General features: G+C 43.1%; 1 protein-coding gene across 1 annotated transcript; it reads left to right on the forward strand.

The window, feature by feature from the left end:
- The first annotated feature begins 6771 nt into the window (after window positions 1–6771).
- On the forward strand, window positions 6772–54266 carry GATD1 (glutamine amidotransferase class 1 domain containing 1). Its single transcript, XM_089653579.1, has 8 exons — window positions 6772–6927; window positions 19614–19690; window positions 28030–28135; window positions 29084–29191; window positions 40513–40607; window positions 50349–50442; window positions 51619–51730; window positions 53661–54266. Exons 1-8 carry the CDS (start codon window positions 6837–6839, stop codon window positions 53665–53667), a joined length of 690 nt encoding a protein of 229 aa, XP_089509705.1. The 5' UTR covers window positions 6772–6836; the 3' UTR covers window positions 53668–54266.
- Window positions 54267–72089: the final 17823 nt, after the last annotated feature.

Consider the following 72089-nt stretch of genomic DNA (forward strand, 5'->3'; position numbering starts at 1 on the left):
GGGGAATTAGCCCTTTAAAGTAGTTCATGAAGTAGATTACCCATTTGTGACTAGGATAAGGTCAAAATCCAAAAGGAAGGCTGAAGATAATCCTGGGTGAGTCCAGAGGACAGACCTGACGTAACTGCTGACCCTGCCCACTTACAGAAGAGGATATACAAGTTAAAGGTTACACGCATTTTCCAGCTGATTGCCGTCAAAATATTTGTCACCAATCCGTCGCTCAGCTGACTGAAGATCTATACATAAATCTTCCTAGGAACAGCATCCAGCTTGTAACCTAAAAAATACAAAACAGAAAAAAACAGCAAAGCTGCTTCAAAAACACCACAATCATCATAGCCCTCTATTAGGAATAGAATTCAGTTAAAAACAAATATATTTAGGTAATAAAAGCTCCCATCATCCTTCATTCTAAAGGAATCAGGTGCATCTTGGGAACTCAGACTGCATTTTAAAAACTGAGGGAAAGAAAACCACCATCATTCTTGAAGAACATGTTGTGGACTGAACTTACATCCCCTACAGGCAGCATCACTTGTGAGCATGGACTTATTGCCATCTGCAACCTAATTATTTCACTGTATTTCACACATTGATTGTACTGTATTTCTCATCTGTTTTTTCAATAGTTTCATCCACCCTGTTTTGATAATAAAGCTTCAAGATTACATTCAGTCTGTCTTATCGAAGAATAGGAGGGTTTAGCTGCATGTCGAGTTACACTCAGGGAAACGTGTAGTGAGGACAGAAAACCTCATGATCCAGCCTTTTCCTTTTATAGGGTGACAAATGTCTTTTAATTGTGGAATGTCCCCCTGTTAAACATGATAGCGACTGTACATTGTTTTAAGCACACAATACACATGTATGGTCCACCCCTATCACCATCGGGAAGTCGGTCCACAGTAACAATGTGCAGTACAGATGAGCTCAGGTGACCCACACACACCTGGCCATCCACATCATGTAACAGGAAACATGATTCATCATACCAGACCACTTTCTTCCATTGCTCCGTGGTCCACTTTTGTCTCTGGACATGGGTCAGAATGCGTACCCTGACCACTCTGCAGCTACACAGACCTATACACAACAAACTGCAATGCCCATTTTTTCTGCTTTTAACACATCAACTTCAGGAACAACATGTTTACCTGCTGCCTAATATATCCCACCGACTTTCAGATGTCATTGTAACAAGATAATCAATGTTATCCACTGCATTAACCACTTGAGCTCCGGAAGGTTTCACTCCCTTCATGAGCAAGACAGGTTTTTGCTATTCAGCACTGCACTACCTTAACTGGCAATTGCGTGCTCATGCAACACAGTATGCAAATGAAATTTATATATTTTTTTACACAAATAGAGCTTTATTTTAGTGGTATTTGATCACCACTGTTTTTATTGTTTATTATATAAATGAAAAAAAGAAAATTTTTAAAAAAGGATACTACTTTGTTATAAAAACAAATCCAATAAAAAAAATCATAAAATCTAATTTCTTCATAAATTTAGACCAAATTGTATTTTGTTACATGTCTTCAGTAAAAAAAAAAAGTATGAAAGTTATAGAGGCTACATACTATGGTAAATACACTATAGTGCCAAAAGTATTGGTCGGCCTGCCTTTACAATCACATGAACTTTAATGGCTTCCCAGTCTTAGACCGTAGGGTTCAATATTGAGTTGGCCCACCCTTTGCTGCTATAACAGCTTCAACTCTTCTGGGAAGGCTGTCCACAAGGTTTAGGAGTGTGTCTATGGGGATGTTTGACCATTCTTCCAGAAGTGCATTGTGAGGTCAGGCACTGATGTCAGACGAGAAGGCCTGGCTCGCAGTCTCCACTCTGATTCATTCTAAAGGTGTTCTATAGGGTTGAGGTCAGGACTCTGTGCAGGCCAGTCAAGTTCCTCCACCCCAAACTCACTCATCCATGTCTTTATGGACTTTGCTTTGTGCATTGGTGTGCAGTCATGTTGGAATAGGAAGGGGCCATCCCCAAATTGTTCCCACAAAGTTGGGAGCATGAAATTGTCCAAAATGTCTTGGTATGCTGACGCCTTATGAGTTTCCTTAACTGAAACTAAAGGGCCAAGCCCAACCCCTGAAAACAACCCCACACCATAATCGCCCCACCACCAAACTTTATTCTTGGCACAATGCAGTCAGGCAAGTACCATTCTCCTGGCAACCGCCAAACCCAGACACCTCCATCGGATTGCCAGAGAAGCATGATTCGTCATGCTAGAGAACACACCTCCACTACTCTAGAGTCCAGTGGCGGCGTGCTTTATACCACTGCATCCGATGCTTTGCATTGCACTTGGTGATGTAAGGCTTGGATGTAGCTGCTCAGCCATAGAAACCCATTCCATGAAGCTCTCTACACACTGTTGTTGTGCTAATCTGAAGGCCACATGAAGTTTGGAGGTCTTTAGCTATTGACTCTGCAGACAGTTGGCGACTTTTGTGCACTGCCCGATTCAACATGCGCTGACCCCGCATTTTACGTGGTCTACCATTTCTTGGCTGAGTTGCTGTTGTTCCCAGTTGCTTCCACTTTGTTAAAATACTACTAACAGCTGAGCGGGGAATATTTAGTAGGAAGGAAATGTCACGGATAGACTTATTGCACAGGTGGCAACCTATCATGGTACCACGCTTGAATTTACTGACCTTCTAAGAGTGACCCATTCTTGTATAAATGTTTGTAGAAGCAGTCTGCATGCCTAGGTGCATGTCTGTGGCCATGGAGGTGATTGGAACACCTGAATCCAATGATTTCGAGGGGTGTCCCAATACTTTTGGCAATATAGTGTATATTAAAAATTGATTAGTTCTGATGTATCGACGGTCAGTCTCATTTCTTAAAGCCCTAAAATGCCAGGACAGTACAAATACCATTCAACTGACCCCTTTTTTGAATAGTAGACAGTCTGAGGTATTTAGTAAAAGGCATGGCAAGTTTTTCAAAGTTGTAATTTTTTTCTCACAATTTTCTGGAAAATGAAGAAATTAAATAAAATTTGTTTTCACGGTTTTTTTTTTTAACATACTGTCACCAGCATAGTAGAGTGTCATTATATGATTGGTGTGGTGGTGATCAGGGACACTGACTGGTGACAGTTTGCACAGGTGGGTAGCACAGCTGGGTGGCATTGCTGGGCACTGATCATCAGAGCACTGATCATCCCTCAGGGGACAACGCTTCCTGTTGGGGATTGGCTGAGAGCCCTCAAAGATGCAGCCAACCACTTCTCAGTTCCATCCGCTGCCTCCAAGGCCCTTCTCCGAAAGCCTCAGAGCAGGGAGAAATTAGCTATTGCACTTGAGCTGCAATTCAGCTCCTGTCTAACCATTAGGGATCTAGCTCTACCTAGTGTAACTAGGAGGGTGCTACACTTTATTCAATTTTTTTTGTTTTTTTATTTTACATTTTTACTATTTTTTTGTACATACTTTCTGTAACAGCAACGTTTTGCCCTGTCATAAATGAATTCCAACTACGACAGCTGTGATTACTAGTGATGTGTGATTGGCTACAGCTAATCACATGGTAAAGGGTGCTGCGACTGACCCAGGTACCATGTGATAGCTGTGGGCCAATCACAGCTGTTATAATTGAATTTATTCATAGCAGCTTTGTTGATACTGTGAGCATGTGATTTCATAGCGATCATATGATCCCCTGGTCAATCAAAGTGGGCAGGTACTGGGAGCTGCATGTCCCAGAGGGCATGCCAGTGTGCATGTGCTAAATGATGTACTGGTATGTCACTTGCCTGCCAGCAGTATATGAAGGGTCGTCAGCAACTGGTTAAGGTAAAAACCATTTTGCCACTTGCTGTACCCTTCCCTTCCCTCCAATACTTACATCTCTCGATTCAATGCTGTGCCCGGCTTCAGTTCTTCAGTTCAATTTCTTTAACCACTTGCCACCCGGCCTATAGTCAAATGACGGCCGGGTGAACACCTCGTCCCTCCGGGAGGGCGCCATATGACGTCCTTCCCGGATCGCGCTTTGCGCGTGCCCGCAGAGCTGCACTGTGGCAGGACCTGTCACCGGCTGTGTACCTCGGACACGGCCGATGACAGATCTGTGTACCGGCCTTGTTGCCAGTACCATGTGACCTGCTGTGACCAATCACAGCAGATCACATGACAGTTGTATACAATGGATGGCTTCCTTCCATGCCATCCATTGTATACAAATGTGTCTAGCTGTGAATGGTCACAGCGATCATATGCACAGGCTGGGCCAATCACAGCCCATCTGTGTCATGTGATCAACTGTGGCATATCACAGCTAATCACAACAAAAAAAACCTGAATGAATTGATTTATTTCAGTTAAATGCTTGCTCATAGCAAATAAATGATTTGCTATCAGCAATATAATTGTGTGTAAAAAAAAAAAAAAATACTGATAATATGTGTATGTATGAATGTGAAGTTAGGGACCTTAGATTGTACACCCCTTGAGGGTTAGGAACTGATGTGAATGTACAATATAGATGTGTAAAGCGCTGTGTAAATTGATGGCGCTATATAAGTACCTGAAATAAATAAATAAATCACTTCCCTAAAGTAGTACAATGTTACTATGGTAACATTATACTACTTTGGTCATAGTGTAATATGAAAATAAATCTATAAAAAAAGAGAAAATATTTAACAAAAAATTATAAAATATTAAAAATTTTTTAAAATATTATCAATTTTTTTTCCGTACTGTCACCAGTCAGTGTCCCTGATCACCGCCACACCAGTTATATGATGATGCTGTACTGCACTGGTGACACTATGCTAAACTAAAATTGTGAAAATAATTTTTTTAATTTCTTCATTTTCCAAAAAATTATGACAAAAAAATTACAACTTCAAAAAACTCGCCATGCCTCTTATGAAATACGTTGGGCTGTCTACTTTGCAAAAAGGGGTCATTTGGGGATATCTGTACTGTTCTGACATTCTTGGACCTCAAGGAATTAGATTGGCTGTCAGTACTTCAGGATTGATCAATTTTCAGATCTATACCATAGTTTGTGAACTCTATAACTTTCCTACAAACTAAATAATAAACACTAATTTGGGTTATTTTCACCAAAGAAATGTAGTAGAATACACCTCGGCCTAAATTTATGAAGAATAATTATTTATTTGCAAACTTTTATAACAGAAACAAAGAATTTTTTTCAAAATTTTCACATTTTTTTTGTTAATTTAGCAAAAAATAAAAACCCCAGCGGTGATTAAATACCACCAAAAGAAAGCTCTAGTTGTGTAAACAAAATTATAACATTTTAGTTTGTGTACAGTGTTGCATGACCGCGCAATTGTCATTCAAAGTATGAGAGCGCTGAAAGCTGAAAATTGGCCTGGGCAGGAAGGGGGTAAAAATGCCCGGTATGGAAGAGGTTAAATAGAGAGCAGGGGGCAAGGCTGAACCACACTGTGCGTGTCAATGGATGCACAAAGACCGGCTTGGCAGCAATAGCCCCCATAGCAAGTGCTTCCTATAGAGACAGACAGAAAGAGAGGAGCCAAGATTGCTGCACTGATGGCGGCCCCTGAAGAGGAGGTTTGGGTAGAAAACCATTGCACAGAGCAGGGAAGTATGTTTGTTTTTTCAATTTAATAAAAATGCCTTTAACCACTTCCCGACCGGCCGTTGCATATAAACGGCCGGACGGTGGCACTGCAGGGTCGGGTGGCCGTCTATAAACGGCCTCCCCGCACCCTGCTTGTGCGCGCTCCCTGGGAGCGCGCATCACCGCGATCCGGTGCCTGCTGTGTCCTCCGGACACAGTGAAACACCGATCGTCGGACGGGACCTCTGTACGAGGTCCCGATCATGTGATCACTGATTGGCCAATCAGTGATCACATGCAAAGTAGTAAGCAAGATGTCACTTGTGACATCATTGCTTACTACGTGTGAAATCTGTGAATGATCACAGAGGTCACATGGTACAAGCCTATTCACAACAGGCTTGTACCATGTGACAAGCTGTGACCAATCACAGCTCAGTCAGTACTTCTCAATGAGTGCAAGAATGCACACAGAAAGAGAAATGATTGCTTTTACATCCTATATGGGTGTAAAAGCAATGTGTAAAAAATAAAAAAATCTTCATCACCCCTCACAAGTAGTACAGTGTCACCATGGTGACACTGTACTGCTAGGGTGACAGTATGTAAAAAAAAAAAAAAAATAATAATATAAAAAAATAAAATAAAAATGTAAAAAAAATGTTTAAAAATTATAATTTTTGTTATAAACTAATTTGGATTTTTCTTTTTACTAAAAAGATAATGGAATAAATTTTGGCAAAGATTTATTATGAAATATTATTTATTTGCAAAATGTTATAAAAAAAACACTTTTTTCAAAATTTTTGGACTTTTTCATTTACATAGCAAAAAAAATAAAAATCCCAGCGGTGAATAAATACCACTAAAATAAAGCTTTATCTGTTTCAAAAAAATGGTAAAAAATTCATTTGGGTACAGCGTTGCATGACCGTGTAATTGTCATTCAAAGCGTGATAGCGCTGAAAGCTGAAAATTGCCCTGGTCAGGAAGGGGGTAAAAGTGTCCGGTCTTGAAGTGGTTAATAAGCCACTCTATCCCCTCAGTGGTCATAAATTGATGTCTGCTCGTTCTATATGACAATGTCTATGTACTGTCCGGAAATCACAATTAAATCTCCCTCCTCACCACAGCACTGTCCCGCCTCTTCAATGAAACAATCTTTATTGAGCATACATTGTCCCTGTCTGCTCCAATACGCATGCGTGCAGTGAGGAGCGGTGTTCAGGCTTCCACACATGAAGAAGCAGGGAATGCCGGGCTCCGGGGCGTCCACTGACCGGCTCACCAAACCCAGCTGTCTGATCGTGTGCAGCGCTGTGAGCGGAGGTGAGTCATGTGACTGTGTGTGTGTCCATACAGGAGGTCGTGTCATGTGACTGTGTGTCCATACAGGGGGTCGTGTCATGTGACTGCCGTTGTGTACGGTCTCAGGCTTGTGTATAGGAGGAGGAGGTGAGGTGTGCATAGTAATGTCAGCATCACACCTATAAATGTCCATACAAATGATCCATTGTAAATGACTCAAATGCAGTGACACGTGCATCCAGCTGTCTGTGTCAATGTATGCAGAAGGAGGACTCGAGAGTAAGCCCACATGAATGCCCCCTTGGGAATCTGCTTCCTATTGTGGCACCAGCAAGAGGGGAGGAGCCAGGAGCGCCGGCGGAGGACCCGAGAAGAGGAGGATCAGGGCCACTCTGTGCAAAACCACTGCACACAGCAGGTAAGTATAGACATGTCTGTAATAATCCTTTACAGCCACTTTAATTTGATAGTAAAGCTCATTTTTTTGCCTTACATTAACCACATCTCGCCCGCCATATCGTACATCCTCCCATTCTAACCGATAATCGGAGAGCCGATAATCGGCATTCCTCGGAGGGGACATGTACACAGATCATCAGGGCACTGATGATCAGTGTGCCCTGATCCGTGTAGCCCCAGCAGCGCCACCTGTCAGTGTCCATCAGTGCCAGCTCTCAGTGCTCATCCATGCCACCTGCCAGTGCCCATCTGGGCTGCCTTTCAGTGCCACCTATCAGTTCCAGTCAGTGCCACCTATCAGTTCCAGTCAGTGCCGCCTATCAGTGCTGCCAATTAGTGCCACCTATCCGTGCCAGTCAGTGCCGCCTATCAGTGCCACCTAACAGTGCAAGTCAGTGCTACCTATCAGTGCCCATCAGTGATGCCTGTCAATGCTCATCAGTGCCACCTATCATTGCCCATCACTGCAGCCCCATAACGCACATCAGTGAAGGAGAAAAATCACTTATTTACAAAATTTTATAACAAAAACTAAGAAAAAACGTTTTTTTTTTTAATTTTCAGTGGTTTTTGGTTTGTTTAAGATAAAATAAGAAACCCGAGGTGATTAAATACCACCAAAATAAAGCTCTATCTGTCACAAATAAATGATAAAAATGTCATATGGGTACAGTGTTGCATGACCGCGCAATTGTCATTCAAAGTGCAGCAGTGCTGAAAGCTGGAAATTGGCCTGGGCAGGAAGGGGGTATAAGTGCCCTGTAGGCTAGTGGTTAAAAAAAACAAAAAAAAACAAAACATATTATACGCACTTGCTCTGTGTACCCTTATTGCACAGATCCTTCTCACAGGAGCCCCCTGAGCAAGCTGTGTGCCATTGGGTATAGAGGCACATGTGGAGACGTGCTCCTGAGCCAGGCTGTGTGCATCCATAGACTCACAGCACTGGTAAGCCACACCCCCCTACATGTTCGAGAAGTGAGGAGAGCGTCACTACAGCCAAGGACAGTGCTGGATCTATGAGAGGAGTCAGGTAAGTGTTTAGGGATGGGGGGGAACAGTTAGTGTGTGCTCCGTGTCCCACCAGTGATCCTGGCTCCTCCCTGTGACGATTGCGGTGTCAGACCCCAGCCCTTCTCACCAAACTCGTGACCGAAGGACTAGCCAATCTAAAACCGCGCGGTCACGTGCGGAACAATGCCACGCCCAGCTGCACCCTGCACAACGATTTTCCAGCTAATGGACCACAATCGATGTACCTGCAGCCTGGGAACGATTGTTACTGGGTCTGGTTAATTACGCAATTAACCCTTCACACTGCCACCACCTCCTTTTTGTACAGAGAAAGAGGAAACTCAGCAATATTAGCAATAACACTATGATGGTTGGATAATCGTCTGTATACCACTGTCACCGCAGGCAGCGATATACTGAAGTTTAAAACACACACACAGTAGCGCTGTTCAGAGGCAGGGTTTTTTTTAGTTTGCATTAAAGAGCTTTAGAAACAGTTCAACACTTTCAGAAAATAAGATTTATTACTAAAAGGTCAAAAGGGTGCAATAAAAATATTTACAGAAAAAGATGTAGCCAATATATATAAATATAAAGAAAACAATAGCACAGCAAAGAGATAACAGAAAGGAGTTTAGAGGGTTAAAGTACTTGTCAAATGTCCTGGGTTAAGCAAATCAGCTTTCATGAGCCAAAAGGATGCCTTATCTCCCAAAGTTGGTTCCGATGTTAAAGGGAGAATCTTCAACTCTCACACACCTCAACTCAGCCTAGCTTAGCTTTTTCTAGCAACTCCACAGGGTGTCTCCCTGGAACAGTAAACCAATCGCCTCATTTGGGGAAGGAGTTGTAGGTGGAGACCTCAGACTATGACCAAATCCTGTGCAAATTATATTATGGTTTATAACTTACCCTGGATACATACAACATCCTATCCACGAATAGATTATTATGCAGAATCTTCGGCTGAACGGTTAGATATGAAATATCCACTTGAATGGTTAATGTATATGCCAGCTAGGGGGTGTAATATACCAGGAGAATGGTCTTAACTTGAGCCATCCAAATATGGGCTCCATGTTTAGGTAATTATGTCCTATTTGAAGATATGAACTTATATGAAAAAGTGAGTTTTTAAATGTAAGTCTGTTTTTACGACACCTTGGAATGTCTTTTGAACTCCGTGAAGGACTTGGTTATGGCTTTGCGAGCTGCAGATTGCGGAAGTTAACAGACATCTAGGCCCCAGCTCAGTTGTGGGATTTATAGCCATGACGCCCTCCCATGGAGTTTGCTGCCTGTGATCTGCATCAAACAGACCACATGTCACTCAACAGAGAGGGAGGGGGAATGAGGAAAGCTGATTTGGGAGTAGAGATGATACAGTATGGAAGATTCTTAACAAGATGGACCGTGTCCATCTCTGTGTGCATGATTGCTACACTCCCCCTTGACCATTGTCCCCAACAGCAAGCTGCTTGCTGTGGGGGCTCTCATGTCTGGCTCTATGCGTCCATAGGCACATACAGTAAAGGAAATAAGTATTTGATCCCCTGCTGTTTTTGAATGTTCGCCCACTCACAAAGAAATGATCAGTCTAAAAATCGAATGGTAGGTGTATTGTAACACAGAGACAGAATAGCAACACAAAATTCAAAAGAAATGCATGTCTAACAAATTATGCACTGATTTGCATGTTCATGAGGGAAATAAGTATTTGATCCCCTTCACAAAACATGACTTAGTACTTGGTGGCCAATCCCTTGTTGGCAATCACAGAGGTCAGATGTTTCCTGTAGTTGGCCACCAGGTTTGCACACATCTCAGGAGGGATTTTGGCCTACTCCTCTTGGCAGATCTTCTCCAAGTCCTTAAGGTTTGGTGGCTGACGTTTGGCAATTCGAACTTTCAGCTCCCTCCACAGATTTTCAATCGGATTAAGGTCTGGAGACTGGCTAGGCTACTCCAGTACCTTAATGTGCTTCTTCTTGAGCCACTCCTTTGTTGCCTTGGCCGTGTGTTTTGGGTCATCGTCATGTTGGAACACCCACCCATGACCCATTTTCAATGCCTTGGCTGAAGGAAGAAGGTTCTCACAAGATTTGACGGTACATTGCCCCGTCCATCGTCCCTTTGGTGCGGTGCAGTTGTCCTTAGCAGAAAAACCCCCCCAAAGCAGAATGTTTCCACCACCATGTTTGACAGTTGGGATGGTGTTCTTGGGGTCATAGGCAGTCTTCCTCCAACTCCAAACACGGTGAGTTGAGTTGATGCCAAAGAGTTCGATTTTAGTCTCATCTGACCACAGTACTTTCAACCAGTCCTCCTCTGCATCATTCAGATGTTCAGTGGCAAACATCAGACGGGCCTGGACATGTGCTTTCTTGAGTAGAGGGACCTTGCGGGCACTGCAGGATTTCAAACCTTGTCGGCGTAGTGTGTTACCAATTGTTTTCTTGGTGACTGTAGTCCCAGCTGCCTGGAGATCATTGACAAGATCCTCACGTGTAGTTCTGGGATGATTCCTCACTGTTCTACTAATCCTTGATACTCCACGAGGTGAGATCTTGCATGGTGCACCAGACCTAGGGAGACTGACAGTTGTTTTGTGTTTCTTCCATTTGCGAATGATTTCACCAACTGTTGTCACCTTCTCACGAAGCTGCTTGGCAATAGTGTGGTAGCCCAGTCCAGCCTTGTGTAGGTCTACAATCTTGTCTCTGACATCCTTGGACAGCTCTTTGGTCTTTGCCATGGTAGAGAGTTTGGCATCTGATTGTTTGATTGCTCCTGTAGACAGGAGTCTTTTATAAATGTAACAAAATGAGATTAGCAGCACTCCCTTTAAGAGACTGCTTCTAATCTCAGCTTGTTACCTGTATGAAAGACACCTGGTAGCCAGAAATCCTGATGAATGATAGGGGATCAAATACGTATTTCCCTCATGAACATGCAAATCGGTGCATCATTTGTTAGACATGCATTTCTTTTGAATTTTTTGTTGCTATTCTGTCTCTCAGTGTTACAATACACCTACCATTCGATTTTTAGACTGATCATTTCTTTGTAAGTGGGCAAACATTCAAAATCAGCAGGGGATCAAATACTTATTTCCTTCATTGTAGAGCCATGGCTTGCCCCCCCTCACTCCTCATTGGCTCACTGGCTGTGATTGACCGCAGTGGGAGCCAGTGGTGCTCTAAGCTGAGCTGTGCATGCAAAGCTCACTTTACAGTGCCAGGGAAGACAGCCAGCAGGCAGTTAGAGCCGTTTAATTGCAGAAAAGCCAATGCTATTTGTTACAGGGGAATTTTAAGTTGTTGTAAAAGCAGAATGCTTTTTTACTTTACTTCTTTTTATGCAGTAAGGTAAAAAATGTGCACGAGAGCGGAGTCTCTCTCGGCACTCTTGCTCCTCCTTGCTCAGATACAGCAGCAGGAGCCATTAGCTCCAGCTACTGTCAATCAGAGCCAGTGATGAGGAATGGGGGCAGAGCCGAGCCCCAATCTGGGTGTCTTTTGGACACACAGGGCCGGCTCGGAAGTGAACATTGATGAGTGCCCACAGAGCAAGCGGTTTGCACTGGGGGCACTTGGGGGAAGGGGGGGGGGGGGTTTGAAGCTCAGAGCGCCGGCAGGAGTTACAAGAAGAACAGTATAGGGGCTGCTCTGTGCAAAACAATTGACAGATCAGGTAAGTATAACTTGTTTGACTTTTTTTCTGTTTCACTTTTTAGTTCCATTTTAAGGTAAAAAAATAAATACAAAATTAGACTTTCAAATCACTTTAATAGGCTGAATGAAGTGGGAAAGCAGCAGGTTGGAGTCTCTAATATACTAGAATGGAAGTGCCAACAAGCCAGGTGTAAAGCAGAACTAAAGTCTAATATTACAAAAATGGGAGCAGGCAACTCTGTATTGCAGGAGAAAGGAAGAAAAATGATTAGAATAAAATGTTTTGAAGTTGCTTTAACGGGTCAGCTCAACTTAACAAAACATGAAAAGATGAACTAATTCACGGGGCCCCTGTGTCCTTGCCCAAACTCAAAAAAGCCTATGAAAAAGGTACCAGGGGCATCTCATGGGGCCCCCTACTGACCCTGGGCCCTCGGGCACTGCCCGAGTTTCCAAATGGTCAGTCTGCCCCTGCACAACACCCCCCACCGCCACCCCCCTGGTCAGCGATGCACTTACCTCCTGGATGATTATCTTGCACTGCCCACACCAGGGATTGGAAATTCATGCTTTTTCTGCACCCTTCTTTCTTCCAGGACTTCATCCTGGAGCAAAGAGGGCTCAGAAATCATCTCATTGATCAGAGTGGTCACGTGGCGCTGATGACACACTGGATGTGTGCTGCATATTTCAGATGCCCAGACCACTACATCGGCTGGTATCGGTGGCAGGAGATAATCATTGAAGGAAATAAGTGCAGCAGGGACTGGGGGTATGGCGATGGTCTGTTATGTGAAAAGGTAGACTAACCCTTTACTTGTCATTCTGTGCAGATCAGGAGACACCCTTTGATCTGCACATACATTGTAACAAAAATATTGATACAACATATTAAAGAAACCAGCAAACACTGCAGGCTGCATTTACACAGGAGCCACTGCCTACACACCTACAGGACTTGACTGATAGGGCCTGTATACAATGGCTTGCTTCAAGTGGGTTTTACATTCCCATAAAAGTCTATGGCAACTCAAAACCTGTGCAGCAGCACCTGTCACTGAATTCTGAATGAGTCTTAAACTGATGTCATCAACAAAAGACCAAAGCCCATTGACACAGACCCTTAAAGTGACAGCCAGTAGCTATGATTTTGGCAGTGGAGGGGGTGGAAGATAGGAGTGTACAAAGTACAACCAAGGTACTTAGATGAAGATTTTTAGATGTGCCTCACACGCAAGCTACAACAACAGTGACATGGACTGGTAGGCTCTTTGGGCTGTAGGCAGCTGTCTTGAGTCACCCCAATGTGAATCTGCCATTGATATCCCCCTTTCTTTCCATCCTGCCATTACCACGTGAAGCAGGGAGCAGTATTCTAACCACTGCTGCAGTTAGCATACACAATGCTTCTCTGATTTTCCAATGGCAGGAAAGTGAACTTCCAGATTTTGTGAAAATGTCTGCAACTGTATTTTCCACATCTGAACGTAGATATAATTCTAGGGTGGATTTGATTCAAGTTGATTAACCACTTGCCTACTGGGCACTTATACCCCCTTTCTTCCCAGGCCAATATTCAGTTTTCAGCACTGTCAAACGTTGACTGATAATTACTCAGTCATGCAACACTGTACCCATATGAAATGTTTGTCCTTTTTTTCACACAAATAGAGCTTTCTGTTGGTGGTATTTAATCAGCACTGGGTTTTTTATTTTTTGTGCTATAAATGAAAAAACGTCAAAACATGAAAAAAACACATTTTTCTTTGTTTTTGTTGTAAAATTTTGCAAATAAGTAATTTTTCTTTATAAAATATGGCCAAAATTTATACTACTACATTTCTTTGGTAAAAATAACTTAAATCTATGTATATTATTTGGTCTTTGTGAAAGTTAGAGTCTACAAGCTATGGTACCAATCACTGAAAATTGATCACATGTGATGTATGTACCGATGTCCTCTCTCATTTCTTGAGACACTAACAAGCCAGGACAGTACAAATACCCCCCAAATGACCCCTTTTTGGAAAGTAGACATTCCAAGGTATTTAGTCAGAGACATATTGAATGTTTTGAAGTTGTAATTTTTTCCCACAATTCTATTGAATATGAAGATTTTTTTTTTTTTTTTTTTGTTCATCAAAATTGTTATATTAAAAGGTTATTTCTCCTACACGGCATATGCATACTTGCAAATACAACCCAAAAATTACACATTTAATTTCTTGACAACCTATCCTGTTTTTGAAGGCCTTGGAGCACCAGGGAAGTGGAAACACCCACAAAATGACCCCATTTTGGAAAGAAAACACTACAATGTATATTCTAAGAGGCATAATGAGTCTTTTGAACAGTTCATTTTTTTTCCACAGGTTTTCAGAAAATGTGGAAAGAAAATGAAAATGTATTTTTTTAACACAAAGTTGTCAATCTATAAGATATATTTTAAAAAAACAGCATGGACATACCAAGAATTACACCCCAAAATACATTCTACTACTTCTCCTGATTATGGGGATACCACATGTGCAAGATCTTTTCAATGTCTGTACAGATTATGTGCCCAGCATTGCAACAAGTGTAACACAAAAATCAACCAACACTGTATAGAAAACAATGTAAACAAAAGATTACCTGTGGTATGAGGAGAGCATTGGTCTAGGTCAGTACAGGCAGCAGGCTGACATCCAGGCAGCAGGCAGGAACAAGGTCCATAAAAAGTCCAGGGTCAGGACAGGCAGCAGGCAGATATATGGTCAGCAACCAAAGTATGGTTAAGGCAGCAGGCCAAAACATGGTCCATAAAATGTCCTGGGTCATTACAGGGAGCAGGCAGAGATATGGTCAGCACAGCCAAAGTATTTGTCCAAGCAGCAGGCAGGAACTTGGTCCATAAAATGTCCTGGGTCATTACAGGGAGCAGGCAGAGATATGGTCAGCACAGCCAAAGTATTTGTCCAAGCAGCAGGCAGGAACTTGGTCCATTAAATGTCCTGGGTCATTATAGGCAGCAGGCAGAGATGTATCTTAGTAACGTGTGAAAACGTTCGAAGCAGTCTCCAATGCACAGGCCTGGTTGGGAGGGACATCGGGGACAGTGAAAACTTGTCTTTTCTAACTCCTCTTCTGACATCTTTTTTGGTGTCTTCGACCTGCTTCTGTACGTGGAATTCTCTTAGGGAAGTGGCGCTCATGAAGTCTGCTCACAGAATCGGAACGAATGCTTTCTGGGGGGATCCTTGCTGATAGATAAAGGACGTGACAACTTCTTCTATAAATATAAGGAGGGCAGTGGGTCTTTCTGTGGATTTGGTGTAGGTGACATACGCATTATATATAGCTAAACGTATAAAATAGATTGCAACTTTTTTATACCAGAAACAGGACCTTCTTGTTGCTAAATAGGGCTGCAACATTTGATCGTTGAAATCCCCCCCCATGTAGAGATTATAATCTTGGATGGCCGCAGGTTTTTGAATGTGACTGTGTCTTCCAGTAATTTCGACCGAGGTGTCGTTGTGGATGGTGGGCAGGATGTAAATGTCTCTCTTATCCTTCTACTTCAGGGCCAGCACTTTGTCATTTCTTAGGCTTGCTGATTCCCCCTTTTGTAGCCTGGTATTCACAAAAAATTGTGGGAAGCTCTTTGTTTTTTTGGGAGGTACCGCAGGCCAGGGTTTTCTCACGGTACAGGTGTCGGAAAAGGGGCAGACTGGTGTAGAAATTATCCACATAAACGTGATAGCCTTTTTGGAAAAGTGGATAAGCCAGGTTCCAGACAATTTTCCCTCTTGTTCCAATGTAGGTTGGGCACTCAGGGGGCTGGAGCTGGGAATCTTTGCCTTCATATATGCGGAATGCATATAAATATCCTGTGGCTCTTTCACAAAGCTTGTAGAGCTTTACTTCATATCTTGCCCTCTTACTTGGAATATACTGCTTAATTCCAAGCCGGCCAGTGAAGTGGACAAGGGATTCGTCTACACATATATTTTTATTGGGGACAAGAAGTTCAGAAATTCTTTGGGAAAAAAAATTAAGAAGTGGTCGAATTTTGTATAATTTGTCATAATTTGGGTGATCTCTGGGAGGGCATTGGGTATTGTCACTGAAATGAAGGAAATGCATGATCATCTCATAGCGTGACCTGGGCATTATAGAAGAATAAAGTGGCATGTGGTGTATTGGGTGTGTGGACCAGTATGAATGTCCTTAATTTTTTTTTTTTTTTTTGTAATCCCCATGTTAAGGGTGAGGCCCAAAAATAACTTCAATTCCTCCAATGTAAGAGGTCTCCATTCAAACGGATGGGCAAAGGATGAACTGGGGTTGTTAGAAATGAATTTGGTGGCATAAAGGTTTGTCTGGTCCACAATAAACTGTAATAAAGTGTTGGGCAAAAATAAATTTAAAAAATCAATCACTGAAAAATTCTCTGTGTTGGCCTGCACACCTGGCTGTGCGGTGAAAGGGGGAATGCTTGCTAATCCGGAGTTGGAGGGCAGCCATAATGGGTTGGCAAGAGCATCTGGGAGGTATGTTTGGGCCCTACTTCTTGGGAGTTGATGGAATATTCCAGTGCTGGTACTGGGTCTTTCATCTATGGGTCTAGTGCCATTGGCATTTGCAGATTGACCATTTGGGTGTATGGCACTGCTGGTGGCTGCCTCGTTTTCAGAGCGCTGTATCCTTTTAGGAGGGACCCTTTCCTCCTCTGATTCAGTCGCTGACCCACTACTCTCTATGGGCTCATACACTGAATCAGTATCGGAAGGTGAGAGCTCCCTGCTGCTCTCATCTGTCATACTGAGGATTTTGAATGCCTCCTCACTAGTGTAAACTTGTTTTCACATGGCTGGCTCTGGTGGCACTGGGACAGGTAAATTGCTGTGCTGATGTTGACTGTAGGACGGGTACTCTGAGGATGGTGGCTGTGTGACGGTACTCTGCTGATGGTGGCACTGATGGACGACACATGCACTGCTGATGGGCACTGCTGGGCGACAGGTACACTGCTGGGCGACAGGTACACTGCTGGGTGACAGGTGCACTGCTGGGTGACAGATGCGCTGCTGATGAGCACTGATGTGTGACAGGTACACTGCTGGGCGACAGGTGCACTGATGGGCGACGGGTACACTGATGGGTGACAGGTGCACTGCTGGTTGGGCGACAGGTACACCGATGGGCGACGGGTACATTGATGGGCACTGATAGGCGACAGGTGCACTACTGATGGGCGATGGGTGCACTGATGGGCACTGATGGATGAGAGGTACACTGATGGTGACAGGTACACTGATGGCCAACAGCTACACTGATGGGCACTGTGACGCGCTGTGATCTCTGTATTCACTGTAAAAAACGGTAACTCACTATTAGAAGATTCCTCTCCTCACACAAAATCTGTGTATGAGGAGAGGAAGTTGGTAACAGTGAGTTACTGCTCTGTGTTTATACTTATGACAGGCTGTGATTGATCACAGCCTGTCACATGGAAAAACCCGCAGCCAACCGCTGCTTGCCAGGATTGATGATCTGTGTCCCAGGAACACAGTCCAACAGCGGTCGCCGCACGGAAGCTGGTAACAGTGAGTTACCGCTCTGTATTTACATTTGTGAAAGGCTGTGATTGATCACAGCCTGTCACATGGAAAAACCCACAGCCAACTGCTCCTTGCCACGATCGATGATGATCTGTGTCCCAGGAACACAGATCAACAGCGATTGGCGCGCTCCCGCGGCTGCGCATGCACGGTCAGAGTGGGACGACGTCATAATTCCAGAGAACCACCTTGTGCCTGTCATTGTACTATATGACGGCCGGAAGGTGGTTAAAATCATGATTTAAATCACTAGTGAAAAGGCTCGATTTAAATCATAATTTTTAAAGAGCAACTATGATATCTGTCCTCAGCGGCTCCTCTGACCCGCTGTTGACTCACCGACAGTCACTTTCACATTAATGGGACTGATGGTGATGCGGCAGTGACACAACAAGGTGAGGGACGTGACGGCAGTAGGTGAGTGGATGCCCACTAAAAGGCGTTGCCATGATGGATCTAAAATGACAGGTGCTCTTTAAATGTAAGGAATCCAACTCATTCTTCCTGATATTTAGAGTCTTTTAATATTTGCAATCCAAATGAAGGTTTCCCTTTTAGAATAAGCTGTCAGGTTAGTAAAACAGCGATATCAGAACCGATTTTAGGTTAATACGTTAATCACACATAGTTGAAATACTCAAATTCTTTTATTTCATGTTTTTTTTCCTGGTTACTGTGAAATTGTGTGAAAGCATCATGTTATCTCCGCTTGCAGAGTTTGGATTCATTGAATGAGTTTACAAAAATGTAAATATTGAAGAATATACAGCCTCCTGCTCTATAACTAAGCTCCATTTCATGCTGAATAAACTAAATTATTAATGTATATTAAATAGAAAACTATCTTTAGATCGATATTTACTCCAAAAGCATTTTATTAAAATACATTTGATAAAAATAAAAAACAGATTTTTTTTTTTCTTTTAATTAAAAAAAAAAAAAATCGATTTTTATCCACCCTGTATAATTTCTGTGGTGCCTGTATCCATGAATTCTATGGATCAGGGTCCTTCTGTAATATAGAGATCCCAAATATATATTGAAATGCTTTAGGACTGGCATTAGTATATAACTTTTGTGTTCTATTATTTTTACACAATTATTTTAAAACCTGATTGCTGAATGCATCTTAACATTTTACTGGAAAACATTAGTATTTGTTTTGTAGAAGGATTCCAAATGTGTGAATATGGTCAAATAGTTCATGCACGTGATAAGAAAATCGCACAAACATTTCTGTACGAGGAACAATTGGCCGATTATCTGAATGTTAGCATAGTGCTTTTAACAGCCAATTCCACCTTTTCAGATGACAAAAACTGAGGGTGCAAGCTAGAACATGTTTAGTGTATGTGAACACAACTTCCTATTTTCATTTAATGTGTACAGTAATGCTACAGAAATAACTGAGCAGAAAAAAAAATGCATGATCAGAAGCAAAGAATGACCCAACACTTCCTTTTCTACTATGCTAGTACTTAGCTATGTTTGCCTTTGTCAACCAAGAATTTTCTTACAAGTCCTTACCAATCCGACTACATCATGATCTGCACTTTTGTGGAAAATCAGACCTCCGGTTTTCTCATAGTGTGTACTAGGCTTAAGGCATGCAAATAGCATATTGGTTTTATAGATGCTTGGTTTGGATGTTCTATTCTTTCGTATAACATATAGGTAGTACTGGAGTATAATTCTTTATATCTCTAGAATTGTATAATTAGAATCAGCAAAATGTTTAGTTCATGGGTTTTAGGAGATGTGCCCCAAAGTCTTTCTGATACTTATATTTCCATAGCATCTATAGAGCAGCAGGTTAAATGATTTGGGCTTTAATGTCAGTGAATAATTTATTTTTGAAGGCATGATTTGAATAATAAACATATTAGCAGAAGTTGTGACGTTTCTCATTAGCATCTCATTTTGAACAATAATACTTTTCCTTTTTTTTCTGAAGGTGTTTCAGCACAGTCCTTCCTTCAGACATTCACGCTAGCAAGCTCAGCATTCAATCTTCAAGTGGCCTCTCCTGGGGTTAGTGAACAGCTGTATGATATAACTGATATCTAAACATATCTTTTACAAGTGTCATTTCAGACAAGATTTAGAGTATTTTCTTTTTCGACCAAGCGTTATCCCAGTCTCTATAAAATGGTTTGTACATGCGAACAGCTACTTGATAGATTGTTGTTGGATTTTTTTTTTTTTTTTGCTACAATATTGAGCTGTTTTTCTCATTCTTTGTATTTGCACATGGAAATTTTTCTGATTTGCCCATTAAAGTGACCTGTTTGTGTCCAAATTGTGTAGCCAGACAGACCTTTAATCTGAACTCCAAGAATGATACAAAGGGAGGGATTTTCTAAAACTGGAGCTCCGAGAATCTGGTGCAGCTGTGCATGGTAACCAATCAGCTTCTAACTTCAGCTAGTTCAATTAAGCTTTGACAATAAAACCTGGAAGCTGATTGGTTTCTTTGCAGAGCTACACCAAATTTTGCACTCTCCAGTTTTAGTAAATCTACCCTTGGAGTGGGCCTTATTTTTCTCTCGGGCAGGCTCTCTCCATGCTGTGAAGCTGATCTCCACAGCCTCTTCTCCAAGGTGTGCCAGCTGGCTATTGCAGACTGATCACATGCAATACAGGACCTTCAGCCTTGCATTGTATGTGAGAATGGTGAGGGACTACCCACAACACAGAGGGGTTTATTTACTAAAGCTGGAGAGTCCAAAATCAGACTCCCTTCTGCATAGAAACCAATCAGCTTCTAACCTCAGCTTGTTCAATGAAGCTTTGGCAATGAAACCTGGAAGCTGATTGGTTTCTATGCAGAAGGGAGTCTGATTTTGGACTCTCCAGCTTTAGTAAATAAACCCCAGAGTGTCAGGGAGCAGAGATGAGTACCAAACCCTGCCAGTCTGAGGAATATTATAAGTACTATAAGAATTACAGCTTATTCATCTAACCCTAGACTTAATGAGCATTTAACCCTTATTTATGGTTCTAGTCACAGAATTGCTATATGTTTTCTAATTGCAGACACCAAAAGGTAAAAACATATGCAACACAATCTTTTATTTCCTCTTTAAAGACTAAGGGGTTGATTTACTAAAACTAGAGAGGGCAAAATCTGGTTCAGCATGGTGCATGGTAGTCAATCAGCTTTTAACTTCAGCTTGTTCAATTAATCTTTGACAAAAAAAACTGGAAGCTGATTGGTTTCTGTGCAGAGCCGCTCCAGATTTTGCATTTTCCAGTTTTAGTAAATAAACCAGTATGTGTATGATTAGACATAAAATATGTTCACTCCTTGCCTTCTTCAATCATTGTAGAGTAAAAAAAATACTTGGTTCATTCTGATCAACCTGTAAGTTGGCAGCAGTGTCCATAATCAATTACAGCCCTTGGTGCCAAGATCTGTTTCTATGAAAACCCAATCACTGACTTACCAGACAGTGTATATCAGCTTCTTCACCAGAAAAAGGGTGGAAGCTTTTTTTTCTCTCCTGGCCTTTCAGGACAGCACCTACAGAGAGCGCAGCTCCACCCATAATCACAGGAAACACCGCAATTAAAAGTCAGCCTCTTCCAACATGCCTTCAGTTATGGTGTTTCCTCTGCCATGGTTGAAGTGCTGCAGAAACCTGGATTATGGGGGGGCAGGGGCTGTGCTCTCTCCAGTGAAGGGGGGTGGAAGTCCTTACCTTTCAAGAGATGTGTATGTGGACCAGCCCAGCTCCTTCCACTGGTGGTTGAGGGGGGGTTCTGGCACCTTCTGTCCCCTTCCGGCTCAGTGGAATGATGGTCAGCCAGGGAGTCCCTGCCGTGTCTATGGGCTTGGAAGGGAGCGGGTCTCCTGGGGTCCGGACCATGGGAAGCCATCAGGTGGCTTCCTGCTGTATCTTGCAGGTCCGGCTGGCAGGGGACACTAAGCTGGTAGGCGGGACTTCTGGTGTGGCGGCATTGGTTCCGGCCACTGGAACGAAGGGGAAAAGGTAGGTAGGCGGGTGCTTCTGGCTCACCGGCATTCGGGAGACTGGCGGGAACATCAAAAGGACCACAGGTCTCAGCAAAGCTGTGCACTCTGCAGGATGGAGGAGGCAGTGGGTCCAGCAGCAGAAGCAGGCTCATCGTGCACGAGCCTAGTGGGGCACAGTGCCTTTATCCTTACGGTGCGTCCATCTCTCTCACTCTCTCTCTCTCAGCAGTAGGGAAGGAGGGGAGGTCAGGGTCCGGTTGCATGGGAGCCTGATGTGTTTTTATTCTTTGTCCTGTTCCCTTCCTATATTTCAGGCCAAGGCCACTATCAAGGTGAAGGGGGTCACGCTGATTAAAAGGAAGTGTCCATCTTATAGGAATCCCCTGAGAGATTCGTGGCCAAAGCCACTATGTACAGCCTGCGTGGCAAGTTAAGTGAAAGAAGAATATTCGCAGCCATACAGGAACATGTTTGATTCCGTCAAAAAGGAATTGTCAGAGATGCTGGGGTCAGTTCGATCTTTGTTAGATAAACTGTCGATGCTCCAGCTGGGCTTGCAAGAGAGCACCTTGTCCTGTCCTCTGCTGTCCACCTCAGTCCAGGTTGTAATCAGCAAATCAGAAGAAGAGAGAGGGCGTCCTTCTATCCCTCAGAGATTTGAAAGAAGAGGAGGGTGAAGAGCAGGTTGCAAGTTCGTCCAAATATAAACTATCATTGGAGGAGGTGGACAACTTGCTGAAAGCAATATATACGACGCTGGAAATTCAGGTGGAGAAAGTCTAGCTGTCAGTACACAACAAAATGTACCAAGGCCTAGGACAAGCTAAACATAGTCTTCCCGGTCCATCGAGTATTGTCAGACTTGATAACGAAGTAATGGAAGGATCCGAAAAGGGGTCTTTTCTTTTCCAAATCCTTAAGAAGAGGGTTCCTCTTCGAGGAAGACGAGTCGTTTGTATGGAACAAAAAAACGAGGTTGGATGTTGCCTTTTCACAAGTTTCAAGGCTCACTGATTTGGCTTTTGAGGATATGGGCATCCTGAAGGAGGCAATGGATAAGAGGGTAGACTCTCTCCTTTAAAAAAAGCGTGGAGTTCTTCCCTGACCAACCTCAAGCCGGCAATGGCTTCCACTCTGGTGGCGAGAAATTTAGAATGCTGGTTAGATCAGCTGGGGGATCACGTTGAGGCAGAGACCTACTGGAGAGAGCTTTTGGAGTCATTCCCAGTCCTTCCAAAGGCCGTAAAATATATGGCTGACGCATCTGCGGAGTATATTAGAATGACGGCCAGGTCCTTGGCACAAGAAGAGCTATCTGGCTCAAGACCTGGTTGGGGGACTCAGCATCAAAAGTTTAGTTCTGTAGGATTCCCTTTTCGGGAGACCTGCTCTTTGGCCCAGATCTGAAAACCGTGCTGAATAGAACAGCGGATAAGAAGAAAGCTTTCCTGTCGAAAAATAAGAAACAGCTGGTCAGGAAGAATTTTCATCCTTTTTCGCAAACCCAGAGAAATAAGGAGCAGACCCAGAAAAGAAATTGGAGGTTTCAAAAGAAGAGGGGTAAAGGGGGAGTGCTCTTCAGACCCTCAGAGTGACCGGCCAAGAGCCAATGACATTTCTCTTCCAGTGGGAGGGAGGCTTCGAGTCTTCTTTTCAAAATGGGAAGAAACAACATCAAATGTCTTTGTCAGAAACATTGTTGCCCAAGGATACGGCCGGCCTGGAGTTCTTCCGGGTCCCCCCCCCCCCCCACTGACCAGATTTTGTGCAACCAGTCTCCCTAGGAGTCAGGAGATGGCCTCAGCAATGACGTCCCTTTTGAAGAAACTGATGCAGCAGAAAGGCATCATTCAGGTGCAAAGGGAAAAAGAAGGTCAGAGGTTCTACTCTCACATCTTTTTAGTCCAAAAGCCCTCGGGGAGGTTCCGTGACCATCGATCTGCGGGATGCTTACCTGCATATTCCGATAGCGCAGTCTTCTCAGAAGTTCCTCCAACTGGTGGTCAATCTGGAAACGTCTATCTGGCACCTACAGTTCATGGCACCACCCTTTGGCCAGTCATCTTCTCCTAGGGTGTTCACAAAAGTCATGGCAGAAGCACTAGAGCCTCTGAGGTTTAGGGAGAATTTGGTGGTGCCATATTTGGATGACCTACTCCTGTTTGCGGAAACCAAGGCTTGGGTACTGTTAAATCTTCCGGCGACTCAGGCTCATCTGAGAAGCTTGGGAAGGCTGTTAAATCTGGAGAAGTCCAACTTGATCCCAGCCCAGAGGGTAAGGTTCTTGGGATCTACCATAGGTTCCGTACAACAGAGGATATTTCTTCCGGAGGAGAAAATAGAAAAGATTGTCAGCCCTGATTCAGTGCAACCTGTTGGTATCGGTCCGAGTGGCCATGTCAGCTCTGGGACTGCTTACCACCTCAATACCGGCGATTTAGTGGGAAAGGTTTCATTCCCGCCCTCTCCAGGGGAATATCCTGCGAAAGTGGACATACCAAGATCTGCTGGACATGCCTATAAAGATCGCTCCAAAGGTGAAGAGGGCTCTTTGGTGGTGGCGAGATCCAACCAACTTAGAGAGGAGTCTGCCATGGTCATTTTTGAAAGTTGAACAGCTAAAGACAGATGCAAGTGCATGGGGCTGGGGAGCCCACTTTGGAGACCGAAGGCACAGGGCTCATGGTCCAAAGCAGAGGCCAGGAAGTGTTCAAACTGGAGAGAGTTGAAAGCTATCCAACTGGGTCTTTCCTTTCAGCAGTCAGCAAAGGAGCCTCACATTCAGGTCCTCTCAGACAATACAAATGCTGTGGCTTACATTTCAAAACTGGGAAACAAGGAGCAGGAGACTGCTGGAGTTGGCACTAGAGATCCTGTCTTGGGCAGAAAAGAATTTGGCCTCCCTCTCAGCCATTCACTTAAAGGGCTCGCAGAATTGGCTGGCAGATTTTTTAAGCAGGAGAAAGCAGCGTGGTTCTTGAGGAAGAACTCCTAAGGAGAAAGGAGTTATCAGATAAGCTTATTGCCACCTTTATCGCAAGCAGGAAAGAAGTCACTAGAGCTATATATCTGAAAGTATGGAAGAGGTATAACTCCTGGTGTTCAGAGAGAGGTTTCCAGGTGAACAGAGTCATGTCTGTGTTGGAATTTCTCCATGAAGGAATGGAGAAGGGGCTAGCAGCAAGTACCCTTAAATCTCAAGTAGCAGCTTTACCAGTACTCCTGGAGAGAAGGTTATCCCAGGAGGCACTAATTCTTTGATTTTTTTTTTTTTTTTTAAAGCTTTGGCCAGGTCCAGGCCAGTTTCAGGTAATGTTTTTCCCAAATGGGATTCATCTCTAGTTTTACAGGGCCTCACAAAGAAACTGTTGAGCCCTAAAGAGGAAGCTTCAGTTCAAAATTTAATTCTAAAAACCATTTTCCTAATTGCCATTACGTCAGCTTGAAGGATAAGTGAGATCCAGATGTCTATTTCTAAACCTTTTTTTAGTTATTTTTCCAGACCGATTGGTCCTTAGACCAGATCCCAGTTTTCTTCCAAAGATCTCCTCATCCTTTCATCGTATGCAGGAAATAGTATTACCTACTTTCTGTACAGCTCCAGCTAATCTGGGGGAAGAGATGTTTCACACACTGCACGTGAGAAGATGTCTTTTGAGATTTTTGGAGGTGTAGGGAAGGAATTTAGGAAGCCAAACTCCTTGTTCATACTCTTTATGGGTAATCGCAAAGGGAAAGAGTCTCCAAGAGTACTCTAAGTAGATGGCTCGGGCAGGCCATCAAAGAAGCCTACCGGGCATTAGGAAAAGTCCCTCCGGAAGGGTTGTCGGTACACTCTGCAAGATTGGTGGTGGCCTCTTGGGCTGAAAGAGCTGGTGCATCTCCAGCTACGTGGTCCAGCTTTTCCACATTTATACGCCATTATAGAGTGGACTTGTTGGCTGTGGCGGACCAGTCTTTCGTAAGGAAAGTCCTGCGAGCGGTGGTCCCACCCTAGGTGTAAGTTACTCGTTTATCTTCTCCAGGTGCTGTCCTGAAAGGCGAGGAGAGAAAACCTTAGACTTACCAGTGATGGTATTTCTAGGAGCCTTTCAGGACAACAGCATGTAACCCCCCCTCTTTATCTTTGTGACTTTTATATCTGTAATTCTGTGGTTGGCATGGTGTTTGTTTCTGTTTTCCAGCATGTCAGAGGTTACTCTGCTATAACTAAAGGCACGGAGGAAGAGGCGGACTTTTAATTGCAGTGTTTCCTGTGATTATGGGTGGAGCTGCGCCCTCTCCAGGTGCTGTCCTGAAAGGCTCCTAGAAATACTGTCACCAGCAAGTCTAAGTTTTTTTTTTTTTTTTAATTCTTTATTTTCAGAAATGTACAATAAATATACAATAGCCACCACAGGATACAAGCTAGTTTATAAACCGTCATCCACAAGAGGCATTGGCCAACATAGAAGAAATTATAAACAGTACGAATATGATTCCCAACCTATGCAGTCAAGGGGAATGTAAGAGTAGACTCTTAAGAAGACTAAGCTAGTCTAAGAAATGTTACTGATGGGATCCAGAGTCATATGTTGTTATGGCTCTCATGAATGTCTGGGATTCGTAATAAACTTCTAAGGGAAAATAGTCTGCATCAGTGGTGCCCAAAAGAAATTCAAAAGAGCAAAGAGGAGAAAAGCGGAAGAGACATAAACTGAAAAGGGATGAGGGAGGCGGAAAAAGTAGTAAGAAGGGACAATAGGGAAGGGAGGCAGAGAGAGGAGTATAGGTGTGTGCGACCAATGGCACGACCAACTGAATCAGTTCAGATAAGTTGGGCAACTTACAGGGATGGTATTCAGCCGTGAGCCATTTGAAAATGTTTTTATGCTTGATGTCCCATTATTGCCCCATAGTCTGGGGAACAGGTAACCTTGGTTCAGGAGAACCAAGCTGAGTAGAAGTCTTCCTCCTTCCCGTTTACTGATGCCATCAGACCCTCCATATGTTTAGTATCATTAATTTTAGAAAACCATAGGCTGATGAGGAGGGGGGCATCCTCTGCCTCCAGAATAGTGGAATTCATGCTTCTGCAGCATTCAACAGATGAATAATCATAGGACGCTTGTAACATTTCAAAGACAGGAGTCAAGTGAAGTAAATATGCCACTGTGTTTTCAGGCATTTGAACATCCATCAATTTAAATATCCAGTATTTGATCTGTACCTAGAAAGCTTGGATCCCCTTACAGGAGCAGGTATTGTGTAGTAAGGATCCTTCTTCCTCCTTACAATGCCAGCAGAATGGAGAGCTTTGAGGAAATAATTTGTATAAGGCCTTGGGAACTCTATACCACTGCTAGAGTATCTTGTAGCCTGTCTCTTGTACAGCATAAGCAATAGAGGCCCTGTGGGTCATCTGAATAATTCACTCCCTTTGTTGATCAGTGAATGTGGTATACAAGCCCTGCTCCCATCTTTCCAAGTATTTTGGAGCCAGGGTAGTGTTCAAGGTGAACAGGAGCTGGTAGGACACTGATACGCCATGTACAGTCAAATCCTCTGCTAGGCAAAATTTTTCAAACTCAGTTGGGGTTGGTAATGACACTGACCTCCCCCAAGTAGGAGTCAGGAAATGATGAATTTGAATTTGCATGGCTTTCCAAAGAGGTAGTGGAGGGTCAAACATATTTTGTATGAGTAAACATGTAGATATGCTTTAAATTTCACACAAATGTATATCGCCAGGTTTTGTCTGTTTTGACTGTCCTTATTCTCTGTGCACTTTTGTGTAACTACAGTGGGTTCAAATTTTGCTGGAATGTTGTACCTGGTATGATGGCTCGGGGCAGGTCACGCAGCAAAAAGTGCTTTTATTACAGAACTGGGAGCGCTGTGCGTCTTTTTTTATTTATGTAGATTTTTTTTTTTGGCTATAACGTTTGTTAATATAAAACTTCACTCTCTCAGTCAACAGTGACTATTTTTAATCCTTGTGCTACTAATTATGTCATACATCCCAGTAGTCTTCAGGTGGGGAGGGAGGGTTCTCAGCTCAGCCAGTGCCTGAGCTAATGGCAGATGGATTCCATGCTACACAAATCTTCCCTAACTCAAGATGGCCACTGCCAGAAATGCTAGGGGGTATCTTTCAAAATTTATTTCTCAGCAAAACAAAGCATGGAGACATGAATGGATGGGTGAGTTTGCTTTGAATATTAACAATGAATTAAATAGCATTTTTGGTTTGTGTTGGTCAGATGCAGTGCAGTTCCACTTTAAGGTACAACAAAAGAAATCCATAAGATACTTGGGTTTGTTCTTGTTAGCACTGATATTTTACCATAATGAAAACTTTTTCTAAAATGAGAATGCTATTACAATCATCCCTAATTGTTATTTTTCTTTACAGGGAAAGGCATTGGATTTTTTGGGAATCAGTGAATCGGACACAAGATGGTTCCAGGAATTTCAGTTGAAGCCGTATGCCAACCCAGCAAAACTGGAATCTATAGATGGTTAGAATTTTAATGTTCTGATATCGCTCTAAATAATGAATGTGAACAGGACAGTTTGTGAAAACTGAACCAAGTAAAAGTAGGACTTGGCAGTCTCCTCATTCTATTACATTGGAATCTTTGAAATAAAAAAAAGAGAGAAGTTCCACTGTAAAGTTACCAACACTGTTTTTATAAGTCCCACAATCTTTTAGTAGGTGTTGTACAATCCATACCCTGACAGTAACCTAGCAAAGGTAAAATGCTTATGCAATGAAAATGGCTCTCGGATGTAAGTAATCACTTGTAATTATTTTAAGAGCTTTGGCTTATAATGGATGAAAGCAAATGATCATATGAACTTGTCTAGTTTGGCCATTTTTTTTCTAATTTTTATATTGCACTGTTAATTTTTCATTGCCTTTAGCGGAGACCATAAAGTAACACCTGAATGTTGGTATGAAATATTGAAATGAGCCACTAAAAATGTATTTGTTTGTTTGTGGCCAGCATTATACCCCAGTCACAAGCTTTCCTACTGTGTAAACTGTATAAATGTACTTTACCCACTCCGAGCATCTAATTTACCAGTCAGTAGTCTAAAAATAAGGAATGTTTCTGGTAAGGAATGACTTCTGATGCAGTTACCATAAGACTGCTAAAATGTCCTCCCTCAAACATACATGCATGCATACATACACTATTTAAAGGGACTTTTACCTACACACACTGGAGTACAGTTTGCCACATCCACACACCATTTGTAACACGTGATACTTTGTAACTGAGCACACCTTGGCTCCTGCATTCGGCAGTTTACTTGGAGTGTACTAATAAACGTCCTCCTAGGACACCTCATCATGGCATGTTAACAATCATACTACTTTCTGTCCTATGTGGGTGAAGCCTAATGCTCATCTTTGAAAAATAAAGCATTTTAAATTTAAATGTATTTTGTTACCTTATTAGGTTCTCGTTATCATGCACTTTTAATCCCACATTGTCCCGGGGCTATGACTGACTTGGCAAACAGTGGCTATCTGGCTAGAATTTTGCAGCACTTCAAAGCAGAGAAGAGTAAGTTGAGAGTGAAAGTAGAACATTGCATACTAAAATTGTTGATTATCCTATCTATCTATCTATCTATCTATCTGTCTTTGTACTGGCACACTGTTGAGAGGAAAGGGGGGTGGGGGGTGTTAGTACCTGGTTGTGCAGTAATTTGTGTGTAAAGCTGGTCGTACATGGATTGAAATGTTGCCGGTTCAGCATGGAGCAGCTGAATTTGGATCCAGTTATGGGCAGGGAGGTTGTACAGAAGTCAATCTACCGATCGACTTCTGTACAACTGCTCTGCCTGATTTTTCCGACTCAATCAGTGCCGATGTGTAAATCAATAAATATGCAGCGCTATAAGATGATAAAAATGAAGAAAAAACCATCCAACATCACAAATGGAATGCTAAAATAATAATAAAATGGTAAATGCATAAAAAGAGGCGCTAGGAGGCACCATAAATGACAATAGCGTGGTTAACGTCCAGGTATGACGATAAAGTGCTCAAAGTGATGTGATATATAAGTCCAAATAATATTAGCCTTAAGGTGAAGATCCGTGATTCCAGTGATAGTATATGGAAAATACTGAAAGGGTGAACCTCCTGCGCTAGAAATGGGGCCCTATCTCTCAAGCCGCTGACACAAACCTCCTACCAAAATGAGTGAATAACAATAAATAATATAAAGTGCAGCGCTAAACCTCCAATCCCATATATAATAACGGACATATGAAAGTGCTAAAAATATGTGCAAATTATATAACTGTGCAATATACAATCCATAATAATCAATATATTATAAATATATACTGAAAAAGTGTAAATAAATATTAAAGTGCAACACGTGTATTCCCTTCCGGGAATATTAAAGTGTTCTAAATGATAACAATAAATAATAAAATCACTGCAAATAATCAAATTGAATTCATATAAAACTAAGTGTCCAAACAAGTAAAACAACTCTCAATCTTCATGCATGTGATCCCAGGTGTCCACACTGTGTAAATCCAAACAGTGGCTACAGTGGCCCCTCACCTCCTTGCATAGACCCCACAGGGTCAGCTTGCCTTAAGAAAAAACACACCACTCTGATGAATTCACTCTGATGAAAATGAGGGTTCCTGAGGAAGTCACGTGTTTATCGTGACGCAACGCGTCGGTACGCGAGGAGGATTCTGGGAGCGCGGTGACGTCATTTCCGGCGTGGCGGCCATATTGTGAAACCCCTATATACAATACCCATGCAGGACATGCATAGCATGTGGTATAGAAGCCTGTAAACTGGAGAAATAAATGTGAGTGGGCATTTTTAATATTTATGGAGTATATAGAATAAAAAGCAGTTTTACACTATGTGAGTTTCCATTTATATATGAACCGAGGAGGAGGCTGCTGAGAGAATATATGAGTCTGGGAAGGATCCGGTGATTCATCAGAGTGGTGTGTTTTTTCTTAAGGCAAGCTGACCCTGTGGGGTCTATGCAAGGAGGTGAGGGGCCACTGTAGCCACTGTTTGGATTTACACAGTGTGGACACCTGGGATCACATGCATGAAGATTGAGAGTTGTTTTACTTGTTTGGACACTTAGTTTTATATGAATTCAATTTGATTATTTGCAGTGATTTTATTATTTATTGTTATCACTTAGAACACTTTAATATTCCCGGAAGGGAATACACGTGTTGCACTTTAATATTTATTTACACTTTTTCAGTATATATTTATATTTTTATAATATATTGATTATTATGGATTGTATATTGCACAGTTATATAATTTGCACATATTTTTAGCACTTTCATATGTCCGTTATATATGGGATTGGAGGTTTAGCGCTGCACTTTATATTATTTATTAGTATATGGAAAATGTATTGCACTAACCCAAAAGCACAGAAACTTGCGCACTTGAGTAACTCAGACCAACTCCTGGTCATCTGGAACTGGAAACCGGGACTCTGGGGGTCATCTGGCACACCTTAGCATAACAGGCAACACACCTTATACATCTCCAGGCGTAAATATATCCAGCAACAGGAATCACTCAAGTGGGTACCATTGGAATAACAATGATCCAGCTAGAACAATGATCCTCTCTACCTCACTCAAGAGCTGCTGAGGTTCTCCATGAGCCAGAGTGCTTGCTGATTAAGAAGGAAAGGAGTCCATTTCGTGTTGGAGAGCATATTGACCTTTGTTGTGGGGGTCAATACAGAGAGCACATTCTTCCAAAAGGATTTTGGCTTCCTCGGGTATATCCCTTGGTATTCCAATGGTACCCACTTGAGTGATTCCTGTTGCTGGATATATTTAACCCTGGAGCCTGGAGATGTATGAGGTGTGTTGCCTGGTATGCTGAGGTGTGCCAGATGACCCCCAGAGTCCCGGTTTCCAGATCCAGATGACCCGGAGTTGGTCTGAATTACTCAAATGCGCAAGTTATTGCGCTTTATGGTTAGTGCAATCTATTTTCCATATACTATCACTGGAATCACGGATCTTCACCTTAAGGCTAATATTATTTGGACTTCTATATCACATCACTTTGAGCACTTTATGCGTCATACCTGGACGTTAATCACGCTATTGTCATTTTTGGCGCCCCCTAGCGCTTCTTTTTATGCATTTACCATTTTATTATTTTAACATTTCATTTGTCATATTGGATGTTTTTTTTCCTCATTTTTATCATCTTATAGTGCTGCATATTTATTGATGTGAAGGATTTGAGGTTTACCTTTTATGCTGGCTGCTTGAACTTTACCTTGCGCTCGTTTGCTTGCTGTTTTTGAATTTGAGTGCCGATGTGTGTAGCTGGCATTGCTGATCAGTGTATGCTAATGTCTTCCTGCTGTCAGAATGCAATGACACAGCAGGGAGGATTTGCCCATCCATATTGAATGTGTGGATGTGAGAATCGAGTCAGGTTTTTTGCGCAACCTACTGATTGAAAAAAAAAAAAACTGTATCATCTATGGGCTGCTTTCGGAAAAAGAAAGGATTCTGATTGAAAATCATGTCTTCCATCGATAGCAATGGGATAGAACAGATCTTTCTGGATTCGTATTTATAGATGCAACAGTATTGACTAATTTTCCTTCCTGGCCCAAGCAGTGCTCAGTGCAGCTACCTGTATGGTAAGGCAAACATTACCTATCCTCTGGAAGAAAGGAAACTGTCATTTTATTTATTTTAAAGATTTGCCACATTTTGGAAATCATTCCCATGCTTAAACTTTCTTGTTACATAATTTTAAAACTTTTTTTAAAGTGTTTCACAGGAATGCACTTACTTTTGCTTTTCTATGATCCAGAGAAGGTTTCCTGCTCTCAGCTGATGTGGTAGAGCTGCTCCAGGCTCTGGAAGGATTATTATTATTATTATTATACATTATTTATAAAGCACCAATAGTTCGCTCAGCGCTGTACATTACAAAGGGGGACAGAACATGTGACAGAACAATACCAACACAATGCAAAACATGAGGGGATTGAGGGCCCTGCTCTTTCAAGCTTACAATCTAGGAGGGAGGGGGTGGTGGCACAGGAGGAGATAGCTGTGGGGGATGGAGTGGTGGGAAGAGTGGAGGAGGTTGGTCAGGAGGTGGGAAGTCCTGGAGGCGGGCATGGGAGGAGGAGACCAGGGAACTAGAGAGAAGGAGGTCTTGTGAGGAGCGGAGTGTGCGTGCTGCGCGGTACTTTAATATTAGGTCAGTGATGTAGTTCGGGGCAGTGTGGTGGACGGCTTTGTACGTCAGTGTTAGGATTTTGAATTTGATCCGTTGCGCAATCGGAAGCCAGTGGAGGGATTGGCAGAGGGGGGTGGCGGAAACGGAGCGGTTGGAAAGGTGAATGAGTCTGGCAGCCGTATTCAGGATCGACTGAAGCGGGGATAGCCAGTGAGGAGGGAGTTGCAGTAGTTGAGTCGTGATATGATGAGGGAGTGGATGAGCTGTTTAGTGGTTTCTGGGGTTAGGAACGTGCGGATTTTGGCGATGTTGCGGAGGTGGAGTCTGCACGAGTTTGTTAAAGATTGGACTTGGGGCTGGAAGGATAGGTTGGAGTCCAGAATGACACCAAGTACTCTGGCCTGCAGGGCGGGTTTCATATTGGCGTTGTTGGATGTGATGGAGAAGTCAATGGGGGGTGGGGTCCGGGCTGGGGGGAAGACAAGAAACTCGGTTTTGGAGAGGTTCAGTTTAAGGAAGTGGAGCGACATCCAATCTGATATGTCGCTCAGTAGGTGTGTGATTCGGGCAGAGACCGAGGGGGTGAGGTGGGGGGTTGAGAGATAGATTTGTGTGTCGTCGGCATAGAGGTGGTAGTTGAAGCCGTGAGAGTGTATGAGTTGGCCAAGGGAGGAGGTGTAGATGGAGAAGAGAAGGGGCCCAAGGACAGAGTCTTGAGGGACCCCAACAGAGAGGGGGAGTGAGGGGGAGGTGGTAGCATTATAGGTAACGCTGAAGGAGCGTTGTGACAGGTAGGATGAGAGCCAGGAGAGAGCAGAATCTCTGAGGCCGAGGGAGTGTAGTTTTTTGAGGAGGAGGGGGTGGTCAACTGTGTCGAAGGCCGCAGAGAGGTCAAGGAGTAGGAGCACTGAATAGTGGCCATTAGCTTTGGCGGTTAGAAGGTCGTTGGTGAGTTTGAGTAAGGCGGTTTCGGTGGAGTATAGGGGACGGAAGCCAGACTGTAGGGGATCGAGGAGGTGGTTGTCGTTGAGGTGAGAGCATAGGCGGGTGTAGACGAGGCGCTCGAGGAGTTTAGATGTAAATGGGAGGAGGGAGATGGGTCTGAGGTTGTTCGGGTCATTGGGGTCCAGGGAGGGCTTTTTAAGTATGGGGGTGATGTGTGCATGTTTCAGAGGGGAGGGGAAAGTGCCTGAGGAGAGGGAGAGATTGAAGATGTGGGTGAGGGAGCGTAGGATGGAGGGGGAGGGAGGTCGTAGGAGTTGTGAGGGGATAGGGTCGAGGGGGCAGGTGGTGAGGCGGGCATCAGAGAGAATCTTGGAGACTTCCTCGATGGTAGTAAGGTCAAAGGTGTGGAGTGTTGGGGGAGCTTCAGTATGAGGAATGTAGGGTGGGGTGGAAGTGGAGGTCAGAGCAGTGGTGGGGCCGTGGGAGAGGGGTGATGAGGGGGTAGCTGAGTGAGGGGGAACGGGGTTGGAGGGAGTTTGAGCAGTGACGAAGTCCCTGCGGGTAATGTCGAGGGGGAGGGGGGTTGAGGGGGTAGCTGTGTGAGAGGGGACGTGTGAGTTGCTGAATCCTTGCGAATTGTGTCAATCTTGTTTTTGAAGTGATTGGCAATCTCAAGGGCGGTGAGTGAGGTGCTGGGTAGAGGTGGGGGTGGCGAGAGTAGAGAGTTGAAGGTGGAGAAGAGTCGGCGAGGATTGGAGGAGAGGGTCTTGATGAGGGTCAGGAAGTAGGCTTGTTTGGCTGCGTGGAGGGAGGAGGTGTAGGTGTGGAAGGCAGATTTGTAGCGGGTGAAGGCTTGTTGGGATTTTGTTTTGCGCCATAGTCGCTCCAGGGCATGACTGTGTCGTTTGAGGGTTTTGGTGTGATCAGTCTGCCAGGGCTGGAGCGGTCGGGCTCTGATGTTGCGTGTGGTTAAAGGCGCTAGTGAGTCAAGGGCTGTTGACAGCGTGTTGCTGACAATTTTGCTGACAATTTTGTTGGGATCCACGCAGCTGCCTGATTGACAGCTGGCTTCACATCTTGGTGCACGTCTGGAAGTCTGAGCCAGCTGTGCACACCCCCTCATGGCACTCCACTAAGCACTCCGCTATGAACAGACCGAGAACTGAGCAATCAGCAGTCACGTGACTTCTAGGGTATTGGTCTTAGAGCCGATGTGGGACAACTGCAGAATAGAGGTGAGTATGGATTGTTTTTTTTTAACCCATAATTCTCCTTTAAAACAGCTCTGTTTCTTACATGCAAATGTTTCTGTTATTTCAGCATTCGTAGTGTAAGCGCAGATTTTTAACAAAACTTCCACAGTTTGATTGCTACTTCACTGCAAGGGTTAAATGCTTGATTAGGTCTATAGGACTGAAAAAAGAAGTTTCACTTACCTGATCCTCCTCTTCCACATGCTCCCTCCATGCTGCTAGATTGGTCCTCGTGACCTCTTATCCCCTACGCTCCTGCAGTTGCAAGTGCTCTGATGTCATCAAGTACAGCGCTGATCCCCATATCTCCACACTGGACATGAGGATGCCAAGGAACAATCAACTGCCAAAGCATAGGGGAGCAGAGGACCGTGCTGGCTGTAAGGTGAGAGAGGACCAGGTTAGTAGAATTGCTTTTCCCAGTCCCAGAAAACTGCAGGCCACTGCAAGGGAGGATTTTTACATTCCCCGGAGATTTAAGGATTTAGGATGGAATTTATGTTCATGGATGAGCTTGTGTACCATTAGTGAATAAAAAAATAAAGTATAGACCTTACTTGTGTTTAGAAAGCTGGTATCACATTACCAGGGACGTAGATGGGGGAGGGGAGGGGGGTTGGTCTGATCCCCTCCCCAGAGGAGATTTGCCAACCATCCCTGCAGCCCTTGAAATTTCCAATCGCCCGCGAGTGGAAATAAGGTGGGGGCGGTAACGAGCAGCCGTCTCCTGTATGGCTTTCAATGAAACAGCTGAAATCCGCAGGAGGGAGAGGAGGAGACCAAAGTCGTCGCATTCAGGAGAGTAGCTTTTAAGCATAAAAATGCTGACATTCTTAAGTGTCCCTCAGCACTAGGTGCCTTTTGGCTCTTGAGCGTTTTTGCATTTCAGTATTCTGGCCAATGAAATAATTAAACGCCCAAGCACTTGATGCGCCTTTAACGTGTTTGTGAAAACAAGGTTTAGGTGTGTTTTTGAAGCTACGTTTCTGTTAGGACAAAAGCATTTATAAAAGCAACCAATGTGCATGAAGCTTTCGTTTTTAATAATGTATAATGATTAGCAGATTTCAGCACAGGATTTTCAGTGACAAAACTATAATTGCATGACTTTATTTGATAGTATTATTGTTACTAGTTTTTCCATTATGGTGTTTGTCACCATAATAATGTATTTATTGCTGTGAAAGTTTATATTTTATGTGATGTTAGGGGGTTGTGTTTTTAGGTTAAAGTATATAACTAAAGCCTAACCTTTTTTTTCATTATGGATAAAGTAGGGGAGGGTAAACTGCTGTCCGTTTTTGTTGTTTGTTTTTTTTCTTTTTTAATCTTGTGTTTTGTTCAAGAGATGTATCTTCACTAACTGCTTTGTAGATTCAGCAGGCAGTGAGAGGATATCCTGTCATGTAGACTTAAAGGATAAGTTCACCTTTCTCAACTTGTTAGTGTGTAATATGTAACACGTTGAGCATCCACCACCTCTCCCTGATCCCCCTGATCCTCCCCCTCCTTGTGACAGCAGGCCATGCGGGGCTCCGCCCACACAGCTGCATTATTTATTCAGAGTTCTGTGAATGAATGCCTACAAGTATTGCCAGCTATTGTGGCTGATGGCTTGTAGTTCTCAATAAACTGAGGGTGCTGGTGAGCATTGAGCTTCCTGTCATTCAGTAACTGCCTGTCCGTATTGGAGGTACAGGCAGACAGCTACACTGACAGTCTGCAGGAGCCTCGCTTTGCACCTGCAATATGCTGATCGTGGGTGCAATCCTTTACAGGCTCCTGAGAAAAAAAAAATAAATGCACCTTTTTTTACCTGGGGGAAAAAAAGTTTTCTTTCTTGTAGCTTCAACAGGAAGGAGGAAGGTATGTTTCCAAAGAGAGGGAAATCCCCTATTAATTGTCATGGTAGCAAGTGCCCCCAGTGGAAGATTTCCCTTCTATTCCTGTTTTGGTGGCAACTTAAAATTGGATTTACCTTTTTACTTTTATAAGCAGTGACATTGGTGATCAGAACAATTAGAGAAAGCGAATCTCTGTAGCGGGGACACATACAGCAATAAAGAACCTGACTGTGGTTCAAACCTCTCACCGTTCAATTTAAATAAAAAAATTGCCGTTGGTTGTACTTTTTTTTTTTTTTTGTCAAGGCAATTTTTTTTTTAATGCTTTAGATGTACCACACAATGTACAATCCATTCGCCATGTCCTTTTTTTATCATACATGGCACAATATTAAATCAAAATGCCACAGTTTACTGAAACGAGATTGAAAGGGCTGTGGAATAGCCTAATAGAATAACAAGAGCATGATTCACATTGTGCCAGAGTCCTAAGTTGAAGGTGTAAGGTCTGAGTTGGTAAAGGGGGAGGACAGAATTAATTAGCTAAGTCCAGTATACCTCTGTAGAGGATCGAATGCTTCAGGATCAACTTTGTAGAGTAAAAGTATAAAATACACAACAAGCATGTTTGGCAGAGTGGAGTACCTTTTAACACCCTGAGAAAACAAGTTACATGGTTACAGACATTAGGGAACCCCAAGACCAGGGCCACCATTTGGAGTGGCAGCCAATACAGATTTAGGGGGCCGAGCGTCTCGAGGGACCAGGAGAAGGCAGGAGCAGGTGCAGGCAAACTGTGTGATGGACTACAGAGAAGTCTGCAGCTGCTGCAGCTCTGTGTCACTGAACTCACACATCAAGCTCATTACTGACACATCGCCTGCAGCTCCTCTGTCTCAGCGATGTGTCAGTCTTCTGTAACAAGAGCTGGGACTAAGAAGACCTCATTTACAAGTAGGGACTGTGTGTGCGCAAGTGAAGAGAGGGGGCTGTTTGTGTACGGGGGGGGGGGGGGCTGGAGCTGTGTGTGTTTACAGATGTATGTATGTAGTGTGTGAGGTGCTGAGTGTATACAGGTGTGTGAGGGGGCTGAGTGTGTAGAGGTGTGGGGGCTGAGTGTGTAGAGGTATGTGTTTGGAGGGGGCTGAGTGTATACAGGCGTGTGTGTGTGGGTGGGGGGGGGGGGTGAGTGCGTAGAGGGTATAAAGGTGTGTGTGTGTGTGAGGGGGGTGAGTGCCTACAGGTGTGAGTAGGGGCTGAATGCATACAGGTGTGAGGGGGGGCTGAGTGCGTACAGGTGGGGGGGATCTGGGTGCATACAGGTGGGGGCCTGAGTGCATACAGGTGTAGGGGTGATGTGTATACAGATGTGGAAGAGCAGTGGATATACAGGAGTGGGAAATGATGGTGGACAGGCCAGGGGGGCCCAGGCGCAAAGCTGTGTAAGGGGCCCAAGATGGGCTGCCCTTCCCAAGACAATAGACTATTGTTCTATTTTAAAGGTTATGATTAGCTGTGAAGATAAAGTAATTAATGCTGTTTCATTAGTTATTCCATTTAACAGTAGAGGCTGTATGTAAATTTTTTTTTTTTTTTTGTTCCCTTTCTCATTGCACAACTCTCTTGAATTCTCTGAATAGTAATTGTGAAAACTTTGTGGAAAATCTACCCACTTTCACTTATATTCTTTTATCCCTTCTTTTCTCCTGTGATAACTTTGGGGTTGCTTAGCTCATGTGTAGCGCTTGCCAGTGATTTCAGTCCATGCTAGATATGCATTTTCAGGGCTTTTTCTGCCCACTTTTATTAAAACAAAAGGAAAAGTCCAGCAAACAAACCGTTTCCCACGCAGGGATTTCCACCATCAGTATGAACAGAAATAATATTCAGCCTTGTGGCTCTCTTTAGCAGCCCTCTTGGTCAGGTCTCATGCCTTAATCCTCCTGGTCATCTAACACAATGTCCCAGTGCTTGTGTTCCAGCGTGTACCTCTGTCAGCTCTCTGTCTTTTCCTGCAGCTCCCTGCTGCTCTTTCTTTCAGGCTCAGACATCTGTCTGTCCTGGGCAGCACCTCTCTGCTCCCTTGCACACACACTGACTCCCGGAGGGGTGGGGCCCAGAACTCTTATCCTAAGTCTCCTAAGTGACAATTCAATATATGTGGATTGGATGCGGTGACATGTGAAAAAACATTGCTTCCTATGGGACCTGTTCACATATGGCTGGTGCACTAGTGGTGCGGATTCAGTGCGTTTCTTAAAAGAATCATGTACGATTTCTGAGCAGTGCGGTCCGGTTCAGGTGCGGATTACAGTCTGTTGACATCTATGGGAACCGTTTCTAAACTGCATGTGAACAGGATAAGATCCTGAACTAATCCTGTCCTGAACCTGACGTAAACCTGACGTGAACCAGTGAACAACTACTGTATCAATTAGCTGTGGGACCTGAGCTTCAATCCGCACCACACATGTGTGAATCAGCTCTAAGAACCCGGCACATACCTGCACCATCAGTATGCCTGTTCTCTTCAAAAGCAGGCCCAGACTGCCTTTCTTTAAGAATTAATCTTTATTCATTTTACAAATATAAAGATACAAACAGAAAAGAAAGCTTCTTCAAGGCAATTCCGTGAAGTCTTTACAGAACAAAAAGGAATTCCAAGAACACCTGCGCTCCACCGTCATCTGGGAACAATTATGTAACGTGAACATGAGAAGGATAAACACTCCGGTTGTTCTTATTATACAGGATTTATATAGCACCAACAGTTTGTGGTCATAGTAACAAATCGAGAAAGATAAAATAAAAAAATGGAAGTGGGGAAAAGGAAGATTACGGCCTCACAATGTGGACCCCTTAGTTGGGGTCACATGCTGAAGGGTTATCCTTAGCAATTCAGTAGGTGCCCAGACTGCCTTTTAACACTGTAACAGAGTACTGCTCTGTCATACTCTATTTACTGAACTTAACCAATTTAAAAAATGAATTGCAACCAGTCAAGAAAAGAGGGAATATGTACTTATTTTCTAGGTAGATTGAACAGCCTGGAAACCAGACTTTTGAAGTAAACTGCAATGTTTACACAGAGTTTTCGCAGCTGCTATGCAGGTATTGCTAGAGAACTGTAAAGAGAGAGCAGAAAAGAGCTTACAACAGGAAAACTAGAATTGTTAGGCATAGAAGGAAGAGTGGTGTATGGGAGATTTACTAAAACTGGAGCTTGCTAAATCTGGTGCAGCTGGGCATAGAAACCAATCTGCTTCCAGATTTTATTGTCAAAGCTTAAATGAACAAGCTGAAGTTAGAAGCTGATTGGTTACTATGCACAGCTGCACCAGATTTAGTAAATCTCCCCCATGGTACACTTTAGGGGTGTAGTTCAGGAGACTCCTTAAGGTTAGGGGATATAGTAAGTATTACTTTCGTTATGTGACAAATGCATTATTTGGGTTTTATAAACTAATTTGTGCCGTAAATTTGTGTTGCAATTTGCGGCCTTGAAACTCCTTGGCTGGACATGGGAAAACAATTTACTTCAGCTGATATACCTATCTGCTAAAAGAGAGCTGATTTTCGGTGAGTGCTAATTTATGGTTTTCTTCCACAGAACCTGTTTGTGCTGTTGGTCATGGTGTGACTGCCTTGTGTTGTGTTATTGCTGAGGATAAGTCCTGGATATTTCAAGACTACAGTCTTACTGGGGTAACCTGAGACATGTTTTTTATGATGCCTAAAGGCCGAGTTTACCAAATACTATCATTTTAATGTATTTTCTTCTTGCCTTCAAGATAACATTTTACAAAAAAAGGTTACATCTTGTTTCTAAACACACAACACACAGCTAAATACACAAAGGAAACACTGACAAGATTTTTTTATCTGCCAGAAGATTGGTAATTCTGTTCTTCAAGTCTTGTGATTCAAACACCTGGCTAAAAAGTATATTCATGTCCTGCATACCTAAAACCTATCTGCACACTACACTGCAGTTGAGTAATACAGCTGTTAGTTGGCCACGTATGGATTATTATTTGTCCAATCCCTGCTAAACTATCCGAATTTTGATCCGTCCATGGCCAGCTTTAGTCAGTGATTGGACAGGATAGCATCAGGAGAATGCTGAGATGGATAATCTCTGCTCCCTCCAGTTCCCTGTGTTAGACAGCACTGTAATGCTCTAGAATTCTGACTGGCTTGCAGTGCTACCCATCACTCTCCTAGTAAGTTCTGCTTTACAGGGAATTATAGAAGGTCAATATCAAGACAGATATATACCGCATTTTGATTATTTTTTAATGAATACATAACTTCATTAGTAGTGACTTTTTAAATCTGCTTGGAGTTCAAATTTAAAGCCAAATTCCATCCTTTTTAGGTTGAAGAAGGTTAGAACTTCTGTAAGGTTTTTTATTGCTTTCTTTGTCCCATTTGTGTTGAGTTGAGTTCCCTTCATGTACTGTACTAAGGGCACCCTGACACAGAGGCTAACAGTGCTACAGTTTATTTTGACAGCAGAGTTGTCCTGCTTTCAGAATACAATAACACAGAGGGGAGGATTCCTCTATCCACCTTGCTTGTGTGGATGGGAGTATCTGTTCAGTTTTGTCAGTCACCCTCCTGGCTGATTGAAAAAAAAAATTATCCATGTATGGCCAGCTTAACTGTTCCCCATGCTATACAATGTTTTTATTGCTGTTTAGATCTTTGAAATCCATCCTGCTCTGGTATAAAAATCTAATAGATATTCTAACCCTTTCCCACCCTGTCTAATGTTGGATGAAACTTTTGACAGATCTTGGGCTCTAAAGTGTTCAATTCATACCAGATAAAAAAAAAGCAAAGCAATGAGGAAAATATCATAGTTACAGTGGTAGACATGTTTGCCTCTCCCAAGATCATATGTAAAGCATACGGTACTATAATGGAGTTTCATGTTTTCAGTTTTTTAAAGACTCATATGTCTCTTCTCCATCAGATCAAACGTAAAATAATAAGTGTGGTTCTTACACCCATACTTCTACTTGAAGCTCAGGCTATATGATAAAAGTGTCTAGCAGGTGGCTGACAGTACTTGGTTGTTTTCTCCCTTTTAACCATCTCCCATACAGCAAATGTACATATACAGCTGGACGGGAGCAGCACTGATGCGGGTGATCATACTTGTACATCCTCCTGCATTGGTGGCTCATGTGTGCTCTCTGGAGCATGCATCAATTCAATCCGTGACCACTGTGTCCACCGGACACAGCAGATCATAGATCGGGGTACAGAATTGCTGTGGTTGGCCCTGTGCCATGTGATTGCTGTCACCAATCACAGTGATCAGAGTCAGCAAGAGTAAACAATGGCTGTCATTCATGATGCCATTGTTTACTAATGCGATCCCTGTGATTAGTCACATGGTTTAGGGCCGATCACAGTGCCCCTGCACCATATGATTGATGTGGCCAATCACAGTAGCAAACAATGGCATAATGAATGAACACAGAATTGATTGCGTATATTTATCACTTTCTAAGCAATCAATGTTAAAAAAAAAAAAAAAAGATCCTCATCAACTACCTAAAACAGTACAGTGTCACTATGCTGACACTACACTGCTCTGTTGAAAAAAAAATAAAAAATAAATATATATATATATATATACATATACATACACAGTGGAGGAAATTTAAGTATTTGATCCCCTGCTGATTTTGAATATTTGCCCACTCACAAAGAAATGATCAGTCTAAAAATAGAATGGTAGGTGTATTGTAACACTGAGAGACAGAATAGCAACAAAAAATTCAAAAGAAATTCATGTCGAACAAATTTTGCACTGATTGGCATGTTCATGAGGGAAATAAGTATTTGATCGCCTATCATTCAGCAGGATTTCTGGCTACCAGGTGTCTTTCATACAGGTAACAAGAGGATTAGAAGCAGTCTATTAAAGGGAGTGCTGCTAATCTCATTTTGTTACCTGTATAAAAGACACCTGTCCAAAGGAGCAATCAAACAATCAGATTCCAAACTCTCCACCATGGCAAAGACCACAGAGCTGTCCAAGGATGTCAGGGACAAGATTGTAGACCTACACAAGGCTGGACTGGGCTACCAAACTATCATCAAGCAGCTTGGTGAGAAGGTGGAAACAGTTGGTGAAATCATTTGCAAATGGAATAAACACAAAACAACTATCAGTCTCCCTGGGTCTGGTGCAAGATCTCTCCTCGTGGAGTGTCAATGGTCATGAGAACAGTGAGGAATCATCCCAGAACTACACGTGAGGATCTTGTCAATGATCTCCAGGCAGCTGGGTCCACAGTCACCAAGAAAACAATTGGTAACACACTACGCCGACAAGGATTGAAATCCTGCAGTGCCCGCAAGGTCCCTCTGCTCAAGAAAGCACATGTCCAGGCCCATCTGAAGTTTGCCACTGAACATCTGAATAATGCAGAGGAGGACTGGTTGAAAGTGTTGTGGTCAGATGAGACCAAAATAGAGCTCTTTGGCAACTCAACTCGCTGTGTTTGGAGGAGGAGGAATGCTGCCTATGAGCCCAAGAACACCATCCCAACTGTCAAACGTGGTGGAAACATTCTGCTTTGGGGATGTTTTTCTGCTAAGGGGACAGGATGACTGCACTGCATCAAAGGGACGATGGACGGGGCAATGTATCGTCAAATCTTGGGCGAGAACCTTCTTCCTTCAGCCAAGGCATTGAAAATGGGTCGTGGATGGGTGTTCCAGCATGACAATGACCCAAAACACACGGCCAAGGCAACAAAGGAGTGGCTCAAGAAGAAGCACATTAAGGTCCTGATGTGGCCTAGCCAGTCTCCAGACCTTAATCCGATTGAAAAATCTGTGGAGGGAGCTGAAAGTTCGAGTTGCCAAACGTCAGCCACCAAACCTTAATGACTTGGAGAGGATCTGCCAAGAGGAGAGGGCCAAAATCCCTCCTGAGATGTGTGCAAACCTGGTGGCCAACTACATGAAATGTCTGACCTCTGTGATTGCCAACAAGGGATTTGCCACCAAGTACTATGTCATGTTTTGTGAAGGGATCAAATACTTCTTTCCCTCATGAACATGCAAATCAGTGCATCATTTGTTAGACATGCATTTCTTTTGAATCTTTTGTTGCTATTCTGTCTCTCAGTATTATAATACACCTACCATTCGTTTTTCAGACTGACCATTTCTTTGTGATTGGGCAAACATTCATAATCAGCAGGGGATCAAATACTTATTTCCTTCACTGTGTGTGTGTGTGTGTGTGTATTTATGTATGTGTATATATATACAGTCATGGCCGAAATTGTTGGCACCCTTGATATTTCTCCAGGAAATCATGTATTTCTCACGAAACGTATTGCATTAACACATGTTTTGCTATACACATGTTTATTCCCTTTGTGTGTATTGGGACAAAACAAAAAAAGGGAGGAAAGAAAGCAAATTCGACATAATGTCACACAAACCTCCAAAAATGGGCTGGACAAAAGTATTGGCACCCTTTCACAACTGCGGATAAATAAGAATGTTACAAGCATGTGATGCTCCTGTAAACTCACCTGGGGCAAGTAACAGGTGTGGGCAATATAGAAATCACACCTGAAAGCAGATAAAAAGGAGAGACGTTCACTTAACCTTTGCATTGTGTGTCTGTCTGTGCCACACTAAGCATGGACAACAGAAAGAGGAGACGAGAACTGTCTGAGGACCTGAGAACCAAAATTGTGGCAAAATATCAACAATCTCAAGGTTACAAGTCCATCTCCAGAGAACTAGATTTGCCTTTGTCCACAGTGCGCAACATTATCAAGAAGTTTGCAACCCATGGCACTGTAGCTAATCTCCCTGGTCGTGGACGGATGAGGAAAATTGATGAAAGATTGCAACGCAGAATAGTCCGGATGGTGGATAAGCAGCCCCAAACATGTTCCAAAGACATTCAAGCTGTCCTGCAGGCTCAGGGAGCATCAGTGTCAGCGCGAACTATCCGTCGACATTTAAATGAAATGAAACGCTATGGCAGGAGACCCAGGAGGACCCCACTGCTGACACAGAGACATAAAAAAGCAAGACTACAGTTTGCCAAAATGTACTTGAGTAAGCCAAAAGCCTTCTGGGAAAACGTCTTGTGGACAGATGAGACCAAGATAGAGCTTTTCGGTAAAGCACATCATTCTACTGTTTACCGAAAACGGAATGAGGCCTACAAAGAACAAAACACAGTACCTACGGTAAAATATGGTGGAGGTTCAATGATGTTTTGGGGTTGTTTTGCTGCCTCTGGCACTGGGTGCCTTGACTGTGTGCAAGGCATCATGAAATCTGAGGATTACCAAAGGATTTTGGGTCGCACTGTAGGGCCCAGTGTCAGAAAGCTGGGTTTGCGTCCAAGATCCTGGGTCTTCCAGCAGGACAATGACCCCAAACATACGTCAAAAAGCACTCAGAAATGGATGGCAAAGAAGCGCTGGAGAGTTCTGAAGTGGCCAGCAATGAGCCCAGATCTAAATCCCATTGAACACCTGTGGAGAGATCTTAAAATTGCTGTTGGGAAAAGGTGTCCTTCCAATAAGAGAGACCTGGAGCTGTTTGCAAAGGAAGAGTGGTCCAAAATTCCGGGTGAGAGGTGTCAGAAGCTTATTGATGGTTATAGGAAGCGACTGATTTCAGTTATGTTTTCCAAAGGGTGTGCAACCAAATATTAAGTTAAGGGTGCCAATACTTTTGTCCAGCCCATTTTTGGGGTTTTGTGTGACATTATGTCATATTTGCTTTTCTGCCTCTGTTTTATATTTGTTCCAATACATACAAAGGGAATAAACATGTGTATAGCAAAACATGTGTTAATGCAATACCTTTTTTGTGTGAAATACTTGATTTTCAGGAAAAATATCAAGGGTGCCAACAATTTCGGCCATGACTGTATATATATATACATTTACACACACAGTTGGGTCCATATATATTTGGACACAGTCACAATATTAGTTTTCACATATTTACCAAAACCTATTCAAGCTATTGGAGGAAGGGTTTAGGAATTACAGCTCTTAAGAGTGGCCATCCCCCCTTTTTCAAGGGACCAAAAGTAATTGGACAATTGAACCAGAAGCTGTTTCATGGCCAGATGTGGGCTACTCCTTTGTTATTTCTTCATCAATTGAGCAGGTAAAAGGTCTAGTGTTGATTCTAAGTGTGGTATTTGCATTTGGAATCTGTTGCTGTGAACCTACATCATGCGTTCAAAGGAGCTGTCCATGCAAGTGAAACAGGCCATTGTAAGGCTTCAAAAACAAATCCATCAGAGAGATAGCAGCAACATTAGGAGTGGCCAAATCAACAGTTTGGTACATTCTGAGGAAAGAACGCTCTGGTGAGCTCAGCAACATAAAAATGCATGGACGTCCACAGAAGATACCAGTGGTGGATGATCACAGTATCCACTCTATGGTAAAGAAAACCCCATTCGCAACATCCAGACAAGTGAAGAACACTCTTCAGGAGGTGGGCGTATCATTGTCAAAGTCTACAATCGAGAGAAGACTTCAGGAGACCAAATACAGAGCGTTCACCACATGGTGCAAACCATTCATAAGCCTGAAGAATAGAAAAGCCAGATTAGACTTTGCCATAAAACATCTAAAAAAGCCAGACCAGTTCTGGAAAAGCATTGGATGGATGAAACTAAGATTAATCTGCACCAGAATGATAGGAAGAAAAAAGTGTGGAGAAGGTTGGAACAGCTCATGATCCAAAGCACACAATGTCATCTGTAAAACATGGTGGAGGCAGTGTGATGGCATGGGCATGCATGGCTTCCAGTGGCACTGGGTCATTGGTGTTTATTGATGATGTGACAGAAGACAGAAGCAGCTGGATGAATTCTGCAGTGTTTAGAGATATACTGTCAGCCCAGATTCAGCCAAATGCAGCAAGGTTGATTGGATGGCTCTTCACACTACAGATGGCCAATGATCCAAAACACACTGCAAAAGCAACCCAGGAGCTTTGGAAGGAAAAGAAGTGGAATATTCTGCAATGGCTGAGTCAATCACCTGATCTCAACCCAATTGAGCATGCATTTTACTTGCTGTAGCCAAAACTAAAGGCAAAAAAGACCCACAAAGAACAACTGAAGACAGCTGCAGTTAGAGCCTAGCAAAGCATCAGAAAGGAAGAAAGCCAGTCTCTGGTAATATCCATGGGTTCCAGACTTCAGGCAGTCATTGCCAGTAAAGGATTTTCAACAAAATGATAAAAATGAACATTTTATTTATGATGTTATTAATTTGTCCAATTACATTTGAGCTCCTCAAAATGGAGGGACTGTGTATAAAAATGGTTGCAGTTCCTAAAATTTGTACTTGATATTTATATTCAACCCCTTGAATTAAAGCTGAAAGTCTGCACTTCAAATTAATTTCGATTGTTTCATTTTAATTTATTCTGGTGGCATACAGAGCCAAAAGTATGAAAATTGTGCCTGTGTCCAAATATATACCTAACTGTGTAACAAAAAAAAAAAGAAATTACATTTTGCTACAATGTAAAGTAGTGAGTGTACAGTTTGTATAACAATGTAAATTTGCTTTCCCCTCAAAATAACTCAACATACAGCCATTATTGTCTAAACTAATGGCAACAAAAGTGAGTACACCCCTAAGTGAAATTGTCTAAATTGGGCCCAATTAGCCATTTTCCCTCCCCGATGTCATGTGACTTGTTAGTGTTACAAGGTCTCAGGTGTGAATGGGGAGCAGGTGTGTTACATTTGGTGTTATCACTCACTCTCTCATACTGGTCATTGGAAGTTCAACATGGCTCTTCATGGCAAAGAACTCTGAGGATCTGAAAAAAAAGAATTGTTGCTCTACATAATGATGGCCTTGACTAGAAGAAGATTGCCAAGACCCTGAAACTGATCTGCAGCACAGTGGCAAAGACCATACAGCAGTTTAATAGGACAGGTTCCATTCAGAACAGGCATCGCCATGGTTCGACCAAAGAAGTTGAGTGCACATGCTCAGTCATATCCAGAGGGAAATAGACATAGGATTGCTGCAGAGGTTGAAGGGGTGGGGGGGTCAGCCTGTCAGTGCTCAGGACTCTAATGGCAACCTGTGAAGCTCTGGTGAAGTCCATGCCCAAGAGCATGGGCAGTGCTGGAAAATAATGGTGACCACACAAAATATTTGACACTTTGGGCCCAATATAAATATATTTTCACTTAGGGATGTACTGACATTTGTTGCCAGCGGTTTAGACATTAATGGCTGTGTGTTGAGTTATTTTGAGGGGACAGCAAATTTACACTGTTATACAAGCTGTACACTCACTACGTCACATTGTAGCAAAGTGTAATTTCTTCAGTGTGGTCACATGAAAAGATAGAATAAAATATTTACAAAAATGTGAGGGGTGTACTCCCTTCTATGAGATAATATATATGTATGTAAGAAGGGGCGGCGCTAAAAACACTTGAAACATGAGAAAAAAGTCCCTCTGACAAGGACCCACACCAGTCCTATAGATTCCCTAGAAGCCACCAAAAGGAAAAAAAAAAGGAGAACTCCTTCACCAACATGGATCACACTGCCTCTTACCGAAAAATATTGACCCCCAATTAAGGAAAGGTCAATATATGCTATGTGATCTCCATAAGCAAGCAGCAAGCTTGTGAGCTCTTTAATCTGGATCTTCGATATAAAGTGACTCTGGGACGAACCTATAATAAATATTATCCTCATAGAGGACAATCCAATTTAAAGATAAAAAGGAATCCTCATAGTGTAGTATTTAAGAAATTTTTAAAGCCTCAGTCACAATAAAACACATACATCAAAAATTATACAAAACAGCATGTCACCATATCCACCAGTAGTTTGTTTCTAACCGACAAGATGGCTGCCACGTTCCAGTGTGCAATGACGTCATACGCTCAAACTCCTCCCTAAGCATTTTGTCATCAATGACGTCAGGGCCGTGGCCAGCATCAAGACATCCTGCGATTTCTAGAGGGAAGGAGGCCCCCCTCTCTATTGTTAAGCAAACACTGGAAAGGAAAAGGACGGAAGCCCCAGAAACACAACAGTATATCCTGTCCCAAATAATTTTCTTTATGCAATCAAAACTGATTGTCAATCAGAAAAAAATTAAACTAAAAAAAATATAATAATTACATAAATGGATACTAATAAATCCATTTCATAAGTAAAACCATAAAAACAAAAGCCATCACGCCATCTTGTGGTCAATAAAGATATATAGGTTAAAAATACATTCCATAATAAACTATGAAAACTAAAAAAAATCATATAATAAATAACAATATAATAAATGAACATCTCATAACACAAAAGAATATATAACCCAGTGTCACTGGAAGCCATGCATGCTCATGCCATCACTATATATATATATATATATATATATATATATATATCTCATAATTTGTAGACTCCATGACTTTTACACAGACTAAATAATATACACTTAAGTGGGTATTTTTATCAAAGAATTGTGGCAGAATACATTTTGGCCTAAGTTTATGAAGAAAGATTATTTGAAAAATTTTACAGCAAAAGTAAGTGGTTTTTTTTTTCAAAATTGTCAGTACTTTTTCATTTATAAAGCAACAAATAACCCAGTGGTGATTAAATATTACCAAAAGAAAGCTCTATATGTCTCACAAAACTGATATAAATTTCATTTCAATACAGTGTTGCATGGCGGAGTCATTGTCATTCAAAGCGTGACAGCACTGAAAACTGAAAAATGGCTTGGACTGGAAGGGGGTGAAACAGTCTTAACTCGAAGTGGTTAAGAGGCTCTGTCACTACCTGCTAACCTGCAAACTAAAGGCAGACTTGGAATCAGTTATAGGAGTGCTTGGAGAAACCTTGTCTGTATTAGTGATGGAACTCTATTTAGCATATCTTTGCAGTTATCTTTTTTTGAACAATCGCCCAAAGTGCCAACTTCCCTACCCCTACAGTGCCAGTGCTTGCAAACAGTGATAGTGGGCTTACTTTACAATGCATAGTGCCAATCTTATGGGAGTTTCCTTCTTGAATCGAAAATATTTTTAGGTTAAAGGGGTTTGGGGGGGGGGGGGGGCACTTTGATGGTCCATAATGCTTTCTATCCGACATTCTCTGAAATGTTGATTTTGAAGTAAGATTGTCACAAAGATTTCCCTGCAGAATAAATGAAGAGTACCTGGTGGTCATAGGTTGTCTTTAAGTTTGTAAATCATTATGAGCAGAAAAAGAGACCTACTGTAATGGTTGCCGGAAACATAATTCCCTTCAAACACTTTTGATCCTGATACCCATCTTCATGTTTTTCACAACCTGTTTTGCATATTGTTAATTATATCATATTAAGCATGTTGTTTCTATTTTTCTCTCTGTTGGTTTTATAATATCTTGACTTCAGCCTTCTGTATTTGAGCTTGTCCGTCTGCCTGACTATGGCAGCCTGCCTCTTATCCTGGAAGACTTTGCTAAAGATGCTGGAGCAACATTTAGTGGTAAGAGTAAAAACACATATTGAAGTTTATTATAGTGTACCAGTGTGCAAACCTTACATTCTTAGGACCATAAAAGAGGCACCTTGTGCCATCTTTAAAACATCGGGGTATCTCCAAAACTTGGGTGCTCTATTATGCAGATATCCACAACAGATTGATGCCTGGCTCATTTTCTTCTACCCTTAAACCTTCCTTTTGGCCACCAAATGTGAAGGGTAATCTTACTGGTCAATGGATGATGGGGTGGAGATGAGCTATTCCCAAGATTGAACAGGCAAGCTGTTGTAAGTGTTTGCATGATACAGATGTATTTCTCTAATAAATACATGTCATATCCAAGCCATTTAATATCAAGATCAGCCTTGAAGTTTCTCTTAACTATTACCATCCCCTGATACGCACACTCTCCTTCTCTTTGCCCCCCTGCCAATCCAGGTACTCCTCGGTATGGGGAGCATGTGACTCATTCATTTTCACTCCCCATGACATGTGCTTGGTTGATCAGGAACCCAGCAATGCCACATTGTGGTGGGAAGAGAGTCTTTAGCTTCCTCTCTTTGCTTTCATCACCCAAACAGAGTGGTGGGAGTGTGAATAAAGTGAATTATGTGCAGCTAGGGTGGAAGACAGGTGACCAAAGATTACCATTTGGACAGCACAATTAGACCATTTTACACATGCACCATCAATTGTTGTGTACTTGGATGGGATGTACGATGACTGCGTGGGTGCAGGTATCCAATCATCTTGTAGCTGGAATTCATTTAGCATTGTAGGCATAAGATCAAATCTGTTAAAATTATTGTATCATATTCCAAGTGCAAATGCAAGCTAGGTCAGTTGGAATTTCTGTAGCATTCATGATCTTTCATTACTGGGGACAAAACATTTGATTTACTTAGCATTAGAATGATAACATATGTAATAGGATGCAGTTTGGTATTTGAACGAGCTTCCCAACCTGCCTTTTCATTGGATCATTACAGCTCTGTATATTATTATTCTGTTTATATCTCAGATCTATTATTTTTTAACTTTTGGCTCAGTACGCTTCATCATTAAAGTTGCTAAACCTATAAATGAATAGTGCAGGTTTCAAACCTAGCTAGATGTTTGTTTATTGAAATAAAATTATCTCTGTTGAATATCTTAACTGACTGACTTATCTGATTTCAGCTAGTGAGCCAGATGCTGTTCATGTTGTTCTGGACAGACATCTGATAACGGGACAGAATGAAAACTCCACAATGGCTGCTGTTCAGAATCTGATCTTGCTCTGCAATGGAAGGTGGGTGCCAGCTTTCTGTCTGTTTGGTTGTATCAATATGCTGATGTTATGTGTGTAATCAGCACTTAAGAGACATAAAGACTTTTAATGTCTTTTAGGAAATAAGTGTAAACTAATCACATTTATTCATTGTATGCCTGATGTTTAAAATACATTTTTTTCTTTATGCATAATGTGTTTTACATGCACATTGGGCAGCAATAACGGCTGCTGATCTTCTGCAAGTCTAGATGGGTTATGTCTGAGGACAACTCTCTTCCAGCAGTTTCTAAGGACATGAAACACCTGTAGAGCTTATGATAGCTAGATACCATCTGGTATTCACCAATCCTAGACAGGTTAGGATTAGTTTTTGTTGTTGTTGCTGTGTTTTTTTATGAATTCCTGACAGAAGTACATTTTACTTTCACTTTTCAAGGTTGATTCATGGGAAGTTTGATTTTTAATAGATGCCTATTATAAATGACAGTCTGTATGCATACACACACACACATGTGGAAGCTTCAGAATTGCTAATTTTATTTTTTAAAGGTGCAATCTTGTGGGACTGCCTTCCTGATCCTTTTTTTTTTTTTTTTTTTTTTTTTTTTTTTTTACTACACTGTGGTGTTGATTTACTAAAGGCAAATAGACTGTGCACTTTGCAAGTGCAATAGCACTCATTTTCCCCAGAACAGTGAGTGTGGTGAAGCTGATCTCAACTTGATAAAACACCTTTGGGATGAATTAGAACGGAGACTGTGAGCCAGGCCTTCTTGTCCAACATCAGTGCCTGACCTCACAAATGCGCTTCGGGAAGAATGGTCAAACATTCCCATAGACACACTCCTAAACCTTGTGGACAGCCTTCCCAGAAGAGTTGAAGCTGTTATAGCCGCAAAGGGTGGGACAACTCAATATTGAACCCTATGGACGAAGACTGGGATGCCATTAAAGTTCATGTGTGTGTAAAGGCAGGAGTCCCAATACTTTTGTCTCTGTAGTGTATGTAGGAGGATTTGTTTAATCTCTGTGTATATGTAACAGTTTACAACTAGTTAAAGTAAAGATAAGGATGACAGTCCCTAAAGATGCACCTTCAAAAAGAACCAGTAAATAGTTTAGTCAGCCGATATCTAGGCAGAATTTAAATATTAGTTTGAGGTAGCTTGGCTCTAACTTACATTACTCATAATATTCCATTGTGAAAGAGAAAGAACTCTTTTCCTTTGTTTATGATTAGGTCTGTTATTTCAGTTGCTGGTTTTCTGAGGCAAAAAGGGAAAAAGAGGTGGAGAGGCATTCTGCCTTTTGCATACAAACTTATTAAAAAAGCACAAGGAACAACATGAAAGAAATAATAATCTATAGGCGAGGTAAAACCTTTTTAAGATGAAGAAAAGTATCACTGTTTGGGTTCCCGTTACAGATACATTTTGTGACAAATATTTCCCAGGACCGCACACTAATATAGTGAATCACCAAACAAACGATCACAAAATGGCTTTAACTGACTCTCCACCCATCAAGAAAGCCCCTCTAACCTGTTTCACTCCTGTAGGGCTTAATCATAGCCGCCCATTTTGTGATCATTTGTTTTGTAGTTCATTATATTGGTGTGAGGGCCTGGAAAACATTTGTGGTTATATGGTCGGGCTTGACATGCTCAGATCAGTGACCCAGCAGCTGTATTTGAACCAGCCGGTAAATCTGACAGGAGCATGGGAATGGTGCTGCTTTTCATATCGGTTCAGATATATTTTATGGACACAATATTACAGGAAAAGGAAGGAATAAATGATCGTATTTGTACTGCAGGAGACAACTATAATATATTTAAGAACCACAGTTTCCTGTATGGCTAGAAAGTCCACCAATAAATGGAGCAGACCTACACTACATTAAATGTTTATCAGCAATTAATGAATGCTTTTAAAATTTCTGTGTTTAGGAAATGAGGTTGCAATCGAGCTTTCATAATTTATATGAACTCGAATGATCAGCGGGAAGAACTGAAGTTTGATGTGATGTGACCAACAGCATTATAGAGTGATAAAAACCATTCCAACCATGCAGCATTGTGTTCACAGACTGAGACAATGGAGAAATCTGGATCACAGCAGGAATTCATTTTACTGTGGACTGAAAATCTATTCCGACTCATACTGTGATTGCAGTAAAGTGTTTTGACTTCTGCTGTGCAGCACCAATTCACTGCAATGAAGAGGAGCAAAGGCATGGGTTGCAGCAGCCATTAATCAACATATTTATTCATCCGGGTGCTGAAAATAAAAGCTTGATTGGTTTCTGTGGGCAAACACTTTTTCTCTTTTGGTCTGTATTCCTTTGAGCCAGTCACTGTTGTCTTTAAGAATTCATTGGTGATGCCAAATGTTTCAAAACGTCCCTCAATTCACTACCCTAAATTGACATCAACACAGATTTTTTTTTTTTTCTTCTAAACATTTCCTCCACTTCTCCCTCTTCCTATTTCAAGGCAGTAGTTGTACTGTATGTTAAAACATTTCAATAAATACACTTATAAAATAGTGTGGAAGATGTAGCATTTGTCCTCACTCTTGCTTAGCTTTTCTCAACCAGGGTTCCACCAAATTAAATGTTGCTGGTATAAAAATATACCATAAGTTGCATTCAAAAATCCCTCCATAATCATCACAAAGTTACTATGAACAGTACATAAAGTGATTGATCTCCAAGATCAGCCCAAACAAAATAGACAATTTAGTCTCAAAATCTAGGTGCTACCAATCAAAGATGAAGGGGGGCTCCCATGAACATGTAAAGAAAATAACAAACAACCCTGTTCTTTTTTTCATTTTCTTTACATGGTCCTTGAGCAGTTTCTGATTCTTAGATGTTGACCTCTGACAACAATTGCCTTTTTTATCTACTGACCAGGAACATTCTTCCCACTGATGAAAGAAGAAAAGTCCTTATGGCCACACTCCATAAACAGTCCATCATTATTGGCTGTATACAAACAAAGCAGTATAAACCCACCCAAGTGATCACAGTGGTGGAAAGAGATGTTAACACATTTCAGTCTTAGCGCTTACATAAGGAGCACAAAACACGTTAACCTCTCGCTCCCCCACTGGGATCACTTAAGTGGTTTAATGCTACTTTGTACATGGGAAAATAAGTTGGACTATGGTGTTTGTTTGGAGTGCAGCCATCCAGACTTTTCTTCTTTCATCACATGCACAGGTGTGCTACTGGCCACTGCTCAGTGTGAGGTGTGCATGAACATGGGCCGACCTCAAGTAGCGCTCTGTAATGCACATTCTTCTCACTAAATACCAGTGTAAAGGGTCTCTTCTTAAGCAGGAACTACACAAACCACCAGTGTAAGTGGGTTCTCCTCCACTGACCACCAGTGTAAAGGGGCACTGCAGTTGGCACTGTCTGCAAACCTTTTTAGTCATTATTCTTTCTCTCACATCATTATTACTGAAAATATTTTTGTTGTAGCGAGCAATCCTGGGTGTGAAATACGCAAAGTATGCCACATTCCTTCTTTTTTATGTTTTGTTTGTCTATTCTTATATCTCAACCTACGGTTCACACTAATGTACTGTGTGCTGTAGCTATAATAATTATTAGCAGAGTTTCATTGAGACCTGGAAGTTTTGTCAAGGGTTCGTCTGTGTCGAGGTTGAGAAATGCTGCTCCAATTTGTACACAACAAAGTTTTATTATCTAAAACAGGACTAGAGTGGTGTAGAAAAAAAACATTTCTGTTTTGTAAGGGTTAGCATCTCTTCCTTTTTTTATGCTCCCTGTGTATATTGAGGAGATGTATCCTTTTGGTGATTATGATGTGGTTAATCTTCCCAAAATGGACACAACAAAAAAAAAACACATTTTTATATAGATACTAAGCATAGGTTCAAGTGATAGTGATATCAGGTAAAGATGTCTCATAATGCTGGCACCATGTAGATAGCTGACTCTTGCAGCATGCAAAAGTGCACTGTGAACTGTACATTGCAGTATTACAAGTTACACATAGATTAGATGTAGTAATGGCTGCAGCACATGACAGTTTGGTAAACAGTGCTTTTAGACACATATGTCAGTTATCCAGTTTCACTATGCTCTGTTTTGAATTTTATTAATTAGATTATAGAAACTGATAAATGATTCATGTATAAACCCAGACATCTTCTTTTGATCATATTCATTAAAGATTCACAATTTTCTGGACTTCTCATCCATTTCATTCTTTCATAGTTTTATCAGTAGTCTAGAAGAGACAAAGCACTACAACTAATCTAATATACCTGACCTGTATTTGTTTGCTATATAATGTATATATTTTAGCTATATATCTGACTCTGATTGTAAAATATACACACATTCAGGGGGATTAACAAATCGTGCATGGAGAAAAATGTACCAAATTCTATAAGCACACTATTTTAGATTTTTATGCACCATATAAAAGTGTCAATACACCATCTATATTACCGCTAAGAGAGGAGCAAGTATAAACCATCTGAAACAAGGAGATACCCCTACATCTATCTTTTTCTCCCAATCCTCCCTTCCCCAACTCCCCTCCCTCCAAATCAACCCAACTCCCACCAACCTCCCCCCCTCCATATGTTCAATACCTCTTTGGCCCATTTCTAGCCCTGGAATCAGTTGTGGTCTAATCCCACTATCGATTCCTCCTCCAGGGTGAGACTCAGGACATGTACACCTATTCGGACTCTTGCCTCCCATCTTTGGATCCCAACTTCGGGAGCATCTTGAAACTCCTAAAACACCACCACTATTTTTAGCGAGAAAGAAAAAAAATCCCATCCCCTTCCCCTACCCTCTTACTGATTCAGAGCTTATGTCTTTCAAATAAAACCAGAGTCTTCTCCCCAAGGAGGAGGGGTCAGAAGACAACCTAAAATGCCTGTATAAGGGAAAGCTGAGATCTATAGTGAGGTGAGAGGGGAACCCCCCCCCCTTCTGCTCCCTCCACAGAAGCGCCTTCCTCCCTCTCAATTCCATTATCTCTTTTTAGAGACTACATACCATCTTTTCTTTTCTAAAGCTACACTCTCCTTAACCCCTTTAGACCATCCCGGAATGTCCATCTATAAATCTAGTCTATCACAAAAGTCCCTTAAATCTGGGAATCTCAATCTCGCTGAATGTCCGTCTTTCCACCCAATCAGGCAAGCTGGAAACCCCCAGTTGTATTGGACATTTTTTTCCTGCATTTGGTCCAACAATGGCTTTAAAGTTCTTCTAGCCAATGTCTCTGGTGCAATATCTGCGAAGATTTGCAGATTCTTTCCTCAAATTATGCTGGATTCCCCTGCAGCTTCTTTCAGATATTTACTTTGTCCTCATAGAAATGAAACCGTACAGTCACATCTCTGGGGGTATCCGCTGGAACTCCTTCAGGCCACCTAGTTCTATGTACTCTGTCCATTTTCAATTGATCTGTCACTTGTCTGCCTATTATTGGATTAAACTCTTTCCTCATTTTATCCCATAGATCTTCTCCTTGCGATGCTTCTAGCAAGCCCAGAATCCTCACGTTATTCCTTCTGTCTCTGTTCTCTTGATCTTCCAATTTGTATGCTAGTTTCCTTTGTTCTCTCTGGATTGCTTCCATATGCTTTTCTAATTTTATGATTATTTGAGCATGTTTCTCCAGTTTACCCTCCGTTTCTTCAAACCGAGATAGGACTTGTGCCATATCATTGTGTAATATCGCCATTTCATTCTTTAGAGAGTGCTTTAACTTCACAGACATTTCTGTGATTTTCTATTTTTGTGGGCATTTGTAAACTTGCGCCTAGTTCCTCCATGTTTTCTATTTCGCTTATGGGATCTTTTGTCTGATACACGTTCAATACACCTGATGACAGTCTAGTTTGATCTCCATTGTTTCCTAATTCATTTCTTCCTCTTACTCCCTGCTGTCTCTCAGGCGTTTGAGCCTCTGGGCTTTTCTCCTGTGGGTTCATATACTTTCTTATGGTACTTGTCAGGGATCCCCTCGATCCCCACCGCAATGGTCCCGGCGCAGGCGCACTGCACCGCCCTGTGCAGGGACACGGGCACTAGGTCCGGGCCGGCCGCGGCGTTCGAGTTCGCGCAGGCGCAGTAGAAGCCGCGGCCGCCCGCTGGGCACCAATGGCAGCGCAGGGCGGGATATTTAAATGTCCCTGGCTCTCCCTGGTTGGAGCCCTTGGCGAACACCCCTACCACTGACAGGTGTGCTCAGTAGTGGCGACCTGGTCCCGGGGTACTACAAGTCCATCCCCACCATCAGGGGCCCTGGTGAGCAAGTACCCTGGGGCTTAGACTCCGCGCTCTGGGCATGCCTGACCAGTGGAGTGCTAGTGGTGCCGCTCGGCGGTCCCTCACAGTACCAGAAGGCCATGACTGAGCCTCGAGGAGGACCCTCCCCGATGGAGGAGGTTTGCAGGCACCTGGCTACCCTGACGCAAGCAGTAAACATGTTACAGGACAGATGTTTGCAGATTGAGAATCGGTTTCAGGCCTGCACCATATCTGCTCCTGTTTCACAGGCCCCGGCTCCTGCACCCCCGGTCGCAGCAGCCCACGAGCCGGCTCCTGGGCCTTCCGCATCACTCCCTATGGCGGAACCCCCGAGTACCCTTACCCGAGCGCTTCCACGGGGATCGCACACGCTTCCGGTCATTCCGTGACTCCTGTCTGCTCTATTTTGAACTGCAACCACGGACTTTTTTGACAGAATCGGTGAAAGTGGGGTTTGTTATCTCCCTGTTGCAGGGTGAACCCCAAGACTGGGCCCACCGACTAAGGGAAAATAATGACCCCCATCTGGTTACGGTTGACAACTTTTTTAATGCTATGGCCATCTTATACGATGATCCACAACGGGCAGCCTCGGCCGAGGCCACATTATACGCACTCCGACAAGGTCGGCGAGCGGCTGAGGAATACGCCTCTGACTTTAGGCGTTGGATGGGAGACACTCGCTGGAACGAGTTTGCGCCTTTGCACCAGTTCCGTATGGGCCTATCTGAGCCTCTGAAAGACGAGCTCGCCCGGGTGGAGGTGCCCGAGACATTAGAGGACTTGATTGCACTTACCATTAAAATTGACCGTAGGCTACGGGAGCGCAGATTGGAGAGGTCTGGTCAGGGTCGCGGAAATACCTGGGGGTCATTCCAAGGATCCAGTCAAAATACTAGGCCAAACATCCAGAACCTGCCGTCTGAAGATGCTCCCGAACCCATGCAGCTAGGCCTGGCACGGCCTAAACTACCGCCAGAGGAACGCCAGCGCAGACGTTCCCAGAACCTGTGTCTCTACTGCGGTGAAGCTGGTCGCATGGTACGTTCCTGCCCGCAGAAACTGAGTAAGTTCACCTCATCTTCTTTATCTATTGGCAATATGAATCCGTCCCAATACTTAGTTGTCCCCCTCTCCTTTCAGCTTTCAGAAAGGACCGTGGGGGTGACGGCCATAGTTGATTCGGGGGCATGCAGCTGTTTTGTGGATATCAATTTTGCTCACCGGCAGGGTATCCCCCTCCGTCCAAAGGAGAAGGGGTTTCACATCTTTTTGGCTGATGGTTCCCGGATAAAGTCGGGTGGTTAACCAGGAGACCCCTTCCATTGTGACTTCCATTGCCGGTCAGCACCGGGAGCTCCTCCGCCTGGACGCTATTGCATCACCCCTTTTCCCAGTCATTCTGGGGCTCCCATGGTTGCGGGCCCATAACCCCCAAATTGACTGGGAGACTGGGGTTGTCTCGTTCCCTTCCCCATACTGTCAGGAACTGTGCCGAACTTCGGGCCCGGAGGTCCCCCAGGTCCTCCTGTGCTCTGAAGGGGATGCCAGCCTAAAACAAGTGATTCCTGCAGCCTATCATAAGTTTCTTGATGTGTTCAGTGAACGGGGAGCAGATACTCTACCCCCCCACCGCCCATATGACTGTCCTATTGATCTGTTACCCGGTTCTGAAATTCCCTTCGGGCGAATTTTTCCCCTTTCTGAGCTAGAATTAGGGGCCCTGAAGGATTATATTGAGGACAGCCTCCGGAAGGGATTCATCCGTCCCTCCACTTCCCCAGCAGGTGCAGGGATCTTTTTTGTAGAAAAGAAAGACAAGACCTTGAGGCCATGTATCGACTATCGGGAAATGAATAGGGTCACAATCAAAAATCGTTACCCATTACCACTGGTACCAGAATTATTCCAGAGCTTAAAGGCTGCAGTAGTATTTACCAAGCTGGACTTAAGGGGAGCCTACAACTTGGTTCGCATAAGGGAGGGGGATGAGTGGAAAACGGCCTTCCGCACCCGTTTCGGCCATTTCGAATACCTGGTCATGCCTTTCGGGTTGTGCAATGCGCCGGCCACCTTCCAGCACTTTGTAAACAACATCTTTAGGGACTTCCTGGATATCTTTGTCATCGTCTACTTAGACGACATTTTGATTTTCTCATCCTCCCTGGGAGAGCACAGGGTACATGTAACAAAGGTGTTGGGGCGGTTGCGGCAGCATGGGTTGTACGCTAAAGCAGAGAAATGTTGCTTTGAACAGGCTAGCATTACATTTCTGGGTCTGATTATCTCCACCACGGGGGGTCGCAATGGACCCTCAGAAGGTCTCTGCGATCTTAGATTGGCCTGAACCCACGGACAGGAAAAGCGTCCAACGTTTTATCGGGTTCGCAAACTTCTACCGGAAGTTCATCAAGAACTTCTCGGGTCTGGTCTCCCCCATCACTCAGTTAACCAAGCTTGGGACGCGATTCAGATGGACGCCAGAGGCACAGGAAGCTTTTGAAGCATTAAAGAAGTTTTTTACCTCGGCACCCATTCTGGGTCATCCTGACGCCTCCCTGCCCTACATCTTAGAAGTAAATGCGTCACAAAACGCGGTTGGCTCCATTCTTTCCCAGCGAAAGGGCGCCAAGGAATTACTTCACCCAGTATCATTCTTCTCACGGAAACTTACCCCTGCGGAGAAGAATTACAACATTTGGGATCAAGAACTACTGGCTATCAAGACCGCATTAGAAGAATGGAGGTACCTGCTGGAAGGTGCCTCACACCCCATCCTGATATTCATGGACCACAAGAACCTGGAATATCTGAGGACCGCCAAACGTTTGCGCCCACGACAAGCAAGATGGGCATTGTTTTTCTCGAGGTTCCAGTTCCACATCACATACAGGCCGGGATCAAAAAACACGAAGCCAGACGCGTTGTCACGCATGTACGAGGACGCCAAGGAGATCCCAGTACCTGACACTATTCTGCCTGCAGGAAACTTCTTGGCCCTCCAGACGAACCTTCGCTCCGAGATAATGAGAGCGTCCACAGCCATATCTACCTCCGATGGGGAGCCCCTCCAGAACAAGGGGGGACTCCTATGGAGGGAGGACCGGCTTGTGGTGCCGGAGGAAGCCCGAACCCTAGTCTTGGGACATTGCCATGACCACCCGATGGCAGGACATTTTGGCCCGGTCAAGACCCTGGAACTTCTCCGACGTTCCTTCTGGTGGCGGGACATGGCCAAGGATTGTAAGAGTTACATGGGCTCCTGTGTCATCTGCCAGCGGAACAAGCCTTCAAGAAATAAAGCGTGGGGCCTGCTACGTCCATTACCCATCCCTGAACGGCCCTGGCAGAAGATCTCTATGGACTTCATAGTCGAGCTTCCACCTTCACTGGACCACACAGCAATTCTCGTGGTTGTGGACCGTTTATCCAAGATGGCCCATTTCATTCCTTTACGGAAGACTCCATCAGCAGCCGAGACGGCGCAAGCTTTTATTCGAGAGGTTGTTAGACTGCATGGGGTCCCCGAAGACATCGTCTCGGACCGAGGGGTGCAGTTTTACTCGAGATTTTGGAGGGCATTGTGCAAAGCCCTGGATATCAAGCTATCCCTTTCCTCGGCATTTCACCCTCAGACCAATGGTCAGACCGAAAGGACCAATCGGACCCTAGAGCAATACTTGCGATGCTACACATCATTCTCTCAGGACGACTGGGTGCCACTTCTCCCTTTGGTGGAATTCGCGTACAACAACGCTTGCCATTCAGCAACAGGGCAGTCCCCGTTCTTCTCCAACTATGGGTTTCACCCTGTCTTCCTCCCGGATTTAGTCTCGGAATGCCCAATTCCAGCAACACAGGATGCACTAACCTTTTTCTCTTCAAACAATAAAAAACTACAGGAAGCCATCAGTCAGGCCCAAGAAGATTACAAGAGGGCTTTTAATAGGAAGCAAAGAGGGGATCTGGTGTTGCGGCGCGGAGAGAAGGTTTGGCTGGCTACATCTAACTTGAAGATGCTCTGCCCGTCAAAAAAGTTGGGACCTAAATTTATAGGCCCTTTTTGCATTAAGCGGATGGTCAATGAAGTGGCCTATGAACTTGTTCTCCCTGAGACACTCAAGATCCACCCTGTCTTCCACGTGTCCCTGCTGAAGCCGGTAGCCCCTGATGCCTTCCCGGAACGGGAATCCAGGCCCCCGGAGGCCATAACAGTCGAAGAGGAAGAAGAATTTGAGGTGGAGACAATCCTGAAGTGCCGACGAAGGGGGGGCCAGACCCAATTTCTCATCAAGTGGAAGGGCTACGGCCCTGAGGACAATTCGTGGAAACCAGCCCATAATGTCCATGCACCCAGACTTGTCCGGAGGTTTCTTTGTGATCACCCTTGGTGGAGAGATCGGGTGGGCATTCGGAGGTTGCCCGTAGGGGGGGGCAATGTCAGGGATCCCCTCGATCCCCGCCGCGATGGTCCCGGCGCAGGCGCACTGCAACGCCCTGTGCAGGGACACGGGCACTAGGTCCGGGCCGGCCGCGGCGTTCGAGTTCGCGCATGCGCAGTAGAAGCCGTGGCCGCCCGCTGGGCACCAATGGCAGCGCAGGGCGGGATATTTAAATGTCCCTGAGCTGTCATTTCGGTGCCTTCTGGTCTTACCTGTTTCCTGTTAATCTGAACCTTTGCCTTGTAAGTTATTTGACCCGGATTGCTCTTGACCTGCTGATTTCTCCTGCCCAGACCCTTGCTTTGCCTGACCTCTCTTCCTGGATGCCCCTCATTAGATCTGACCTACTGTTGCTGACCTGGCGTGTGACCCGACGATTCTCTGCCCGCTCCCTTGTACCTTACCGTCCTCTACGTTACCAACTCGGCCTTCGCACTTGCTCAGCCATCCATCCCATCGGGGTCACCCGACCTCCTCACATCTGGCTCTCCCTGGTTGGAGCCCCAGGCGAACACCCCTACCACTGACAGGTGTGCTCAGTAGTGGCGACCTGGTCCCGGGGTACTACAAGTCCATCCCCACCATCAGGGGCCCTGGTGAACAAGTACCCTGGGGCGTAGACTCCGCGCTCTGGGCACGCCTGACCAGTGGAGTGCTAGTGGTGCCGCTCAGTGGTCCCTCACAGTACTTGTGTTTAAATTTGTTTGGGGTGGGTTTGTTCTTCCCCCTTTTACAGATCTGCTCTTCATTTTTTTGAGATTATAATGCCAGCTTTATCACACAATGCAGAGTTTTATTTCCGAGATTAGGGCAGATATCCTTATATATTCCTATAAGTTTTCCTCTCTCCTTATCCACCGTATGTTACCAGGTACACCCTGCTGACTTTAATATTCTTATCTTCTGCCCATTCACGTTTTCTTTTTGGGACTTTTGTATTTCAATAATTTTTATTAATTTATAAACATTAAAAAAACACAGGAGCAACAAGACACGCCCATACAGGCGCCATCAATTTTTCTCAACATAAAAAAATAAAGAAAACAGTGCTCCAACACCAACAGAACAAAAGGTGCGACCACGCAGGGGCTATCAGTGGCACATAAATGACAAAAACATTGGTGTAAAACCGACAGTAACTCAAACCAAAGGCAGCTATCCACTGCCACACCAAAAACAAACAGAAATAGAAAAGGAAGGAGGAGTACAAAAGGAAAAAGATGACAAGACCATGAGCAGGGGACCAGGAATGCCAATACCGAGCAACATCACAACCCCAGACTAGCCAGGGGGAGCGTGGGAAGGGCATATTGCAACCATGGCTCCCATATTTCCATTGGGAGTCATTACAGATACTCAACATTTGTTAATTATGCATCATAGTGGTCATACGGTCCCTCATCACCTGAAGAGGGACAAACGCCTGAGCAATTGTTCTAGTGGCTGACAAAAACAAATAGGAAGCCAATTTCTGCTGGTGAGCCAAGAGGCCCGGTATGGGACAATGAAGCAAAGCGTACCAAGCATCCTGGTGATGGAACAAGGTGAAAAGGAGGCCAAACACATGAGACCAAAAACCAATCAGTCTTGGGCATGACTACCAGATATGTAATACATCACCACGATGGCCACAACCCCGAAAGCATCGATCAATGCAGGCAGGGTTTGCCTGGGCCAAACGAGCCGGAACCCAATACCAACAAAACAATACTTTGTATGACGCCCTTTTTGGGACTTTATCAGATTTATCAAATTTTTATTCTTCATTCTTCCTCCTTCCTTCTGTAGACATATGTACCGATTTATAAAGGGAAAATAGACTCTCTTCTTACTCTGGACCCACGGGTGACCTCTCCTTTTCCTTACTTGGTCTTACCCCTTAGTTTTTCAGTCTCAGATAAAACCCTTTTAAGACCACCAAAGGAAACATTTTTACATCTACTCCCCTTTCCAAAACAGGTTCAGAGATTTAACCGCTTCCCGCGGTCACTCACTCTCACTGCCTGAGTTCAGAGAAAGGGACTTCCCGGTCCTTCTCGATCTTCCTTCATCGTTCACCTCTGAGGTCTGGGCTCCTTCAGCTGGTAATTCGGTCACCAGGGTTCTCCAGGGGTCACTGCTGATGTGGGGGGGTTCACCCTCCATGGATATCTCCACTCTGTCCCTCTGTACTCGGCTTTCTCCTCTCCACTGCAGCGGCATCTCCAGAACTTCCCAGAGTTCACTGTCACATGGATGAGCCCGGCACCCTCCACTTTTCAGCACCATCTTTGGTCCCTACTGCAGACTCCTCCAGCGCCGCCACCCCAGGACAGGACACACCGACAGGACAGAAGCAGGTCAGGGCAGGGTAGGGTCGGGTTCCACTGCTTCTCAGTACATTGCGTCGAGGCTTTGGTTAGGAGCTCCTACCTCATGCATCCTCATGGTGCCATGCTCAGGCCCTCCTCCCCAATCTGTGTATTTATCTTCCTTATTTTGCTTTCTGCCTTGATGTTCTGAAGAATATCTCCAGTTCTGTTTTCTATCCACTGGGGTCCTCTTTGATGTTCCTGATCCTGGTGTGTCTCTGTCTCTTTTAACACCATTGTCAGATATCAACCCTTCACATCTTCTCAGCCTCTTCCTCTTTACTAACAGATATACCTCCTGTCCAGAGATGGTCCACTTAATGGCCAACTTGCCAAATCTGTAAAGGATGAAAAGTATTCTGGAGAGTAGCATAACATATTTAAAAACATTTTTAATTTTTTTTTTCAGTTTTTGATGGAGTGGGGAAGGGTTAAGCCCTTTGTCCATTTTTTTATTGCTGTCTTTGTTTATACTGGGAGTATCACTCTTACGTTTGTCCTTTTGACAACTGTCACCTAATCAGAAAGGAAATATAAAATGCTAGAGTTGTCAGTAGAGCAAGAGAGAAAGTCCTTCAATGAGGATAAATGTTAAACCACTAGGGGACCGCCCACAGTACATATACTGTGGCAAGTCGGCCCCTGTGCGCAGGATCACGTTTATAAACGTCATCCTGATTTCGGGGTAGGGGTCCCGTGCCTGCCCTACCCGTGGCACCGATCATGGCTGCAGGTGTCAATCACCGGGTCCCGGCTGGTGATTACCCGCTGGAGCCCGGCGATTATCGGTAAACACTGACCGGGAGCACAGCTGCATTGTTTTCAATGGAGCTCTCCTTCCTGTCACTTTTCAGCTCATTGATCCGGATGGATGAGCACAGCCTTCTGGGTCAGTGTGTTACAGTGAAGAACACACCCCCCGCCCCCTAGTGAAACACTCCCCTCACACAGTTAACCCTTTGATTGCCTTCTAATATTCACCCCTTCCTCCCCAGTGCCATTAGTACAGAGTCAGTGCTTTTTTTTTTGCGCTGATCACTGTATTGGTGTCACTGGGGATGTCAGTGACCCCAAGTCAATTCCTTCCCAGTGTCAAAATGTCTGCTGCAGTCCCACAGTCCCCCCATAAGTTGCTCATCTCCGCCATAAGTCGCTGATCGCCGCTAATATTAGTATAAAAAAAAATCCAGTATCTATACCGCCATTTGTTAATGCTATAACTTTCACGTAAACCAATTAATTTACATGTAGTGGGATTTTTTTTAGCAAAGACATGGAGCAGAATACATTTTGGCCGAAATTTATGACAAAATTAGATTTTTTTACTGGACATGTTTTATAGCAAAAAGTCCAAAATATTGTTTTTTTTTTTCTCAAAATTGTCTCCCTTTTTTTTTATAGTGTAAAAAATGCACAGGTGATCAAATACCACCGAAAGAATGCTCAATTTGTGGGGAAAAAAGGACATAGATTTCATTTGGGTGCAGTGTTGCCTGACCGCGCAATTGTCAGTTTAAGTTATGCAGCGCCATAACACAAACCGCTTCTGTAACCGCTTCCTGACTGCCCTATAGCATAAATACTGGTACAGGGTGGCACGGGTGTGCAAAATCACGTATATAGGTACGTGATTCGCTCTCCCATGGTTTTCATGTCCCTCCCAGATAGTGTCAGATTACCTGTCAGTACACCATTAATCACATTTAATCCCTTGATTGCCAGGAGCACGCTCATACACAATAAACCTCCATTGCTAGTATAGTGTCTGAATGGATCAATATCTTTGATCAGATCAGCACTACACCAGCGTTCACATTAGTGTAGTGTCCCCAAAAACGCAGCGTTAGTGGGATCAGCCCTGACACCTGCCAGCACCTGCTTTTAGCCGCTACGCTACTCCCCCTTCTCCCCCAGCAAGTGTAGTGTCAGTAGCTCACTGTCACGTGATACATTGCCCACAAAACCACAGTGTTCGCAGAATCAGGCCTGATCTCTGTTAGCACTTGCCGATAAATTTTTATGACTCTCATATGCACCAGAGTGCTAGTACTAGTGCCACACTACCTTTTGGTGAACTGGCGAGTACCAGCGGTCCAGTACATCTTGGTCTTTCACATACCAACACTGAAGTATCACTTGGTGATGTTGCGAGTCCCATAAGTGCAGTAAATGCTGGTGCGGTGGCAAGCACAAGTAGTGTCCCGCAACCACCAAGAATTTGCACACAGGCCCGTAGAGCCCCTAGTATCCTTCCGGATGTGCTTGCAAATCCCGATTGGCAGCCAGCAAATTCTGCAGCACCTGTACTTCCCCCATTCACTGCCCAACCCAGAATTCAGGTGGAAGCAGCAAACTCCCCTTGATTTTTTTTTTTAAGCTCTTTTTAACGGAATATCTGTATGCTTTGTTTGTGGATCAAAGCATTTTATATGCACAACAATTTGTTGCCATGAACCCAAATTCAAACCTTGCCAGACCATTCGCATGGAAACCCATTTCGGTTTCTGAATTAAAATTCAAACATGGCAAAATTAAAACATGGGCATTACTAACAAAAATGAATTCTGGTTGTATTGGTCCATAGACCCGATTCATCATATGCCTGTGTTCTCTGCTGCCATGGCCAGGCATAGATATGAGAGTATAATGTGTTTTTGCTTTTCAACAACAATACACTCAGAATTTGACCCAGAATTTGACCGACTCCACAAAATTCAGCCCCTCGTAAATTACCTTAATCAAAAATTTTGCAGATGTCTATGATCCCCAGCAAAAAATCTGCGTTGATGAGTCCCTCATTAATTTTTCTGGCCGCCTTGCATTCAAACAATTTATCCCCAGCAAGCGTGCCAGATATGGGGTCAAGATGTAGAAGACCTTTGAGAGAGCAACAGGCTATACATATCATTTTCGGATTTACGAGGGAAAAGATAGTCACGTGGAGCCCCTCAGATGCCCAGACTACATGGAGAGCAGTGGCAAGATAGTTTTGGACTTGGTGTCATCCTTTTTCCATATGGGGTATCACTTATACGTGGACAATTTTTATTCAAGTGTGCCACTATTTATACATTTGTACAATCTTGGAACTGGCGCATGTGGCACTGTGTGACCTAATGTGTGCCCACCATTAGAAGGTGGATACAGGGCGGTATATTCTAATGCCGGGCATGCCACACACCTTTTCTGGCAGAAATTTCTTCTCTTTTTTTCATTCAGCCCACAGGCTGCATACAAAAAAAAAGAACATAGCATATACATGCTCAACAAGGGCCCAGCGATGTACTGGTACATCACTGGACTTTGAATGGCTATAGCAGGATGATGCTGCAGGCATCATCCCGGCATAATTTTTTTCAGCCGGCGATCAGCTTTCATGTAAAAGCAATCCTAGTGGCTAATGAGCTGCAGAATTGCTTTTACAGGCAGTGGGAGATGATGCCCCCCTCCCCCGCTGCCTTCCACTGCCTTCTCGGGCAGTCCCGTGCCATTGGGGGAACCTGAGAATGCAGCCAGTGTTTCTGCCAGCTGACCATAGAGCTGATTGGAGACCAGAATGGTGCCAATTATCTCTATAGCCTAAGAAATCGGAAGCTACGAGCATTTCATTGCTTCAGTTTCGCAGGATATAAACAGCGCCATTTGTAAATTGGGAAAGTATCTGATCACACTGATCTTAGTTTGATTAGATAATGTAAGGGCAGAGGAGATATCTAGAGTCTGATAGACCCCAGATTTCTCAAAAAGAATATATGACAATGCCCATTGAAGTTATAGGGGGTATTTGTATTCCCTGTGATAGCTTTAAAAGTGATAGAAAAAAATTAAAGGGACAGTGTAAAAATAATTTAAAAAAATCAAAATAACTTAAAAAAAAAAAAAAAATCACCCTCGCCACCCCACGCGCACACACCTATGTACACGAGCATTGACCATGTGTCGGTATCTAAACAGTGGTTGCACCATGCATGTGAGGTATCGCCATCAACGTCAGATCAAGGGCAGTAATTCTAACACTAGACCTAGAATCTAAAATGGTAACTTGTAAAGGCTTTTAAAACGTTTCCTATTGATATTAAAAACATATGCAGTTTGTCGCCATTGCGCAGGGAATGCACAGTTTTAAAGCATGTCATGTTTGGTATCTATTTACATGGCATACCATCATCTTTTATATTTTACCAAATAATTGGCCAATATATTGTGCAATAAAAGTAAAAAAAAATGTATTTTTTTTAAATCAAATTGCGTTTGAAAAATCGCAGCACCCACCATTTTATTCACTAGCGTGTTTGCTTTAAAAAATATATAATGTTTTGGGGATTAAAATAATTTCCTAGCAAAAAAATACAGATTTTTTTCATGTGAACAAAAAGTGTCAGAAAAGGCTTGATCTTCAGGTGGATAGAAGAGTTTGTCACTTAAATGATTTTATTGCTCACACATGCCATGGCTATATGTGGAATTACTCCCCAAATACATTTTGCTACTTCTCCATGTGTGCTAACACATGTGAGAGATGTTTTGGCAGTCTAGACAAGTACAGGACCCCAAAATCCAATAAGCACCTTCTTTATTTCCTCATTACACTTCCTGACTACCTATCACAGTTTCAGAGGCCCTGAAATGCCAGGATAGCACCAACCCCCCTCCAGACCCCCTTTTGGAAAGTAGACACCCCAAGGAATTTGATAATAAGCATGGTGAGTATTTTGCAGTTCTCGTTTGTGGCCACAAGTTTTTGAAAAATGAAGAAAAAAACAAAAACATTTTTTTTTTTTATATTTCAAAACCTTGTGAGAAAGAATGAGATCTGCAAAATACTCACCATGCCACTTTTTAAATTCCTTGGGGTGTCTACTTTTCAAAAAGGGTCATTTGGGGGGATTTGGTGCTATCCTGGCATTTCAGGGCCTTCTAAACTGTGATAGGTAGTGAGGAAGTGAAATGAAGTTACGCACCTTCAGGCTTTCAAAATGGTCATTGGATTGCAGACTCCTGTATGTGGCTAGGCTCACAAAATGTCTCACACATGTGGTATCCCCATACTCAGTAGAAGTAGAAGAATGTATTTTGGGGTGTAATTCCACATCTAGTCATGGCTTGTGTGAGAAATATATAATTTAAATGACAACTTTGTGTAAAAAAAAAAAAAATTTTTTTTTTTTTCAAGAAACTTGTGGAAAAAAATAAATCTTCCATGAACTCAATATACCTCTCAGCAGCTAGCTTAGGTTGTCTACTTTCCGAAAAGGTGTCATTTGGGGGTGTTTGTATTTTGACACCTCAAGAAATGTGATGGGCAGTCAGAAAGTAAAAGCTGTGAAAATTCCATTATCTATACCATAGTTTGTAGACACTATAACTTTCACACAGAGCTATCAATATACACTTATTTGGATTTTTTTTTACCAAAAACATGTAGCAGAATACATTTTGGTCTAAATTTATAACTAACTTTGAGTTTACTATATATTTTTTATAGCAGAGAGTAAAAAATATTGCTTTTCTTCAACATTTTTGGACTTTTTTTGTTTATAGCACGAAAAAAAAAAGCGCACATGCAATCAAATACCACCGAAAGAAAGCTTTATTTGTGTGAAAAAAAGGATGTAAATTTCGTTTTGGTACAGCATTGCATGACTGCGCAATTATCAGTTAAATTAGTGCAGCGCTGAGTAGCAAAAAGAGGCCTGGTCATTAAGGGGGGTAAATCCTGTGGAGGGCAAGTGGTTAACAAATCTTGTTTGCAATCAATGGCCCGCATTAGTGGGAGAATTTTGTAGTATGGTGTCCCATAGAAAATGTTTCTTATGAAAGGAAAGGTTTTCTGACAAATCTCTTGGGTGTACTCATTTCTGCTGAGCACTGTATATACACATGAGGACACGTTGCAATTAAAAAAAAAAAAGTAGACACTGGACAGACTAAGACTGGCTATTGACAGGCAGATGGCTCACCAACAATAATTAAAATAATTGTGGTTTGTCCTCAAACTCATCACTCATTGAAGCTGCTGCGTTCCAATTGACATCAATGGGCCTGTCTGCACAGGGCGGTATGGAGCATACCTTCTAAGGTACATTGAAAACAGAGCATACTGTATCTGTCATCTTTCTTATATTCTACTCTGATAACATAGTACATACCTATTCTAAAATAAAGTGCAATAAGAACAGAACATTGCTTTATAAGATGATGATATCATAGGACAAGTTTTGTGTAAACAGCTTATTACATATTGTACGTACATCGAGGGAGCCATAATTGAGATGCCTTTTTTGCTTGGCGGCCAGTGTTTACTTCCACTGCGGTCTCCCAAAATGTATACAGACAGAGCTTTATCAGTAGATTTCCAGTGAACTGAATATACTCTCAAAGTGGCTGAAAATGTAAGTGAGTTTTTGTAGCAGCTGTTTAGCAGTCTGAACTATTTTATGGCTAACCTTTCCGTCACAATATGGCAAATGACTTAATGATGATCTACAAGCAGTGTAGATATTATTTTGCAGTAAAACATCACTGTTATGTGTAAGAGGCTTTCTGCTTTTAGTACAAAAGAGGGGGATGCCTTATGGATAGCTATGTCCAGTGGAGAGGGTCACCTGTGGGGTAGGGGCTCAGGAGCTCTTAGTGTAGTTCCCTGGTTTGGCCGCTAAGTGTCACTATAGGTAGGTGAATACAGTCAGGGATTTCAAGTAAAATATTACTGCTATTCCCTGTCTGACCAGTAGAGGGGTCAATATTATTCCTAATAGCTGGTGGAAATAATTTTTTTGCGAGTTTAAGATTTATGTCCTTTCAATTCGTTATCCAAACAACTCAAACTACAGCCTTTACAAATATGGAAATAATAAACTTTAAATCGCCTGTGTTTTTTTATAGTCTGAGAAAAAGCAGAAAAAAACAAATGATTTGGCAAACAGTAATAAAATATAAAGAACAGCAAAATAGCAAATGATAGGAAATATACACACTATATTGCCAAAAGTTTTGGGACCCCTGCCTTCACACACATGCACTTTAATGGCATCCCAGTCTTAGTCCGTAGGGTTTGCGGCTATAACAGCTTCAACTCTTCTGGGAAGGCTGTTCACAAGGTTTAGGAGTGTGTCTATGGGAATGTTTGACCATTCTTCCAGAAGCTCATTTGTGAGGTCAGGCACTGATGTTGGACAAGAAGGCCTGGCTCACAGTCTCCACTCTAATTCATCCCAAAGGGGTTCTATTGGTTGAGGTCAGGACTCTCTGCAGACCAGTCAAGTTCCTCCA

The sequence above is a fragment of the Staurois parvus genome, unplaced genomic scaffold (assembly GCF_062004578.1).
Source record: "Staurois parvus isolate SC_StPar_1 unplaced genomic scaffold, SC_StPar_1.0 ptg000715l, whole genome shotgun sequence".
NCBI classification, from domain to species: Eukaryota; Metazoa; Chordata; class Amphibia; order Anura; family Ranidae; genus Staurois; species Staurois parvus.

Bases quoted from the DNA above. Each gene is read 5' to 3' on its own strand.
- GATD1 (XM_089653579.1), top strand. From the start codon at position 6,837: ATGAAGAAGCAGGGAATGCCGGGCTCCGGGGCGTCCACTGACCGGCTC. The intron at 6,928-19,613 runs GTGAGTCATGTG...TTTTTTCTGAAG, and splicing joins GTGCAGCGCTGTGAGCGGAG to GTGTTTCAGCACAGTCCTTC. The intron at 28,136-29,083 runs GTTAGAATTTTA...TTACCTTATTAG, and splicing joins AAAACTGGAATCTATAGATG to GTTCTCGTTATCATGCACTT.